The 56,830-nt window shown below is 38.5% G+C and overlaps 1 protein-coding gene across 1 annotated transcript; it reads left to right on the forward strand.

The window, feature by feature from the left end:
• The first annotated feature begins 4,814 nt into the window (after positions 1 to 4,814).
• On the forward strand, positions 4,815 to 29,893 carry tacr3a (tachykinin receptor 3a). The gene is made up of 5 exons (XM_031754058.2): positions 4,815 to 5,347; positions 8,394 to 8,591; positions 9,379 to 9,529; positions 24,671 to 24,867; positions 27,147 to 29,893. The coding sequence occupies exons 1-5, from the start codon at positions 4,980 to 4,982 to the stop codon at positions 27,478 to 27,480; spliced, it is 1,248 nt and encodes a 415-aa protein (XP_031609918.1). The 5' UTR covers positions 4,815 to 4,979; the 3' UTR covers positions 27,481 to 29,893.
• The last annotated feature ends 26,937 nt before the right edge of the window (positions 29,894 to 56,830 follow it).

Here is a 56,830-nt window from a genome sequence, read left to right on the forward strand (position 1 = left end):
GCCTCGGGGACAGCTCACGAGATCCAAAGAGAAAGACCAGCATGTCACAATTTTTTTTAAATGTTTGATGATGGTTACAGTGTTTCAGTTGACCAATTTCTGACCCCTTAGCTGTGTACAACTGTAACAATGTTACTGATGTAACACCTCTTTTCATCCTTTGTTTAAAAGCCTAATTTTAGCTTCTCTCACTCTGAGGCCCTCCTTCAAATAGCCCAGTCTCTGTGTCATCATTTTGTAATTTTATGTGCTGTATAGACTGTGTGGCTCAAGAGTCTGAGTCATTATTTAAACTGTCTTCAGTTCAACCAGCTGTTAATATTGTGCTGACATTTTTATCACATTTAGGGGGAAAAGACTTGGATCACTGGACTTCTACTTTTACATGAATAAAATTGACCTTTTTGAATTTGTTTCCTACCACAGTCTATCTATATTCTATCTTGGTAAAAAACAGTAAGTGGCCTGTATTTGTATAGCGCTTTTCTAGTCCCTAAGGACCCCAAAGCGCTTTACACAACCAGTCATCCACCCATTCACACACAGGTGATGGCAAGCTACATTGTAGCCACAGCCACCCTAGGGCACTGACAGAGGTGAGGCTGCCGGACACTGGTGCCACCGGCCCTCTGACCGCCACCAGTAGGCAACGGGTGAAGTGTCTTGCCCAAGGACACAACGACCAAGACTGTCCAAGCCGGGGCTCGAACCGGCAACCTTCCGATTACAAGGCAAACTCCCTACTCTTGAGCCACGATCGCTCAAGATATCGTATATCTAATAGTGTTCGTCTTTAAAACCTGAAAGAAATGGACAAATAGTCAAAAGCTGTCAATATCCCACCCAGGTCATTTCCACAGATCTCACAGAAAAGGCAACCTTTTTCTTATATCTGATGAATGCAAGTATGTATGAGCAAAGGGAAATGTTAATAGAAACCTTGAAGTGCTAGACAAGAAGAGAACCACATTTCTTTGTCGTCCTTTTGTCCTGTCTCCCGCTCCTAAACCCAACCAGTCACGGCAGATGGCTGTCTCGTCTCTAGTTTGGTTCTGCCAGATATTTCTTCCTGTTCAAAAGCCTTTTTTCCTTCCCACTGTTGCCAAGTTCTTTCTCATAGGGATTCTTTGGATTATTGGACTTTTCTCTATATTTTGTTAGAGTCTTACAATATAAAGCACTTTGAGGTGACTGCTGTTGTGATTTGGCGCTGTATAAATAAACTGAATTTAATTAAAATTGAAATCTAACATGAATGTACAAAATCTACTTTACTTTAGCATATCACCGCCATCCATGATGATTATTCCAAGCAATGGTGCTTTATTCTTATCAGTGCAGCAGACCTTGACAGCTACTGTAACTGCACTGAAGCTGGTTTTATTGAAGACAGTTAATCTTTGCTCTGGTAGGTGTATATCTATAGCAACAAACTAGAGTTTGACAGTCCTAAATCATTAATCTCATTTTAGTTGAGGCAACACTGAAAACACTCCCTTGCTTCTAAATTTGAGTCCAAATGTTTCAGCAGTGCAAGCATGGCTGCTGATAACATTTAATTGATTAGTGTGTGGCAGTCTGTTGTTGGTCAATAGTTGCACTTACTTTGACCGCAAAAACTGAACTGAACGAACAATACAATGAATTCCTCACATGACAGTCTTCTTAGGAATTCAATTTTCAGCTGTTAATGTCTGAGATATGGACTAATTAGGAAATAATTGAAGAGCGATGCACATTCATTAGCAAATAAATTGCTGTCCGTGCTTACATTTTGAACTGATCAAACCAAATAGCCCCGAGCTCTAACCCCAGTTTGAAACACCATAGCACCAGCAGTGAAAAGAGCTACACATCAGCTGTCCTGGCATGTTTGTAAAAGGTACTGTTATCTAAATAGCTAAACAAATGACACATTAAGTCAGAAAATGGAGCTTCCCAATGACAATCAAGCCTATCAAGCTTTACAACAAAAACACAGCAAAGAAGCAGTGGCCAAACAATGAGCCCATGGTGGCTCATTACACAGCTATTCTCAAAGTGATCCAAGGGGAAAACAGACAGGAGTCAATTTCAAGTAAGTTGGTATGCATCACATACAAATGAAGTTGGTTTTTTTTTTTCAGCATTCATCTTGCTGTTAAGAAACTGTGTTTGCTGACAGATATGAATGGAAATCTTATCCTGCTTTAATAACATGTATACACACAGTATACATTATACTGTTATATTATACATTAAGTATCTGATAATCATTTTAACCGACATTAATATGCAGGATTGCAAAGCAGAACAAAATACTTATTATGTAGATCCTTCCATATACATAACATTTCATGTCTTATCGACTACATCATCAATCATTTGAACATTTTGAACTTTTTTAAAATTACTGGTAATTTAGGTTTTGTTCCTGCACCACAAAACCATTTAATTACTTCTGCGCGGTTTCTTACTCTATAGCCATTACAATGTATTATGTTAACAGTGAGAGTAAAACCATTATGCTTCAGATTGCAGGGTAACAATAGTCGACAGGTGTAGCGCTTGTTTGTAACTATTTGCATCTTTTTATGCACCTGTATGTCTTGGTAAAAAGTATAATTAAGATGAATTACAGAAGCTGCAAACAATGTCTTTATGTCAGGAAACATTATCTTACTTCTATATGACACAGCCTAGGAGACTCAGGCTGCAGTCAATGCAGTGTAATTGTGCCTAGCAGAGTGAAAATGTCTAATAAATGTCCTCTCACATTTAAATGCAGCATTAAATGTTCTGCTGAGTCAGAATTCAAAACAAAGCTTCTTTTTTTCTTTTGTTTGAATGCACATATTGAACTGAGTTAAAAGTTTTAGTTTGAGGAAGACCTACTTGGCTGTGGAACCATACCTGATAACTGGGGATGTATTGTTTCAATGAGGAAAAATGACTCAGTACAGTACACAGTACAGTGGAATACACTCACCAGCTACTTTATTCATCAACTGCTCATTGATGCAAATATCTAGTCAGCAAATCACATGGCAGTAACTCAATGTACTTAGGCATGGTCAAGACATGGTCAATACAACCTGCCAATGTTCGAATCAGAATTAAGAAAAAAGGTGATTTAAGAGACTTTGAAAGTGGCGTGATCGTTGGTGCCAGTGCAGTGTGTCTGAGAATCTACTCTCAGAAACTACAAATCTGCTGGGATTTTCTCACACAGCTATCTCTAGGGTTTGCAGGGAATAGTCTGAAAAACAGAAAACATCCAGTGAGTGGCAGTTGCCTGGGAGAAAATACCGTGTTGATGGCTGATGTCAGAGGAGAGTAGCAAGACTGCTTTAAGCTGAGAGGAAGGCAACACTAACTCAAATAATCACTTTTACAGCCAAGGTATGGAGAAGAGCATCTCTCAATGTGTTAAACATTGAAAAAGCTGGATTGCAGCAGCAGAAGACCACACTGGGTGTCACTCCTGTCAGCTAAGAACAGGAAAATGAGGCTACAATTATAACAGGCTCGCCAAAATTGAACAATCAAACACTGGAAATATGACCTGCAGACAGTAGGGTCAAAATAAATAAACATCCTGAGTGCATGGATCCATCCTGCCCTGTATCACCGGTTCAAGCTGCTGGTGTAATAGTGTGGGGGATATTTTCTTGGCACACTTTCACAACCGAGTATTGTTTAACACCACAATTGTTGTTGACTATTGTTGCTGACCATAGCCTTTTCTTTATGGTCACAGTGTGCCCGTCTTCTGATGGCAGCTTCCAGCATGAAAATATGTCACAAAGCTCAAACCATGTGAAACTGGTTTCTTGAACATTGCAATAAATTGAGTTCACTGTACTAGAATATCCTCCACATTCACCAGATCTCAGTCCATCAGAGCACCTTTGAGATGTAATTGAACAAGAGAGTCACGTGTGATGCTATCATGACAATGTGGAGCAAAATCTCTGAGGAATATTTCCTCAGAGATTTGAAATGAGTTCTGAAGGGAAAAGGGGGCCCAACACAGTAGTAGTAAGTGGTAGCAAGTTGTACTGGTGAGTGCATGTTGTTGTCTGTCAGAAAGCTTTGCTGAACTCAATTGGAAAACATGTAAATGCAGCCTGGATAGAGGTTTGCATACCACTGTATGGAAAAAAAAAGCGATGTGAGCTGTTGGATGTCTGGAGGGAACTTCAGCCTGTTAGTTCTGAATGCTGCATGGGTCTGACAGGAAAAGGAGAAAAGAGAAAAATCACAGCTATACCAAAAGTAAAGGTGACACAACACACTGCATACTTTCACTTTCTCTCCAGTACAACATAATAATAATAATAATAATAATAATAATAATAATAATAATAATAAGCAGCACAAAATTTAATATATCTGGAGAACCCAACAGCAGGAAATGGCACCGATGAAGTCATTGACATAGTTGGAACAACACGTATTAGAGAGAAAGACTGAATGAATGAAATGTAATATCCTGTTTGTGGCTTCGTTGGAAATACTGCAAACAACATCATCTGACGGGTCAGTGTAGATAAAGGTGCACACTAAACACAGACTGATTCTACACCGCAGACACACACACACACACACACAGAGAGAGAGAGACAGAGACAGAGAGAGAGCATTATTCATGAAGTGTAAAACAGCCGCCACAAGAATAAATCAATCTTTTTTCACTTTGTGCCACTTGTGCGTCACTGAGCGCGCACGGCGTCCTGCTACTGGAGGAGAGGCTGCGCATTCATAGGCACAAGCAAACACTGGGAGATACTTGTTCCACACACAGTTCCACTGGGTTTTATTAGTTGTGTGCAGAGACGTGCATGTCGGATCAAACAAACAGGGATCTTTTTAGGGGTGTTTAAGTTGCGCGCTATGGCGCCTGTAAGCAAATCCTTCTTGCCAATCCAGCTGTGCGCCTAGAACATATTGGCGAAACAACCGAAACCTTTACAACATCAGGGGGAAAGGAGAAGAGGATGGCGGCTTCATATAACGGATCCAACATAACGACGAACCACACCAACCAGTTTGTCCAGCCGCCATGGCGCATCGCTCTCTGGTCTGTTGCCTACAGCTTCGTGCTGGCGGTGGCGGTGTTTGGAAACCTAATTGTGATATGGATCATTCTTGCGCACAAGCGCATGAGGACAGTGACAAACTACTTTCTGCTAAACCTGGCGTTTTCGGATGCGTCAATGGCTGCTTTCAATACTTCAATAAACTTTATCTACGCCGCTCACGGGGAGTGGTACTTCGGGAAAGCCTACTGCAAATTCCACAATTTCTTTCCAGTCACATCTGTGTTTGCAAGCATCTACTCAATGACGGCAATAGCTGTGGACAGGTAGGTTTTATAAAATGCTGTAAAAAAAAAAAAAAAAAAAAAAAAAAGTTCAACAGATAATGCTCTGTTGCTCCACATGCACCTCATACACCAATTCGTTTTTTAATGGTCACCAGGTAAATTGATTAAGGTCTTATTTTAGGTTTAACAACAGCCTTTAATCAGTTTCTTTCATATTTTTTTTTCAATATTGGAATAAATGATCACTCAGTGTGAGGATGTTATACAAACACTAGAGTTCAGACCCTTCATTCAGCAATGGGAATATATCCCACTTATGTGCACAGTCTTAAACGCAACTAATCATCAGAATAATAGAATATTAGAAGACACACAGAATGAAAGATAACCTTGACACTTCAATCTGGATCATTTTATTTCAACACTGGGTTCAAGCAGCACTTGTGGGAATGTGAATTAAAATCAGTGTAATATCTTGCTTCAAGTCAAACTGCGTTTGGCAAGGCAAATAAATGTATTAACTTGTTCCCTTATAGAAACTCATTTGGAGTCCTCACCAGTTTAATCTGATGCCTCTGTTATCATCTTCGTCTTTGTCCTTTTTTATTCCCACTCTCTGTCCCTGCTGTTACACGTTTTTTTGTTTTTTTCAATTCCCAATGGAGTAGTCAGGTCGTGATTTGCATAATTGTATTGGAAAGGCAGTTCCTCAGGAGGGTGACTGCCATCTCATACACCTTGGGCCTGTTTCATAGATTTAGTTTTACATTTCAATGCAAGTGAATCAGACCGAAACAGTTGTTTTGGACAGAGTCTGTGCTGCAGTGAATGATTCTGTGTATGCCAACACCCTAGAAAAGATCACCCTTTCCTCCTACACGCTCTGGCTCTCTTGATTTCTGTCACATGCACATCTTTTTTTTTTTTTTTTTGCTCATTCACACATCCTCTTTTCTCCGTTGGTTCATTTGCAGTCTTTCTCTTTGACAGCCCTTGCTTTCCAGTAATGTGAGGATGCAGTCAACACTATCACCAGGGCTTTGAAACTGATCAGTGGACCATCATACATCATAATGTTTGAATAAAGGGATTAAACTGATGAAAGAAGTAGCCACAGGCTGAACATAATGAAAAGACAAAATCATGTGGAAGCTGCAAGCAAGTGCAGTGTGTGTCTACAGCTAGTGTTCACGTGTCACAGTGCGTTGTGTTATTGTCTGAGGTGGTTTCTTCCTCCAGTGCTTCTCCTTGATGCCCAAATGGAACAATGTATTTCCTCAGGCCGTGCTCAGTTTGGCTTCTCTCTACAGCAACTTACATGCCTTTGTATTTTTGGTCCGCAATGTCCATTCAATTTGTCATCTGTGTACAGAGAAAGAGAACATAGGCATGACCTAGATGATGTAGATGTAACCTCCGGTCATGCTTTTTGTAACCCCAGTATGGTGCTGTCTCCGCTCTGATGTCTTGAAATGGCATGAGGCCACAGTTCGTGATCATCTGTGAATTTGTCCTTCCTGCTGAGTCTCTCAGCTGCCAAGTGTGTTTCCTTGGGCAGTGCAGAGAAAAGAAAACAGGTTTCTGTGTGAAAGGTAACACCACTGAAGATTTTACAATGTCCCCGTGGTCATATAATTATTTAATTATATTTTGGAGGTCAATATTGTAACAGAAATTAATTTCTTAAATGTGCATGTACAATACAATTTTCTTTGCTTAAATAGCTATAATTGGGAACACTTAGCATAGCTTTTATTAAAGAAAATGCAATGCTGTTCAAATGATAACAATATAAAGGAAAAAAAAATTGAATAGAAAACCATGGCTAGTAGGCATTAAGTATAAATAACAATTAATGATTTCTTTGTGATACTCTAAAGTGAGGTTTGCAGACTGATTAAACATTTTTCTTTCCTTTGAGGACTTGCACTTGAAGAGAGCACTTGAAATTTACCTCTGTACATTACTTTTGGTCTGGACGCCTCATCTGAGGTAATCTCTGCTAGTTAAACACATGCTGGTGATTGAACGAATGTTTACTTGGTAATGTCACACCGTTATGACATGGCTTCAAAACAATATGCTTTCCAAAAGCTGTCCTGTGTTGCTTCAGGCATGACAGGATTCCAAGTCACACCCAGTTCTGTTGTCTCCCTAAATGCTCTTTGATAGATATCAAAAAGGTGTACACTTGTGTTATTTTATTTAGGTTTTTCAAGTTTGCTCAGTGCCTAGAAGTCCATTCGATCAGCTGACATTGTGCTCTGGCACATACTTGATTCCACATTTAACAAGGTCCAGTGAGAAGCAATAAGTTCTAAGCAATTACTGGTGAATTTGCTGTTATCCCCCAGAGGGTTGTTGTCAGTGGGGTGAAAGGACAAGGCCTGTATTTTTACCATCCTATGAAGATTGAATTAGCAGCTCTAAGCCCCTCTGATCACCTATTGAAAATCATGTAGCATCCTGAGCTGAGTTCATGGTAATCTCCTGTCAGTTTTCAGTGTTTCACTGTGTCAGTCAAACAAAATCTCATCACAGCTTTTTAGGAATGAATCATCCATCAGCTTCCCCGAAATTCAAACGCCCCCATATAATTGGACTTATACAAGACTGCCTTGTAGAAAATGAGGTATATTTTTAATGTTAAAAATGTCGCCGAATCATAAGTTGATTCAGTCAATTCCACTTGTGCATTAGTGACATTTTCCACTTTAAAATGACACTTTATATTCTAGCTGCTTGTTAAAGTTAAATGCTTAGGTAAGAGAATTTTTTTCTTTATCGCATACAGCAAATAGACTTGATGCTATCTTTTAGATTTCACACTTTCTCAAATAATTACTTTTGAACTGTGAAATATTGTTTCATGTTCGCCTCTTGAGTCCTCTTAAAGTCCTTGACATGAAACAATTTCAGAGTGTATAACGACCACTGATTTGAAGACAGTTTTTGAGATGTTACTATCAGTAAAAAGTACTTGCAATAAAGAAAATATAATAACATTAAGGATGTGTTAACTCTGACATGTATGTCAGCAATTAAATATAAACACAGAATTCTCTTTCTAACCTCTTTGCTGTAGGTACATGGCCATCATCCATCCTCTTAAGCCTCGATTGTCAGCGAAGGTCACCACAGGGGTTATTGTTTGTATCTGGAGTCTAGCTATAGTTTTGGCTTTCCCCCTCTGCTACTTCTCAACCACACAAACCAAGCGAACCATCCCCCAAAGGACCATCTGCTATGTGGCCTGGCCCAACATGAAGGATGACTCCTTCATGTGAGAAAGATTTATCTGTTTTTTCTGCTATGTCTGATGTTTGAATGTGTTGGATGTACTTATACAAATAATACAAGCAAGATGAAATAAAGTAATAAATCCCATCCTTCATTTTAAACATCACTCAGAACATTTAAACAAAGTAGAGCAGAGCAGTATTTTTGGAAACACTACAGGGTAGTGTTCCCATTTGAGCATTACGTGTGCTAAGCTCAGCAAAAAATAGCGATTTTACAACGTACTGTTTTAATTTTTGTAACTATATAATTGTACAGTGGTAGTTTTGTTTAAAAGGTGAAGAGATTGCAAGTATTTAGAAAACATAGTCAACCCTTTGACTACATCTGGTGAAAACTTTTGCTATCTTCATCAGAAAAATTGCAAAATATGCAATATTGCAGTGTTTACTGTCGTATTCATTAGCAATATGAGAGTAAAAAAATAGCGTTCCAGAGAAACTATGTTTTTTCTCAGAGGTAAAGAAGAATAGAGAAGCATTCAAACAATATAAAATATAGTAAACACACCAAAACTATTTGTTAATTTATTGTCTTTTTTACACCCCTGCTCTATTTTTCTGGAAGGTAGCACCAAATGCAGTCATTTATGGGATTATAGAGCAAACAGAGGAGAGTGCAAGTGTTCCCAGAATGTTACATTTATCATTTGCAACAGGAACTAAGAGCACAGAGAAGGACGTGTTTACACAGCATGAAACATATACTATGTGTGAGTTATGTATGGTTATTTTTTAAATGTTCCCACAATTTTTACACTTTCTTCTTAGGTATCATATCATAGTAACAGTCCTGGTCTATGTGCTGCCCTTAGTGGTGATGGGCATTACTTACACCATAGTGGGGCTGACACTGTGGGGTGGTGAGATCCCTGGAGATTCGTCTGATAACTATCATGGACAGCTCCGGGCTAAAAGGAAGGTAAGTGGGCTTACAGGGGAAATAATACACCAGCATCAGAAAAAAATATCAAGATATGACCTATGGGAACCCAGTTTGTAACTGTGAATGTGATAATTGTTGAATGCTTAAAGGCAGAGAAATGGGAGTAATAAGTATTTTTCTGCCACTGAGAATCCTGAAGCTTCAGGGTATTTTCATCTTGCTTCTGTTTTATAACCTAAAGTATGCCAGGATAGGGACAGCAAACCATGCTGCATATATTTGTCTTTACTTAGCTCAAGCTAGAAAACAATTCAGCATGCACCAAGGCAGAGGAATTATGGAGCAGTACACATACATTTAGGATTTGCATTTAAACTTCTGTTTTTTTATGATATAGTCACTGTGGCTGAAATGTTTATTGCTGAATGAGGGGAAGACTCTCAGATTGCCACCAAACTGAATTCTTTTCTCTGGGCCTATTTTGTGTACTTCTTTGGACATGGTATGGTTAGTTTAGTGCTGCCTTGGAATAAACATTCAGTGGAAGTGGAGGACAAATAATTCTGACCTTATAGTCTCCATTAGAAAATGTAAAGTTGTGAGAATGCAGGTGTTGTTAAAACACACCATTTTTCACAGGTAGCCTCTTCTGCTGCCCGCTGCCAAAAATAATGGATTACTGCTGTAAGGCTATTGATGTAGCACTTTTCTTCTAATGACTGTAGCTCCAGTGACTGTCCAACCAACCAGTGGGTATTAATTTTGAAAACGTCTTTCATTTCAAATGCCTAAAATACTGAAAAAAAAAACATACAAAAAGAAAAGAGAGAGAGAGAGAAAATAACACAAAGCAGTTCTTCAAACTGCTGTAGAGGTGATTGTGATAAATTAGGTCTGTCATAATATTTTTAAAGAACAGATTACAGCCAGATTAGATAGACCCACAAATATTAATGTAAATTGTACCTTAATGAAATTTAAACTTGGACTGTGTATACGTTTCATAATTCTTTGGGTTTTTTTTTTTTAAATATCTGCTCGTTTGCTCTAGTCTAACTTTAATAAGTTATTATTGGCTGTAGTTTGGGTTTTGGGGGGGTTTTTTGGCCCCAGTTAGACAGAGACCAGCCACAGGGGCGGCACCGCAGACCACGCCCCGCTACAAACCCCCATCGCCCGACTGAGGCCAGAGTCTGAGCCATCCGGCCGAACCAAACCCCGAAGCGACAGGGAGGCGTCTGTTCAGGTCGCCGCCCAAGTATCCATAGGTGCCGATGACGAGGTGTCTCCGGCATACCTGGTCCAGGGGACACACATGTGGCAAGCGAGGGCGGTGCAGCAGTTGTGGCTGTGAGCCGAGGCTCCCCGGCGGCTCGGCAGGTGGCCGGCCGCAGGACCACACAGCAAGCCAGCCTCTGATGGAAGAGAGGCTGGACCGGACAGCACGCCAGCCCCGGGCCTGGCAGGACCCCAACGTGCTTCGACCTCCGTCTCCAGCTTGGTAGGTCCCGCAGGTGCGCCAGCCTCCAGTGAGGACACCGCTGTACCGGGCGGCATGGCCAGTCCCTCCGGAACCCCGACCTCCAGCTCCGGCTGCGCAGGTGGAGGACAAGGTGGTTGCCCTCCTCCGGGGAGCTGGAACGGGTACACGCACCTGCCGGGCACCAGCTGCTCCCACCCGAGGAGTGGGTACGGGCGCAGAGGCAGGCTGCGTCCTGGCTGGCCTCACCCTGGGAGCCAGCACGGGCACCGGAACAGTCTGGACCACCTCCACTCCCCACGCTGTAGGGGAACCCCGGTGGGGGTGGCGGCGATGTCAGCCAGGACCGGATCCGAGCTGCCAGATTCTCAATCACCAGCATCCGGTGCTCGATGCGGTCCTGGAGTTCTCCCTGCTGGCGACGTGACAATGCTGCCTGCTCCCTCGGGGGTGTCACCATTTGGGCCAGTTCCTTCCCTTGCTGGCCCAGTCCTGGGTGTGCCGTGCCCCCATCCTGGGTTTCGGCACCACTGTAAACGATCCACGACGAACCCGATGACATGTTCATGCTTTTCAGCATTGTTTATTTACAGCTATTGCAATTTACACGTGGCTGCGGCTTTAGAGGTGCCAGCCGAACACCAACAACAACATAGTTCCCATTTTATGCGGCGAGGCGTGATTGCGGATGTCCCTCAGGTGCCTCCGCCTCCTCTGCAGCGGCACCGCAGACCACGCCCCACCACAAAGACATTTTAAAAAATTTCGTCAAATTTCGTCAAAAATATTAAATTCCTCTTAATTTATAAAATCTCTGTTTGTTAACAGGCAGGATCTGTTATTAATGCCTTTCACAGTGCCTTCAGATTCACACCTTACATAATAAGTGCCAGCAAAATTATACCTATTAAGGAAAAAAAAAACATAGTTACCTTTCTCAGACAACACTAAGAAAGGTAAATATATTGGATATATTGGAAATCACTGGAGGAGATGTAAGGTCCACTCAACAGTAGAACTGCTTTGATCTCACCTTCATTACGTTTACTAAATCTAAATGGTGTGCTTTTAATTTTGTCATCCTACATCATGACTTCCTCGCTAAATGCTAAATGAAGGGTTCAGATTTCTGTCTTTGCCTTTGCATACTTTCACCATTCCTGTGACTCTGTATTGACCCTCACTGTGGTCATCATTTAGGGCTGTACACACACAGGGGGTTTTGTGCATAGACATATTCAGATTTGACCCCAGACATGTGTTTTGTTCACTTGTTTCAGAGCAGAACTGTTTAAATCTAAATTTTACCATTAAATTGTTTTTTTGTTTTTTGTAAATGGTGAAGCATGATCCTCACCTAGTACTGTTCTGTTCTCATTGCTGGTGGTATAGTGTGTTTTTCTGAGCAGATGAATATCATGCAGGTTGAAAGTACAGTGCTCTGAGTCTCTGGTCAGAATAGGTTACACAAAGGAGAGAACAGCCCCAGGCTCAAAAGCTAATGTTTTTATGGTACTGCAGGCAAAACATACTACATAAATAAATAAATAAATATATTCAGCTCAGTGAGGCGAATCAATTTGAAAACTCATAAAAAAATCAGCTTGGTGACTGGCACAGAAATTTAAATGAATGTGATGGAAATATTGTTGTGTCTACAGCTAAATAGACACTATAACTCCTCGTTTGTGTAAGTAAATGCAGAGGGTGTCAGGTTTCCTTTTCCTAAAATGACTTTATATATTTTTCATGTTTTAAAGGATTGTGTCTCCTTTATCAAAGGGTTATAGACATAGTGCAAAGAAGACCTCAAACTGTGCATCGTGAGCCCATTTTAAAGGAAACTGAACCCCAAGTTGACCTTAAATTGCTTTCAGCTCTTCATGGTATTAGTGAACAAGGCTATGGCTCATTAGCTGTGTCCCAGTTTAGTTTTATGTATTAATTCTGAGCAAATTAAATTTAATATGTTCACAGTGGAAAGGCTTGTCAGTACACATTCTCCATGAGTTTAACTTTTCTTTTAAAGCATGCTGACCATGAGCTGTGCAGTCAGTTCACTGCACGATAAACATGATTAGCTTCGTAAACATGCTAAAAAATTAAAGCAGATACTAACACATCAAGTAGAATCAGTTCAATATTTTCTTGAATCACTCACAGTTTTCTTTCTCTGATTGATGCCCTCTGCGTCGTCTGCCACATGGCCGCCGTGCTGGACCAAAACTAGTGTTAAAATAACAAACTTTAGCCATCGTGTGAGGAAGAAACTGGGAATATTTGTATTATGTGTAAGGAAACACCAAGCGCAACTTAGCTTGACTTAAGCTTTCCTAACTTTGTAACATAAAATGTAATAAATAGATACATCCAAGATGGCATTTAAAAATGAAATAATAAATGAAAACAGACCCAGGGTGAATAGAGTGTGAAAAAATGCACTTATTTTATTCATCTACGTTATTTGCACTGCTCTGATTTCAGATCAAAGTCATTAGTCTGCAAACTGCTGTCATTTACAGTCACAGGTGTGAAAGTGGAGATTGAGGTTAAATAATATGTAACTGGCTCGCAATAACAAGTTATGTTACGATAAGTAAAATGAAATAAATGTTACAACGAACAAATGTCCCTCTAACTTTTTAGAGGGCTTTTCAGTCATATCAGCTTACTTTGACCACAGTGACACATGCAAACTAAAGCTGTTGGTGTAGCAGCGACATACAGTATTGTGAGAAATTGTTGATTTCTCATCTTTTTGCATATTTGTCACATGTAAATGTCATCAAAAAAATTCTAACTTTAGTCAAAGATAACTAGAGTAAATATAAAATTGATTTTTTTTAATGATAATTTCATTTATTAAGGAGAAAAACCTTCCTGGCCCCGTATGAAAAAGTATTTGTCCCTTAAACCTTATGACTGTGCAAAGCTTGGCAGCTTGTTGCTTTTAGCCTATTTCACTTCGTTAGACAGCATCCAATCAAGTGATTTCTTAAATTAACAGGTCTGGCCTGAGCCTGGCTAGTGAAAGTGAACTCAGCTTTCCAAAAAAATGTTGTTAATCGCAGTTCATTCATGATTTAATAACAGAGGTCAGTTGCTTTTTCACATAAAGCCAGGCAGGTTTGGAAAGCTTTTTTTCCTTAATAAAAAAATCGTCATTTTAAAACTGGCTTTTGCATTTTCTTGGGTTATCTTTGTCTGTAATACCCAGTGTTGGGACTAACGCGTTATTAAGTAACGCGTTACAGTAACTACGTTATTATTGTGGTAACGAGCACGGTAACTAGTTATTATGCCAAAACCAGGAACGCGTTACTCGTTACTGGGATTTAGATAGGCTCGTTACTCGTTACTTCGTGTGGTGGATATCGCGGAGCTTCCACAGATTCAATAACATTAGCAAGTGGTGGAGGCCAGCAGGTGGATGAAGGAAAAGGGAGGCAAGAGGAGAGACCCGAAGCGGCCGCCGGTCCGCGTGTCAGGTGAACTGAACTTCAGGTAAGAAGTTATGACCTGCAGTCTATCGGAGTCAGATATAAACCAAGTTTAGGTGGAGTTTATTTTCGGTATGCTGACTTTTTTTCGTACTGCGTGCTAGCTAGCATGACGGAGTTTCTATACAGCTGGGTGGGTGCTATGTTACTGATGTTGAACTTTATTTTGTTCATACGGTTAATTATTAGAGTTTCCAACCGTCCCTAAAAACAGAATCGCCTGGTATTCAGAGAAAATATTACGCGTTTCGTACTGAGGTGAAAAGGAACACAGTTTGTCCCGGACTTCAGCTACAATGAAAAAGACACAAAGCTGAAGCTGCACAGCTGCCTCTTCTTCTCTCATTCTCTCCTCTCCTGTTTCTACTTCAATCACGAAACTGATCAATGATCAGCTGATCGGCTTTTCTCTCTTGTTTATTTATCGCCCACTTTGCGCCAGAAAGAGGAAACCAGCGGATGTCGCGTTAAACAACAGCAGCACGTTTAAGCTTGATCAGCTGTTGTTAGAATTTATTTAATATTAATATCTACTATCAGCTGATGTTTGCTGGAGCCACAGCTGTAAAGCTGCTGGTCATGATATCAGTTTGGTTATCTGGTGAGAGGAAACATGAAGATGAAACCAGGAGATGTCCTTACTGAATCATCAGAGCTGAACAGGTGATGGAGAAACAGGTTTACCTTTTAGGTGACATGAATGAGTTGAAGGAAGTTATGAGCTGTTTCTGAGAGACAAATAACACCAGGATCCTTTTCTACGTAGCTGACAGCTGGTAACTGTGCAGGGGCGGATCTAGCAAAGTGTTGCCAGGGGGCCAGGTAGGGCATTAACAGGGAAAGGGGGGCACAAGGAAATACTTTTCTTTATTATTCTCATTTAAAATGTCTCGCTTTAAAAAAAAAAAAAAAAATTATCTGAGTCTTACAACAAACAATTGATAGATTGATACATATATACCATCAGAACAGTGTACATCACTGTCACAACAGTGTTTATTTTCATTCAAAGGCTTTATGATTTTTCCTATAATGGTGGGCGGTCTCTAGTCAAAATGCCCGGGACGATTTTTTTTTGTCCCAGTCCAGCTCTGTATGCAGCTCATCTGCAGTCTGGTGTTACCTACATCTTCCTATTCAGAAGGCAGAATTTCCAAGTTCTGAGTACAATCAAAAGCACCACGACTGCAGTTTTGTGTTGGATGTAAAAAGCAGGCTAGAATCATGGCGGCGGTCAACGACGGTCCAGGCGTGGGATTTCTCTCGTGGAAATGTGCACATTATTTTTTCCTTTCTATTGGTAGGTGGCACAGTGCACTTGTGGCAAGTAAGCAAGCTAGAAGACTGGCAGTCTGGCTGGGTATCCGGTTACGGAAGCAACACATTAACAAGAGAATTCTGAGTAAAACCAAAGTTACTTTCCCTAGTAACTAGTTACTTTGAAAGTAACGAGTAACTTGAAGTAACTGAGTTACTTTTTTAGAGAAGTAACTAGTAATGTAACTAAGTTACTAATTTAAAGTAACTTACCCAACACTGGTAATACCAAATTTTATTTGGTGATCTGAAACATGTAAGTGTGACAAATATAAAAAAAAAAGAAAAGAAAAAAAAAAGAAAGAAATCATGAAGGGGGAAAATACCATTTTAAAACTTTATTTTCAGAGAGAACAGGGAAAAAAATTCAAGCCAATTTATGGCCCTTAATATTTGTTTTGTAAATCAGAGTGAAAAAAGTATGCGCAAGGGCTGGTCTACTGTGTGACTGGCAAGTTGCAAGCCTGTAACCACGTTTCTGTCATTTTGCTCATAAACCAACAAGTAACACAGAGTGAATTCATTTTGTTTGTTTGTTATACAGTCTGCAGATTTAATGTAATCTTACAATTAATCAGGCTTAATTTGAGAGAATGTTTCAGTGCAAAGAGAAATTATAGTGACATCTTACTACAGAGACCATAACGTATGCACGTATGTCTTTTCCCTGATTCGTCCTAAACGTTTTACTGAATCTGGATGAAAATGATTATGTAAACTAACACAGGAACTGTGTGTAGTAGCTTATCTCAAAAAAGAAAAAAAAAAACTTTATTTTACTTGTTGTTATTCTAACACTTCCCTCCTTACTCAGAAAAAAAATTCTTATTACTTACATATATTACTTATAAATGTATATTCATTGACAAAAAAAAATGGTAACGGTTCACCTCCATGAACATAGATTCATTTTTCATCACAATTTCACAAACAGCAGGGTGTTATAGCACCATAAAGACAGCAATGCCGCTGCTGCTTCTTGCTCACTGCTGTCGACTCGTCAACTTTTACAAGACTGCTCCTTTGCAAACATGATGAAAACTGGCCAAAGCTACTTTCAGCTGCTCCATTATTTACAGGGGGTCGCCACAGCAGGGTAGCTCCGCATGTTTGCTTTGGCAAAGTTTTTACACACCCACAAAGTGGAGTTGCATCTCTGGCTGGAACTCAACCAGTGACCTTTCACTTGAATGTGTAACCCGCTACGCAATAAAAATAATAAACTCAATATATCATCTTTAAAGCAGAGGTGAAAGGAGAATACCTACTACCTAATAAATTGCTCACTTACTTAAAATTATCTATCAAAACAATGTCTTCATCATCAGCCAAATTATACTTTCGCTTGAATGAATTTTAATACTTTGAACTGCCGAACCACGTCTTTCTTTTTCACCGCATTTCTGGAACATCTCGTGACATGATTTGCTCACATCTTCCTCATGCCAAACTGCCTTCAGTGGGTCTTCTGCCTGAGCGCTAATCAGCATGCTAATTAACATGATAAATGACAAAGCTAATATGAAAGTTGTTTGTAGGTATGATTTTTTTTCCATGTTCACAATCTAATTAAGTGTGTTAGGTCAGCAAGATCTGCTATTTAGTACTAAATACTACTAATATTAGCTCTGTAAAGCTTTGACATATTAAAAATGTAGCTACATGTTTAAACTATCATCTAGAAACATGTCAATTGTACTGTTCAAACTGAGTGAAAGAAATTTGTAACAAATATAAATTATGGGCCATGCAAAACTTGAGGGGGACCTCACATAAGTCAAATGCAAGTGTATATTTTAGTCTGGACCAGACAGACAAACTGCAATAAAAATACCTAATGAATACAGAAATCATTTGACAGTGTCTTGTTTGTTTGAACCAATCATAAAAAGACACATTTAAGCTCAGTTTTGTAATATTTCATCCTAATAATAGATTTCCTGTGCAACAGGTCTGTGAGATGAGACAAAGCAATAAAAAAAATCTTGATTGTGTGCATCATTTCTCATCGTTGTGATGAAAAGTGGATTCACACTGGTGCATTGTTTTGAGTTAATCCATTCTTCTGCAATCACAGCGCCACGGGTACTCTATTTTAAGCTCATGCCTGGGGCTGTGCATCGAAAATGTCAGTCTGACACATGAAACACTAGTGACCTGTCGCAAGACTGCTGTGCAGTCCTTTAAGGTAGCAAGTGTTCCGTTTTTCTTTCTTGGTGGAGTCTTGAGAATGATATGTCAGAAGGTAAAGATCGGCGTGGATTACATTACAAGATCAGTTATTTGTAGATATTCAGTACAGCAGTGTTAACCTGTATTGTATGCAAGTGTAACACTAACATCAATTTTGCATGCTGCAAAAGCTTTATTAAAGGTCATTAATAATACCATATAAGTTTGCTGCTTTGTTTTTATTTATTTATTTTTTGAGTGCATGCTGAGCTTAAGGTGTGTCACACTCTTCTCGTCAGTGACTGGTCAAAACAGCAATTAAATATCTGTCTCACACCTTGACAAGGACTCCAGCTGAAGTCCTCACTGCAGGCACAAATGATGGGTAGATTTCTACTTTACTCAGACCCTGTGGTACCTTGAATCTCCCTTTCTTTTATCTAGAGTTGGATTGCTTTCAAAATGCATTTGTCTTTAATATTTGTAAATTAGCATAATATTTCAAAGACTGTATGGAAGTTAACAGTTATATTGTTTATTATTAGTAGTAGTATTGTAATTAAATATATTATTATATTATTCTATGAATATTATTGCTTTAAAGCTTTACTGTTTATATACTAATAGTTCTCACAGATGCTAATATCTAAACTTCCCTCTAGGTCATTAGTAATCATTATTGTCTTGTTCATTTTTTCATTTTATTGAATGAGTTTCTTTGTTGCTTAATCAGTTAATCAATATTGTGTTTTATTCAAACACACTATTTGGCGATATCTGTTCCACACGAAGCATAACTCATTTTGGTTCCATGCTCAGTGATGTGTGGTTATTTACTAGCTTAATGAAGTCCAGTGTTAGGGCAAACCCCAAGACTGTTTTGGTGGTTTACGGTCTAACTTTAAATTATGCATATCTCACTAGCTTTATTAATATTTGTTTTTTTCAAAAGCAACTAAGCATTAAATCAAAATGTCCCATTTTTGTTTTCACATTTCCCACTTCTCGTTTTATTTAGATGTGAAATATTGTGGTAATGGAGATTTTTAAAGAAAGGTTCAGTTAGTATGTTCACTTTGGTTTAATTTAGGTTTTGCAGTTAAATTATGTATAAAACCTATATATGTGATATAAATATATATATGAATTTAATGTTGATGCTGAACTCTGTGCTACATTTGATTCCCACTCTGTGCTCCTCAGGCTGATTTCCACATTGCAAGCAACATATTTTTGTGCTTTTCTTCCTCTACAAGCTTTACACCAACAGGGGACCAAGTACACCCCTGCAATACAGCATGTAATTTAATATTCAGTGAGAAAGGACCACTTTCATTTAGTCCTCCCTTTTACATGTCTTGATATAAAATAGCTTAAAGGTTACACAGGCATGCTACTGTACACTAATTTAGGCTTGACTAACACAATGTTTTTAAGATGCAAAACTGAATACAAACACTTCAGATTCTACTCTTAGACAAACACATACTCATTTCACATGCTGATGTTTGGTCAGAAGGCTTTAGTGTCATATTTGAACACAATGGGTTCCTTTTACATCCATCCAGATATTCATTTTCTGCTGCTTATCTGCGTCTGGCTTACACCGACCTACTCTGGTCTTCCTGGGAAATCTGAGATATTCCTAAACCGACCAAGAGATATAACCACTCCATGTCCACTCATATCTACCCCAGTGCCTCCTTCAGTTAGAACAAAACACATTGCCTAGGATGCATCCTACTTAAATGTTGAAACCACCTCAATTGGTTCATTTCAGTATGGAGGAGTAGCAGCACTACTCTCCACTCTTACTGTGTTTGGAAGTAATCTAGAATAGCGTTTTACTGAGGTTATGTTAGGTTAAGTTGGGAAAAAATCACTGGACAAAAAGTTTTACCTATGATTAAAAAGAAAAGACTTTTTGTCCAGCGTAGGCTAGCTCCTGTTAGCATTAATTGGCTTTTTGTTTTGAGTTAGTGTTGGTTAGTTTAGAAGAAAACACTATTGAATCGCTTTAGTAAAAGATCAAGATATGGGTTAAAATGCAGTCTTCCCATTATCAAACATGTGTGCAACATGCAGCTTGATTTTCTTCATTAGCACAGTGAAGGGGCTTTTAAAGCCAGCATCAAATAACCAATCAAGGTCCTGACCATGAGGATTTGATGACTTGAGTGTTGGACTGGCCTCTTCAGACAAAAGGGCCCTACAGGATAGTAACTGCAGGTGTCAGCCAGTCTTTTGTAGCTGTCTGAAAAGTATTTAATATCTTCTCTCAAGATAAAACAGAGAAAATATGTTGAGTCCAAATTTAAGACACTGATTAAATCATATTATGATTTTCCAGAGATTTTCCTGTGTAGGCATTGTGTCGTCTGCCTGCCTGCTACCCTGCTGTTAAAGGAAAATTATCATACCCATAAAAACAATTTTCTCTAAATTGAATTGACTTATAATTCACTCACTCTTTCACACACATTTCTCAATTATCTTTTGCATGGGGTAGATTTACTGCAATAAGCTGTTAGTTGTTTAGAGGCTTATTGGCACTGGAAAGTACATTAGTCAAAAAATGAAATATAGTTTTACATCCAATCTAAAGCGCATATGTATGTAAGTATATATAAGTATTTAGGAGCCTTATTTACAAGTGGGGAAAGCGTTGAGCAGGAGATTGACAACAAGCACCTCAGTTCGTCGGTGAACAACTTGTTTGTCACGGTGACCGAAGAGCAGAGCATGAAGGCAAAGCTGTCAATTTACTGGTTGATGTACGGCCATAAGCTGTGGATAGTGATATAAAGAATGAAATCACAGATACAAGTGGCAGAAATGAGCTTCCTCTCAAGAGTGTCTGGTCTCACCCTGAGAGATAAGGTGAGGCTCAGTCACTAAGGAGCAGATAAGAGCAGCTGCTCTTCCGCATCAAAAGTAGTCATTTGAGGTGGTTTAGGCATCTATATAGAATGACCCATTCAGGCATTTCCAAGACATGGTGGAGAGATCATGTCTCTCAGATGGCTTGGGCACGCCTCAGTGTTGAGCCAGGACAGCAAAAAGCAGAGGCTGGGAGGAAATTTGACAAAAATTTAAGGTTACTTAAACTACTATTTAATGACCTCAGAGCAAGTAAAGAATAAATACAAAAACAGAATTCAAAGGCTTAGTCTACCTGTGATACACAGTCCACAAGTACAAAAAGATAAATGTCACTGCTTATACAGTAGAATAACAAAACTGTACTTTATATTCTTTTTTTCTTTTTTTTTGTAGCCAAAGGGTTAAAAAAAAAGCTTTAATCTGGAACTCAACCTGTTCCAAGCATAAGTTACCATATCCATGTATATGGAGAAGTGAGCCCCCTTCGTGATACAGAAGCCCCAGGGTTAATCCCAAAGTCACCTGGATAAGATGAAATCCTGCTTCATAGTATAGGCCTCGGAAGCAGATGGATTTGTGCCCCCTCCTGGGATCAAACTTTCACTTGTTAGTTACTAACACAATACTATGGAACCACTGCTTCTAATTTCTCATAATCCTAAGTGTTTTTGTTTGGTTTTTTGTTGTTGTTTATTTGTGTGTGTGTTTTAGATGACTTTTAAAAAAAAATACATAAATAAATACTGGTATTAGACTGAAATCCTTTTTTCTTTAGGACAATGTGTCATGTCTTCCTCCCCTCACCCCAACTGCTCCTCCCTGAGCCTGGTTCTGCCAGGAGTTTCTTCCTGTTAAAAGGGAGTTTTTCCCTTCCCACTCTCGCCAAAGCGCTTGCTTGAATTGAACTGAATATTAGACTGAATACTTTCTCTTTACTCTTGCAGTTACTGCCCTTATAAGTAGTCTGGTGCTAAATTACTGCCAATACTGGGAGCTGAGTTTTAAATAATTGTTGTTACATCTTACTTATTGTTTTCACTGGGTTTCACTTAAATTTAACATGACTGTTACAAAGCATATGATTTTAGATATGATCCCCTCTTTGTCCTCAATTTTTCATTCTAATATTGTCTGATGTCATTTTGAATTCAAAGCTCATTTGAGTACACTGCTAGACAGAATAAGCCCTTTGTCCCAATATATTCTCTTTACTTTCAATAACCTCCAAAACACCCAAGGTAGTGTATGTAGAAATAAACCTTTTGCACTCTAGCCATTATTTGTTTCAGTCTCTTGTGCGTCACAGAATATCCTTTTTAATATTATTTGTGGACCATAGTTGCATAAGGAAGAGACGGTGGGTTGTTTTTATTGCACACAAAATGTTGACACTGTGGACTACATTTTAATGTAAAAGCTTGGAAAACAAGCTCTGTCCTGTGTAAAAAGGTGCTTTTTTATATTGTTTGATGCACAATGGTCCAGATACCTAATCTTCAAAGAAGTGCTTTATATTCTGGTCCCCCTTTAATATTATGTTTGTTAACATAAAATTTAATTATTATATGTAAAGCATACTTCTTAAAGTAAAATGACTCAATACCAAGAAACGCATGCATGCTTTAAATATTTAAGTTTGTGTGACTGAGTTTTCTGGCAGTCCAAATATGGACCATTTAAACAGAACACTAAGGGAATTTAGCAAATGTGTCTGTCGTTCTGTTAAGTTTATTAACATGTTTAGCCTGAAGAGGAAGCACCTGTTTGGCTTCGCCTTCTAAGGTATATTTGCATGAAACCAAAAAGTGCAACAAGATTTGCAACAGCTGGTCTTGTAGTGTTCACTGAAAGCATTTCAGTTCAGTTCAATCGAGTTCAAGTCAATTACAATTAATGTAACTCCAATTCACAAATGCAAAAGATCCTACAATGATGAGCAAGCAGTTGGACACAGTGAAAAGGAAAAACTCCCTTTTAACAGGAAGAAATCTCTGACAAAACCAGGCTCAGGAAGGGGCAGCCATCTGCCAACTCAAACCAGTTTGAGATGAGGGGCGGATTAATGAATGAATGAATAATAAATAAATAACAGCATAGACCATAAGATATAAATGGTAGTAGTTACCATCAGTTAGCACCTTCGAAATCAAAATGGATACAAGCAATGGTTGCCACTATGTCTTGCTGTTTTATCTTCTGTCATCCTTTCAAGGCTCTGTGACACACAAATACAAATGTCCAGCCTTTTAGAAATGTAGGGAGGTCCTACAAATAATCTAGTTTAAAATAAACTTTGGAGTCAAAACCTTACCCTCAGCTTTTCCCCATAAGTTACACCGCTGGAGGATTCTTTTGGTACAGATCATTTTACATGCAATGGAAACATTTATACTTACACACATAAGGCGTTCTTGGTCTTTTGACTTGTTTAAGTTGTATTATATCTTTTGGGGATCATCCCTCATTTAATGTTGACACTGTCATTGTCACTAGCAGCCACCTAGTGAAGTTTACCGCATAGCTTGTATTATGCCATAAACTTCTTTTTAAAACATATACTCAAAACAAAGGGTGCCAAGACTTTGTTTAGATTTCAGGGAGGACTCAGGCATGTCTGTTTTGTATCTGCAGAGCTTTCTGTCCATGGTGCCTCTCCAGCCTCTCTCTGAAGAAACAAAGTATTGGAGATTTTGTTCCTGGTAACCACCCAGATACAGTCCACTGCAGTTCAGAATTGCCTGAACTGTCATCAGTCAGGCAAAAGAGTAGGTTTTCCTCTGACTTGATTTTTATTTACCTTTATTTTTCAATAAATGTAGCATATTTAAAATTGGTTTGATTCAATTCTTAAATGGTTCCAAATGCAGAATGTCACAAACGTGGAAAGGCATGCAGTAAACAACGGGAATTTAATTAATTTACAAAAGATAACAAAAGTGCATTCATACCCAAGCTGTAGGCAAAATGACAAAACAAAACAAAAACAAAAGCTCAATGATCTGAAGTTATCTGGAAAAAAGATAGGACAAACACACACAAAGAAGAGTGATTACCAAAATAAAACAGGAAGTAGAAACAAGGAAGGCAAGGGAAGCAACACATCAACAAAACAGAGATAGATACAGGACAAAAAAACTGGAACGCCGAAAATATGAACATGCTAAAACACTTGACTGATGCAGAATCCTAGATGCTCAGTGGTCCTGGGTCTTCTTTCTCATTTGTTTAAATTTTGTGATGCTCCAAAAGTTTTCAGCTTGTAAAAGAACTGGACTGCAGGCAAGGCAGTTGAGCACCCGGACTGTTCTACTATGAAGTTGTGCCGTTATAGATGCACTACGTGGATTTGAAAGGTCTTTTTGCCCATTGCTTCCCTGGAAAAGAGCACATGTTATTCTGAAACCTATAAATACCTTTCAGCATTGATGGTGCCTATTAAGCCACCAATTCCATTAGGACTTTTGAACTGAATGGTCATAACAGGAATTGTTATTGTCTCAGTCTGATCCAGGGACATGTTCCATTTAACATTAATTTTAGGGTCTCTTTTCCCATAACAGAGTTGGCAGAAGAGCTCTTTTTGCTGCTAATTATTTGGTGTTTCACATATTTGTGTGATAGTCATGCTGTAGGTTAAGATCAGATGTGGAATTGATATCAACTCAGTGAAACTGGAACATGCTATCCTGCTTTCCTAGTGCAGCATTACAGTAATAAATGTATTGTTTGCCTGCTTTTAGACTGAAGTTATGTGCACCGTATTCTTCTTTCAAATGTTTGTCATTTATCTGTGTTTTTCATCATTTTGCACTCTCTCTGTTTCAGGTGGTTAAGATGATGATTGTTGTAGTGGTGACGTTTGCCCTCTGTTGGCTGCCATACCATGTTTACTTCATTGCAACAGGTCTCAACAAGCTTCTAAGCAAATGGAAGTACATCCAGCAGGTTTACCTGTCGATCATGTGGCTTGCAATGAGTTCCACCATGTACAACCCTATCATCTACTGCTGCCTCAACAGCAGGTGGGTAACAACAGTGTTGCTAATTTAGCATTGCTACTTAACGAGACAACAAATGTGCAACTAATTCTGTAAAGGCACCTGATGCATGAGGGAATTCATTGAAGGGTTTTTACACCTGTGTTACATAATGATTTTATTTTATTTTTTAATATATTTTTTGGCCTTTTAACTGGCTTTATTGGATAGACACAGTGAAGATCGACAGGAAAGCGGAGGGAAAGAGAGAGGAAGGCATGCAGGAAGGATGGATCGGACTCAAACTAGGGCTGGCTGCTTTCAGCCATGCGGCATATGGTCGCCTGCTCATCCCACTGAGCTAAACCGGCACCCAAAATGATTGTTTATATTGAGATGAAAGCAGTTAAGGGGTTGTCATTCTCTCAAAAATGTAAGAGAAACTCTTTTTCCTTCAGTGTATTTGCATGATGATTAGGAAGGCCTACAGTGTTACCTAATGTTAGCTATGCAATGTAAGCTTCTCTGTCCAAGAAGTATCATAAGCTACTACATAAAGAAGTTAGCTAATGCTTAACTGTTAGCTAACTCAAGTAGCTGTATTTCAGTAGTAATATGTCAGTTGCAATACTAATAACAGAATGCCAGTAGTTGCCTGGGGGAATGCTACCTCCAAAATAACATTTGCTAGCCTAGCCACACCAATGCAGGACACCCAGCTACATTGCAGCTTCACATCTAGCATCCCTACTAATAATGACGGACACCACTTCGCTTCCCGCTAAAGGCAAAGGTGAAAATGAAGACATGACCCTCTGTCTGTGTCAATAAGATACAGAGCGTATTCATGATATGTGTCTTGAAACTCATCAGAATTGCCCTTGAATCTTAAGTCAACTGCAGACAGTGTCCTAAGGTGCTTCAACACTGACTGGCCTGTCAGACAACCTTGTCCTGCATTTACCCAGTGAGAGCCTTGGCATTCTAGACACATAACTTGGGGCAAGCAACTCAACACTGTAGATTGGTGGGTGATGATGTGTTTGTCGAATCTTCTCATCACTGATGACCATGATCCACCTGTGGCCATATTGAGTTGTGGCCACAGGCCTCAAGAGCAGCTTTGGTAAGTGATAGGTCGTTGGCTACCTGAGGGCTGCACTAGAGGATGTTTGTGTTACCACCACTCAGTCGAGGCTTGGGGCAATTATGGTTCTCAGGTACTAATTCAGTAGCTTCGTTACTCTCTTCACCAAGGAGAAATATGACCCTCTTGACAGTTTTCTCAGAGGCTCTTTGGAGCAGCTGTCTCCACAACCCCTACCACTCAAATGACAGGGTATTTAAATCTGCACAGCACATATAATCATGCTGATACTAGTTTCTGCCAGTAGAAAGTGGAAATACTTTCCACTGGCAGAAACAGAAACAGTTGTCTCAACTGTGCCACAACTGTGCCAAAGATGAATTCAAAAATAAAAAATAGACCAAAAAGGCATTTCGATAAAAGGTTTTAGTGACTTAGTCTTCAGAGAGTGACAGCATTCTCCAGATGGATGGATGAACGGATGATACAGAGCCAGCTGTTCTGCACCTCGCTATGCAGAAAAGCAATTTCCTTCATGCATTGCCGACCAACCTGTCGCCACGGTCACTGAAAATAGAAAAATTAAAACATAGAAACTCAAATTGGCTTATGAGAACAGCAATAACCAAGTGATACAGACAACAGTTTGCTGTATGTCTTCCTCACCTCAGAGGGTGGTTCATTCACAAGCCCAGGAGGGGAAACCATTTGCTTCTTATGAGAGGAAATTTCCTCTGTTAGAGAAAAGAGCAATTAGCTTAGTCCCTCATAAACAGGAGCTTGCTACACAGTATCTAGTTCTCAAGATACGTCCTAATGCCAAAGAAAGGCGAGTGATGGATTTTTGCATTTCTAGACCTCAGAAAATGCACATTCAGAAATCTGACATACAGCTCCTGCTGTGTTCACAAATGTAGAAGTGGATGCCATCCTATAAAAACAGCGAAGTCAGTCAAGCAACTGAAGTTTGGTTAATTGTAGATTTCAGAAAACTATGCACTACCAAAATCTCAAACACAGTCTTTTTTTTGCTTACCTCCTTCTAAATAATATTGCATTTCCACACACACTGACCCACTAACTGCACATTTAGATCAAAGTTGCTGGTTGTCTTTATAAAGGTTTCAGGTTCACTTTTTCAATTAGAAGAAATTATGCAAGATTTAACAGAAATAAAGGCCAATTAAATGACAAATGGACTCATTTTTTAACATTTGTTTTTCTCTCACTACAACAGGTTTCGAGCAGGCTTCAAGCAAGCATTTCGTTGGTGCCCTTTCATTAAGGTGTCCAGCTACGACGAGCTGGAGCTACGCTCTACACGGCTAACCCAAACACGCCAGAGCAGTATGTACACACTGACACGGATGGATAACACCATGGTGGTAGTTTATGACCCTGCTGAAGGTGATGGCAGCGCTATAGGTGGCACCGGAAGGAAGCATTCCCTGCCTGGTAGGAAGAGAAGCTACGTCACTTCTCGGCACACAGAGATTGCTGCTTGCAGCGACACCGCTATGAAAACGCAGAATGGAAGCGCTCCCAGCGCTCAGCCTGAAGAATTCCCTTGAACATGAGCATTTACAGACATGTGTGTGTACCACAAAACATTTCCATGTGTAAAGCTTTATACACTGCAGATGTAAAAAAAAGTGCGCACGGTGTTTGTTTAGCTTAGAAATAGAAATACTGAGAGCAAAAAGTTTAACTCTTGTTCATTCAAGTTCACCCTTTGATACAAAAACACTGTAAGAAGCATTTAAACACAGCCATCTGTCCTACAGCTCATTCAGTTGATGATAAAATGATTCAGTTCTGATGGAGATCAGATCAAAAGCCTGTTTTTTATTTCAGCCCATAACAGCTGTGAACTTCATGTGACACAAAGGATGGGCTTTGGATCTCTTTTCTCCTGAAGCCATGAACGAGTGGCTGCAGAGAGTCACCAGTGGAATAGCTGCTGATTGAATTCTTTCTAGCAACACATGGCTCTGTGTGTAACTCTTGGTTATGCAACTGTTGTAACGAGCATTTCCTGGTGACCTACAACAAGCCAGAGGAGAAATCCAGTAAACATTTCCAGCATGTCAATAAACAGGCAGGTCAATGAGCTTACTGAACGCAAACTAGCCATCGAGGAGCTACGGTGTCATTGTTTTATTTATATTTTTCAGTCAAGTGAAAGGAAAACAATACAGGAAGTTGCATGGTGAAGTGCAATATATAAGGATAGCGTTGTTCCGCCACTGCTGCTGGTGTTTCAACGCTGTTTCCCTGTGTTGCATGGAAATTGTTGCCTGAACATCAAGTGTTGAGTTGGCACCAGGCGGTATGATAACCTGTGTTTTGTTGCATTTACAGTTTACAGTGGAACCATACTGTGGCAGATCCTCGCTGACTCAGTATTCATCAAGTCTCAGACATGACTACTCAAAAAACTTTCATATTTTTGGTCTATTCATAGATTTTGCTGTTAAGAGATTAGATTTGTCACTTGTTTTGGTAAACAAACATAATCATAGATTTAGTTTCCTATTGAACATACCTAGCTTTGGAATAAAAAAAATAGATTAGCTGTATAATTGTAATCAAAGCTAAATATAGTTTTGGTATTTTGTCATTTATATCCCGTGTTGATTAACACATAGCAAACAGACATTCAGCTGTCACATAGTATAGAAAAAACTAAAAAAATACTTCTTTTTTTTTAAATCAACCATAAGGTACAGCCATACAAACACAACACAAATGTCCTTAATTATCCTTAAGAAATTTGAATGTTAATAGACTCATGAAAGTATTTTCAAAGAATGTGAAAACATATATGCTGTGCATTTTAGTGTTTTGCATTTTTAAGTTGTCCAGTCATTTTTATTGAGGTTGGTTAAATATTTGGACGTATTAATCAAGGCATTTTGCTGTTTCTATGTGTAAATAATGTGTTTGTTTGAATGTACAGCACGGGGTGTGCCTCTCTCTGTTCAGCGGTGACTAAATTGTTTGTTGTGTCTTTAAAGTTTCTTTCAGGGTGGGTCTCTTTCTTTCTTTTTGGTGTAAAAGCAGTATACTATACTTTAAACACTTAACTATTATTCCTGGTAAATGTCAAGTACTTTGTTAATATGAGAATGAATAACTTTGTAATTCAATATCACATTTCTTATATAAAGGCCTCCAAAAGATTTCTCATTGCTCTGCAGTGGTGAGTACTAATATACTTGCTTATTGTAGCTTTATTGTATATTGGTCTTTGTAGCATTATGAGTGTTTACCAGTGACAGAATATGCTTATGATGAAATGTAGCTGTGACTTATTGCAAATTTTTAAAAAGAAGTGTGTTAAATGTAGAAAAAAAAACACTACAATAGATAGCCAGAAAACTTTTCAGTATTACTGTTCGTTTATACAAAAGACTATTACTATACTGTGCTGCATCCAAGAATAATGTTTTGTGCAGTTTGCTTTGCCACATACAGTACATTGCAACATTTGATTTTGCAGTTACAAGATTGTTTGCTCTTTATTACTCATCTTGCGTCATCTTTTCATTATTGTGATGAATTTCTGTGTCGACGTATAGGCCCGGGTGTTTCAATAATTTATACCTGTCCTTTTGTAAAAATGAGCTTACTCAATTTTGAGAAGTGAGTTACCACCTTAGCACAAAAAATGAACGAGAAACAATGTAATTGCTGGCAATCAGAGATTAAAAAACACGTCAAACTATATTTGATGTATGCATGTATAATGCTAAACATTACTCTCTGCAGACATAATCGCTGCACAGCACAGACCTTAATTCTGCTCTCTGTCATTATGTCAGTTTTGGTGCCTGCAGCTACTGAACTATAATTCACATCTATTTTGTGGTTTAGCAGCTTCTGTCTGATGGTGAAAGCCAGTGCAAAGATCAGTCACTATGGAAGGAAAAATCGACAGCACAATGTTACAGATTTTAACATTAAATTCAACTTTAATAAACAGCCAGTGCGTGTTGTGTCCTCTGTCTTGTTATATAGAAGTATTTAACAAACCAGACAAATTTATTACAGTGAGGGGAAAGGGGGTTCAGTGCCAGGTACTCATCTGCCTCCTATCTCTCAAGGGGACCATTCAAAGCTGTTGATGCAATTTTTCAAAATGATATAAACCTATAAATGGGTCTACAAACTGCCTTCATGGCAGATATCACAGGGGAGTAAATGTGATAGGCCTTGTGGGCGTAGTAAAGTCGGTATGAGTGTGGCTAAAGGGGGAAAAAATTAACAGTATTAAGGCAACTTCAAGGTGACAAAAAAAACAGCTTTGAGGTAGCTTATTGAGTTTTCACAGGGAGCTGGCTAATCGTGTTTAGCTGTTTTGAGAATGAGTAAATGAAATTCTATCTGCTGCCGTCTCAATCCCCTAACATTTTCAGTTACAAGCTGTGCCGCTTGGATATGTTTCATCTCTCTGCCGCCTCAAAGCATCATTACCGCATGGCTTGTCTAATCTAAAAATGTTTTGAAATTTATGTGCTTAGCAGGAGCTTTTAGCTTCCGGTTGTTTTGTCATCAAAGCAGAACATTTGAGATAACTTTCCTTGATTACTTCTTTCTTGTTACTTAGTCATCAGTATTTCAGCTGCAGCATTTGATGCGACGATCAGCAGTCAAGTAAAAAGAAAAACCTGTCTACATTAAAAGTGAGTTAAACTCATCAGACAGCTGATACTTTTTTTGGCTGCGGTGGTATCTCTCTGTTGATCGGATCATAATCTCACAGTTTAAAAACAGGAGGGTGGGGGTTTTGTTACATCGTAGACAGGGAGTGCAAACAAACGATCATCTGGAGCTGAAGCAGATTACAAAGGCTGAAAGAGACAGTGGGTACAACAAGACATTAATGACTGATAGTAGTACAACATGTAAATATCTGGGGGTGTAGTTTGTCCTTTTCAGAAGATAGCATGATAATTAGGACCAGCAGGGAAACATCCTCACAGAGTTCATGCAAATCAGCAGTAAATCTAATGCTCCTTAAAAATACACTCTATCACATTTAACTCCATCAAGGAATGATTTTTAGACCCAAATCTTTCAATTTACAACCTAAAAATTAGCGTCGGTGTCAGAACACAGAGCTGAAACATGAAATACTGCAAAGCACTGAATCTTGAGTCAATACATATTAGAGTGATACAGCAGGTACAAGCATGGATCTGCACCACTAAATAAGGAAATTGCTGTGCAGTAGTCCATGTCTAGTGCATTCGGCTTAGGAGTGCTGGTCTGCTGGTCTGTGTCAGATCATTTGGCAGGTCATTTCTTTTTTTACAGTGTGGCGTCTTACCCACCACAGTGGTATAAAGCTTCCTATCAAAGTGGACCTGCTAACTTATTTGCCTTCCTGTCTTGAAGAAAATATTTTTTTTTAATTGCTCTGGAAACTGATTTTAATGTTGCAGAAACACTGAATGGTTCTGTTTCAGGGACTGCAATTAATGTTGCTTTTATGGCAGCAGAGAACACTCAAAGTCTTTTTGCCCCACCTTCCCGCAGCAAGCACGCTAGCAAATGATGTGTGAAAAATGCAGTCCTATTTCTCCACACTGTTGTGCTTATCAGCGTGAATATCTTGCTGCCCACAAAGAATCCAATGCCTCTGAAGATGAAAGAAAGTCATGAAAAATTTTTTGCACATATCCGTTGGGCAGTTCAAAACATTTTGCTTATACTCCCAATCCGAAAGAATAAACCTACATTGTTGGGCCCACAATGTAACTCAGACGAAATGTGCTAAAAAACAATGCACACGTCTTACAGTTGATTTTTAAATACTTGCAAAAAAGTTTGCTTAAATATTCTGACTTGTGACTGCAGAACAAAATTATTGACACTCAATATCTTTTTCATGGCATGCTGCAGCCATTTTCTTTATTTGACAAATGTGTGGAAAAAGTTTTTCAGCACTTTCTTAATTAGCCTGATTGAAAACAGCCGGGGGTGACAGGCTAATTTCCGCGCTGTCTGAAGATTGCCGCATTGGCCTTTTGTTACATTTTGACACTCCGCAGTAGGCAAACAGAGGCGTAAACAGTGTGACGTTTAAACTCTGCAGGCATCTACCTACCTACCTTAGTTTCCTAGTTCTGTTTCACTTACACTTTAAAGGCGCTTTAATAATACAATTTTAAATGCTATTACAACACCCCAAAAGTGCATTAAAATTGGACGCTTTCATCCCACATTAATGGATTAACAGATAACCAAGTGGTGGAGGATTTTTGGAAAAATAGTCATTTCCAGAACATTTGACTCATTTGATTCACTCTCTCCTTAAATAGCCCAAAAACACAGACGGGATGTAATGCAAATATAGATAAAACAAAATGGACAAAAATAGTTTTGACTTTAAACAGATCAAGCTTTTCATAACGGTACAATAAATAATTTTTCCCACAACTGGCAAGGCTCAAAACTCGGCCCTGTGCCTTTTCATTTGTCTAGGGTTTAGAAAAAAATGAGAAAAAAAAAAGGTTTTGATCCTGATCCTGTCAGACATAATTAATAGCTGAATGAATAGACTGGGTTCTATGAAGCTTAAGGGATAAACTTAGCAAAGACTCCAACACACAGCAACCAGCAACAAACACAAACATTAGCTTGTTTTCATTTTGTAAAACCTGCATTATACTTCTTAATGGTGCCCTGTGTGGGTTTCTGGCAACTTAATCATGTAAGCTTTACCTGTCCACCTTTTTTTTCTAACATAAGTTTAAATAACCTGTGTTTTAAATGATGACAAATGGCATTTGGTAGGTGGCCATTAGGGTTATGGTTCTGTTTTCCAAATCTCTGTCAAATAGTTTACAGGTTGCTCTCATGGAAAATATATCTCACCCCAGGATTGCCATTCTGTCCTATGTAAGTGGCAGGCTTGACATACAGGTCACAGTAATATTAGCTGGCAAGAGTTAAATGCTCAGACTGATTCTAAAAAAAGCAATACAGTCCTCAAACATGGGTCCGAACCAAGAAGGGATCATTAAATTTTAAGGATATTATTACTTCAGATTTGTCAGCTGCGCATTCATGATGCAAATCTGTTCCATCACATCTCAAAGGGGCTAAACTGGATTGAAATCTGGTGGGTGTGGAGACCATTACAGTAAAACAAACTCATTGTCATGTTTGTGAAAACCTGCTGTAGATGATCTGAGCTTTGTGACGTGGAATAGATGGAAAATGGGTACACTGTGGTCATAAAGGGATGGATATGGTCAGCAATGATTCTCTTCTAGGCTCAGTTGGTTCTAACGGAGCTGAGGAAATAGTTCTGACATCATTACGTCACTGCCGCCATCAACCTGAACCACCGATAGTTGGTGAGATGAATCCTTTCATTTACACCAAATTCTGGCCGTACCATCTGAATGTCACAGCACAAGTCAAGACGCATCAGACCAGGCAATGGTTTTACAATCTTCTAATGTCCAATTTTGCGGAGGCCATGCAAATTGTAGCCTAGATTTCCTGCTCTCACTTGACAGTAGCAGGACCTGCTGTCATTTTCAGACACACTGAGAAGTATCACTCGCTGGATATTTTCTCTTTTATGGATCATTGTCTGCAGCAGTTTCTAAAAAACTCAGTCAAGCCCATCTGACACCAAGAACAATGCTACGTTTAAAGTTACTTGAATCACCTTTCCTCCCAGTTCTGAAGCTCAGTTTGAAATTCAGCAGGTTGCCATCACCATATCTACATGTTTAAGCGCGAATTAGTAAGTGGAGTGGATAGTGAAGCAAGAGGAATGTATGATAAGACTGTTGTGCTTACTTGTCACACTATTACACAGAGACAGGGACAGGCAACTGAGGGAGGAGAACACAGTGGAGAACCAGCAGGCAGGCAGAGAAATAGGCAGGTTAATTCAAGGAGCCGGGATTTCAGACTGAGACACAATCCGAGGTGAGTCGGTGGAAACAGACGCTGGAAAAAGGTTAAATGAATGCAAGGAATGCAGACAGTAAATATCGCACAGAGGCGACCATGTGTTACCACATAGGTAGTAGAATAATCTGTTGAAGAACTGCTGCACCGACTGCCTCTTATGACAATCCAACTTGAGGAGGATGATTCAACGCAGCTAGGTGAGAATCTCACCCAGCTCCACCCCAGACACACCTGCTTGCAAAAAAAAAAAATGAAACGAGATACAACACAAAACTAGAGCCAGTCTGCCCATACCCTAACAGGCTGTGAATTAATATTTGTGTTAATAAGCAGGTGTAAGTAATCAAGTGGTTATTGAGTGTCTCATAGGTCACTCACTCTGAGCTAGAAAAGATTCCAGTGATCTGCCTCATTCTCAAGAATCAGTTCAAAATGTAGTCTTTGCACCATAGTTTAGTTGTTAAAGTTGAAATATCAGTGAAAATGAGTACTTAAAGTTTACATTTTCTGACACACTGACTTTCAAATACCCCCAGAGACTAAGCTCATCCAGAAAAGCTTGCAAAGCTGCACGAGAGAAATGTTTGAGGCAAGGTTTGAGATAGGCACCAGGTTGTGAACTTGCCAGGCCTGAATTAGGAGTTATGTGACAAATTATGAGCCTGGAGGCCTAGCGTCGCCTGACTGGAACTCCGGCCAGTGAAAAGGTTAACTTGATAAATCTGTGAGTGTTCTCCTGTGGTTTGATCTAAGATGTTTACAATATCAGAATGTTCCGTGCAAAATCATATTGTGTGGATAAGGCAGCGCAAGGAGTATTGTGAGATATTTTGAGTTGTCAAACAAAGCTATGACTAATAGGTTAAATAATGGCTTCATTCCATTTCAGTATTCCAGTTCCAGGGATAATAACCACCTAATGCTTCCAATGATGACCCAAGCTTTCACAACTGCACAGGTGTGCCCCTGCAGTCACAACAACTAATGGATAAAACACTATTAATGGGAAATTGTAAGTTTGTTTAAACTGTATGCACACAGCCAAACTTCAAGTGATTCTCTAGATACTGTTGGAAAAAGTGCTTGGCTCTACTGATGAACTCTTAAGCAATGTTTAGGTTGAGTTGCATTCTCTTGAGGAGCCTCTTAAACACTTAATTAGAGCCTAGGAATGTGAAATAAATACTTCTTTGTGAGTTAAGTCTTGCGTGAAATGAGGCACCTCAACAGTGTAATAAAGTTCAATCGGTAATGTAGTCACGGTTGCACTGAGTACATGTTAAGATTTGCAGTTATGTAAAGAGGTATACACAGATTAGAAATGTTAGCTGTTTTATTGTAAACCAAGAAATATAACCGAAAAAATAAAAGAAAGGACTAATTTGTGGTTGTTATTTGTTATAAACACAGTTAAATTCAATCTTTTTCCTAATTCTCTGTCGATTATCTGCCATGCAAGACCGATATATGTATTTATATATTTGTTATTCATGACCCAATTTTAACTTTATTTCAACAGAAAAGAGACAATAGACAGAATCCTGAATAAAATTATCTTGTGATTTTTTTCTGGCAGAAACAAAAGACCAAAGTCAGAGCGCAGCTCTTTTACACATACAGATTAGGTAGTGTTTATTTATGTTCCTCTTTATTTTGAAAAGTAGATACAAGCTGCAAGGTTTCAATATGATGGCTTATCATGCCACTTAATGGAACGCTACCATCATTCCTTCCTACTGTGATTTTGTTTTTAAAGGTTTATCTGCTAGACATACACACTGATTGGGGACTTTTCAGCTCTGTATGCGATACAATGAGGACAGTAAATGTTTGGACTGTGAGATAATTTTCATAATTTTTCATGCAATTAAAGTTCAGGCTCTCCTATGAAGTCATTACTTAATTCAATAGCAACTGCATCCACGTTTTTTTAAGTTCTCTTTTAGAGAGCTCAAATATAATTGGACAAATAAAAATCAAATAACATATTAAATTTCAGTAATTTTCTAAAAATCCTATAGGCAATAGTGATTGAGATAAAAATGTATCAAATTTTAATCTCAATCACAATTTTGGCTTCCCACTAATCAGCATGATCAAGCAAGATTTTATTTTACGTACAATTCCATTATGTAAAATGCTAAGAAAAAGCAAATCAAGCACCTGACGTACCTGCACGAACCGAACAGAGCTGTGAGCTACACCATGCAGCTCGAAGTTTCCTGGACTAGTCTGGATGAATAACGCTACGTTAAAACACAGATATACAATGAAAATCAAATGTCTGGCACGACGGATAGTGAAGAGCAAGCTCCTAGAAGTGGATCGTCATTTGTTGTTTGTAAATTCTTTGGGTTTACCGCAACTGATGTTAACCAAGAACAAATCAAATGTGAAGAGTGTTGTAGAGTTGTGTCTGCATTGCAAGGCAACACAAATAATTTATTCAACCGCTTGAAAAGACATGACAAACTCCAGTATAATTAATGAATGAAGGCCAGGAAAAACAATGCAGTGGTAGCTAGCATGAACTGTCCTAACATCACCTCAGATGCCCATAAAAGGCGAGCCTGTACAGCGCATCATCATATTCCATTTGGCCAATGGTATGTGGCCATTAAACACAGCAAGTAACAAATGTTTTGGAAAATAGTCAAAATATATATAAATATTAAAAAAAAAAATCCCATTCGCGGGCGGTCTTTACCCTTTAAGCCTCTACCAAAGGCCTGCGAGCTTGAGGGTTCTGCGTAGTATCTTTGTTGTTCCATGAACTTCTGAACAGCTTCCCAGATGCTGTAGCCGCTCACCCACTTTGAGGGTCACTGCCCCAAGTGCTACGATTGACACAGAAACCATCGTTGCCTTAACCCCGCTCTTTTTCTCTAGCTCCTCTTTCAACCCTTGGTTTTCTCAAGCTTCTCTTGTTTCTTCTTCCTCATGTGGCTGTACAGCTCCTTCTATCACGGTAGCCTTATATATACAGAAGTTAGCAGTTGGATATTGTGCAAAATAAATGCCATTTAAGTACAGTATGGAGTGCATAATGTCGAAGTTCCAGTAAGTGAAGGTGAGATGTCTATGAAGTGTTCAACAGTTTGATGGCCTGATGAAAAAAGCTGGCTCTCAGTCTGCTGGTTCAGGACCGGATACTGCAGTACCTCCTGCCTCATGGAAGTAGTTTGAACAGTTTATAGTAGTATAGTGATTTGAACAGTTTATGGCTGGGGTGACTGGAGTCTTTGATGATCCTTATTTTATAATTTTATTGATTCTAATCTTGACCATAATCATGCAGCCATATCTGGAACTCATGTACATGCTGTTTGTTTGTTGATTTCATGGAGTGTAAAGGTTGAGGACCCAAAATGCAGATACAGGGTGCCAGTAGGATTTCGGCTGGCCTCCCTTTTGTGTCCAGAAAGCAAAACATGAAGTCCACAGGGTGAATTGAAACTAAATCCATGGGACACATGGGACAAGTTTACGGGAACTGAGTAAAACACTTAGGGAAGACAGCACTATTTATATACAAGAGTAATCGGGGAAAGTGGAGGGTAAAGAGCAACAGCTGAGGATGTTCAAGGAAATGAGGCACAAGTGAGGGGAAGACTAAAAGCAAGACATAGGATACAAATGACTACCAAAATAAAACAGGACGTAAGAACTACCATGGGAAATGTAGACACATAAATAAACTGACCATAAGGAAATTGACACAGAAGAATGAGACAGCAAACACTGAGGAAATTCGACTCTATAACTATGTTAAATTATACAAAGTGCTTGAAAAATACTCAAGAATAAATACCGATCAAAATTCAAGCAATAACAGAATCAAGAACAACTAAAATGAAATAGAAACTAGAATAAGAATAAATACACACTAACACAAAAAAACCTAGGATCATGACAATATTTAAATTTTTCTTTTTTTTTATTCCTGTCATGCTGTTACAGGTTAGTTTTAAGACAAAGCCTAATATAGCCTGCCTTTTTTGAAGAAGGCGAATGATTTGCACAGTGAGTTGTGGTGGGCCCTCTCTATTTACTCTTGTGAATTCCTCACTTTATGGTAGGATAATAATATGCCTACTTCATGGAAAGTGTTCTGTAAGGATCCTGCAATCATCCACCAATTTTGTCTTCTCATTATTGCCGTGCAGGCCTTTTTACATTTCAGCATTTTCTGTGTGTGTGTGTGTGTGTGTGTGTGTGTGTGTGTGTGTGTGTGTGTGTGTGTGTGTGTGTGTGTGTGTGTGTGTGTGTGTGTGTGTTGCAGAAAGTACCAAACTGTTGATTTGGCCACAACTAATGTTCTTGCTCTCTCTCTATTGAATATGTTTTCTTTTGGCAGTCTAATGATGGCCAGTTTGCCTGAAGGGCTTTCTTCTCTGCATGTTGTGGATTCTTACAGGGCACTTTTGAATGCAATTTTACACTGGAAGTAACTTCAGACCTTTGACTTGCTTCATCCACTGGAAAAAGATAAATTAGTTAAGAATTATTAGTGCTAAAAAAAGCCCCTGCAAAGGCTGCATAAAAGCAATGACAACAATTCAATTCAATTTTATTTATACAGCGCCAAATCACAACAACAGCCTCCTCAAGGCGCTTTATATTGTAAGGTAGACCCTACAATACATACAGAGAAAAACCTAACAATCATATGACCCCCAAGCACTTTGGCGACAGTGGGAAGGAAAAACTCCCTTTAACAGGAAGAAACCTCTGGCAGAACCAGGCTAAGGGAGGGGCGGCCATCTGCCATGATCAGTTGGGGTGAGAGAAGTAAGACGGGACAAAAGACAGCCATGGGAACACAAACAAGTTCAAGTTTCATGATTCAAGAAAGTGGTCAATTCGGTGGGCATTAAGTCATAACAATTCACAACTCAGGAAGCTGTAATTTAGCTATAATTAATAAACAGAAAGCCTTCCAAACCTGGTCAACTGGTCCAGTTCTGTAACTCTGATTAGGTGAGGTGAATTCTAGCAGAAAGCAGCTTGTGATGCACCTCCAACTGTCTCACAGAAAATCATGGCTGGCAGCTGAGATTATATTTTCCGCATCTGCAAGTCTTCTAGGGTCTGAAATGAATAATATGGAGTGTGGAGAGAGTATGACCATGCAGCGTTTAAAGCTTGGAAGTACTGACATTACTTTGAGTTTGATTCCGCAAAAGTGACAAAAACATTAGCGTCCGCTGTACACTCTGCGTGGGAAGAAAACTTCTTTCTGAAGCGAAACATTAAACTTCAAATCTGAGCAAACACCTAGCACACTGCCACGGGAATGTGAAATTCACAGAGAAACCCCCACATCCCATGACATGACCGCTGCGGCACTGGGCAAACCTCCACTGGCCCCACTCCTGCTAAACAGGTGAAAATAGATTTAAAAGCAACATGACTTAGTGCCGCTGATTCTTTGATTTTATTTATTTTTTGTTTTACTTGCATCTATTTGAAAGAGTGTAAACACAAAAATAAATGATTTTATTTTATATGCCTGAATATGCAGAAATTAGGTTTAAATGTTAAACAAATTTATTCAAGTCAAAGACTGTTGCATATAATTTAATTTTTGCTTGATGCAATGTGCATAAAATGAAAGATTTAAACTAGTAAAACAAGTTTTAAAAAGAGCCTTTTTCATTTGATACAATTTTATATGATGAATTATGCAGAAAAAATAGAATTGGGTTGAAAGGTCTATTGCTTTATAACATATTCAGGTAGTTTATCATGTTTTTTAAAAGTAACTGCCGCTTTTCCTGAAAGTAATCCAGTACGTTACCTAATTACTCTACGGCGAAATCAACGCATTACAATGCTCGTTGCATTACTTCCACATTGCCACAGGTGGCAGCAGCTGCTGGATGGCCTCCACTTTCTCTAGGTCTTTCCTTTGCTCTCCTCCTCACAACTGAATGGTTGCTCACATGACCTCGGAGGCGTAGCTCACTCTGCCTGAAGAAGCGTTTCTCCTGGTTTAGCTTCAGGCCATCTAACACAGTGTGATGCACCACCTCCTCAAGTCAAGCATCATCTTGTTCTATTGTGGCTCCACGGATAGTCATCCATGAAGGCCTTTATGAACCTTTAGAGTCTCTGGAATCTTCCATGCAAGATCTCTGAAGCATTTGTTATGCTTCAAGAAGCTCATGGTGTCAAGACTGCTGTCAGTTTACAGCTGTCGGGATGCATAGGCATCCACCGGTAGCCACTGGCAGCATCAAGGGAGGAGTACCGTATTTTTCAAACCATAAGGCGCACCGAATTATAAGGCACACTGTCGATGAATGGGTCTGTTTTCATACATATGGCGCACCAGATTATAAGGTCCATTAAGCAAAACAAAACAGTCAGATAAGTCAAACTTTACTCAACTCATTCTTCTTGCTTCTTCCACTTCTGTATCATTGATTCATTAATGTTGAATTCTCTCGCAGCTGCTCTATTCCTGTGTTATTGCAGTATATTAATGACTAACCTTGTATTGTGGATGGATTATCTCAGTTGTTCTCCTGACTGAAGTTTGGTCCATTTACTTCTTACCAAAGTCGTACTACAACATTTTTTGACAGATTTTGAGCACCGTGTACCACATAAAATCCATTCAAGGTCAGTAAGCACAACCAGAATTCATACATAAGGCGCACTGTCGAGTTTTGAGAAAATTAAAAGATTTTAAGTGCGCCTTATATATGCACCTTAAAATACGGTACATTGTTGTGCTACTTAGGTTCTTTAATCAGGGGTAGGCAGGATGTAGCGCAGTTTTTTTTAACTGACTTTAACTAGCTACCATTCAGTAGGTTATGTCACCAGCTCAATGACATGATTAATCTCCATCCTTTGTAGTTCCTCTTCTACTTTCAGCAGCATGGAATAAGGCACCAGGTGGGCAGTGCCGTGCTCCCCATAAGACTGCTAATATACACTTGTCTTGATATACACCTCATACGCCTCATCAGATTCATCTTCACTGACAGGAAATGGCTGAATAGGTTGTTGACTTTGTGTTCATGGACTACAAAGACTGTAAAAGGATAGTCTTTGCCCCTGTATCGTATTGTGACAATAAAAGAGCTGAGACACAACAGCTCCCCTCCTGATGGAGGTCAGATGGTTTTAATTGTCCTTCAGGAGTGCGAGTGTGGAATGTGTCTTCGTGTGTCACACTGAGATTGTTGCACCCTCAAAGAGACATGACTCCATTCTCCTGTTGGCAACTTTATTACCCTCATTTGAGTTTTGGAGTTTCATGAAGCATAGCATCCCATAGCTAATATGATCTCTCTTCTCACACTGCTCATATTCGTTTCTACTCCTCACATTTTCACTCATGCTCACTCGTGACATCACAAGCCAGTCTGAACTCTAACCTTTTGGGGATAGTAAAACTAGAATAACTCACAGAAAATGTCCAAAATAAAAATACAATTAGAATATTCCTTTGTGAAACCTTAAATCTTTTCCATGGATGAATGAAATGTAAATCATTTCAAGCACTTCTAGATCACAACACCATCAGCTCCTGTGTTGATCTTAAATTCTACTGGGATGGAAACTACATTTAGTTGCACAGTCCATGCTTCATTTCTCTCATTCACATCAAACACCAAACCTAGAAAATATGAGGTCTGCCCACCCTTCTCAGTCTCAGTGACCTCATTCACTGACCTGCTTTTACGACACACTGTGGTTCAGGGTCCCATTTTGAAACAATTGTCATATGAAGCTTTCACTTCAGGGCACTTTTCATCTCTGGTTTTCTTTGTCTTGCCACATTTCTTTTCACTTTCCTCCCATTTTCTGTCTGCTGGTGACTTCCCTGGTTGTTGTCATGGCTTCCAGTTTGTGTTTTTCCATTTACCTCTAGAACTTGCAAGTACACCTTTACTGGGAACTCCTCTGATTGTCTAATGGTCTGTATTCTATGTGCCAAGTTGAGGTTCTCCATCAGCTGTATTGATGCATCTTTTCACCTTTATATACACCAAAGTCACATTGCTCTGATAGTTTGTACAGGATTGTAAACAGTAGTTTGCGGTGCACACATTGGATCTGATAATTAAAAAACCTAAGCATTACATTTTGAAGAGAAAGTAATTTTTAAAAAAAGGTACAATGGGTACAATTTACAGCTTAATAAAGCCACTATTGTGTTACAAAAATAAAACACACAGCTGAGCAGAAGGCTGTATATAACATTCAGAAAATCCAAAATGTAATTTCCCCCAATGAAGACACAGGGTCTCAGGAAGATGGAGAAGAGAGTGACCTTTTTTTTACTGGACTCTTTTTATTATGAAGGTAAGTTTTGTATTTTTAACATGGGAGTCTCTGAGGATTGGCTTGCATTTGGAACCAGCCTCAAGCTGTCATTTACCGTTTTTGATACATCATCTCCCAAAGGTTCCCAAACGGTCAGCACTGCTGCTTTGTACACCAGGCAGCTACGTGAATCCTCTCCAACAACATTCATAATTATATTACTGTATAGTACTATTTTCTCTTTTCAATTATATTACTGTATGGTACTATTTTCAGAGCAGGTCCATTTTTCTGGAGGATTCTCAGAAAGTGGAGACGCTGTTGGGCCTCTTTAAAGACCCTAGAGGTTGAAAAAGTGTCTATGCTGCACACAGAAACTTATGATGCTGACAGGCTCCGGAGAGCTTCTTTTGTCTTGGTGGTACAAGGTGGTTTGATGGATTTTTTTATTTCAGCTGCATGACAGTTTGTTGTTGTGCTGACTGCACAGCTCCGTTAATCTCATTTTCTTCTTTCACTGTTGGTGAAACTGCATTTTCTTTTCCTTTAACCCTCCATAGCTGCCTCAAATCAAAAATGACAAACTGGCAGGACAGCATATGCTGCTTTTCAACATGCGTTTTCTCATGAGTAGCAGTTCAAATTACTCATTAAAAAGAACTGATGGTGCAAAAGAGCCCCTGGAGCTCTAAGAAAAGACTCCATATTTCTTCGTTTTACTGCAATTCCAGTGTAATTCTTTGTGTCTAACTCTTCTTTTAAGCTAGAAATGTTAAAAGTACAATAGAGCTGTCAAGCTTTGGAGCTGTGGAGCTTGATCTTAATCCAGATGACCCTGCTGGTTTGACGGGTCTGTTGTGGGGAGGTCTACAAATTCATACTGGCATTTGATTTTGACTGACGTCCACAGACAATCTTACATGTGTATGAATTGCACAAAGACACTGTATGAAAGAAACAGAATAGAGCCATATGATGCACATGTCTACCCCACATAGAATGATTCCAATTTTTTTTTCCACTTAACCCTGCTCACCTCTTCAGAAATCGTTTTTGAGATTTAACTTGCATTTCACTCTGATGTGCATCGAATTTTTAATTTTTACCCTTGTAACATGCATGTACTGTAGCATAAATATAATGTTTATACATTCATTTTCTTTCGTTTATCCTTATCAGGGTAATCCTTATCAGGGTTGGGGTTTGGGAGGTGGGGGGTGGGGGGGCAGAAGCATATCCTAGCTACCAGAGGGAGGGTACACCCTGGACAGATCGCCTGTCTGTCACAGGGCTCAGAACAGTATATGTCACTGTCAAAGTAATCAATTTCTTATTTAAACGTGCATATTTTTGTCCATTTAGTACTTAGATTTCAAAAACATTTTAAATGAAACAAATTGTGGGAAAAAGTGTTATATTAGGGATTAAATCTGTGACAATTATACAAAATTCCCACTTCATTTTCACACTTAGATGCTGCCATCTTGTCCAGAATGGAGAGCAGAGCTCAATGTGACCACTGAGGTTGTTTGTGACAATTGATTGGTACAAGGTCAACACTGAGCGGCTGCAATTCTATTGAGGAGTCTACTCATCCAAACATTACAGCATTAAAAGAATCAATGCTGTTAGGACCACAAGCTAAATTCTAATGACCGATCAAATGAAAAACAGAACCTCCATGGCTCAAATACCACCAGGTAAGAAAAAACAGCATATTTCAATCACTCAAACTGTAATAAAGTTGAAGCGATTACACAATGTGGGCATTTATTTAATTACATATATAGTAATCTGGTAAATGGATGGATGAATAGAAAAAGCACAGTTTTTTTAAATCATTTAAATCAATTCTGTTTTAAATGTATGGAATAAAGGGTTTGTGAAGTACAAGAGTCACACTATATTTTAAGTGACCATAAACATTTCTTAAAATGATTAATGTAAGTCACAGAAAAACAAGTCAGATGTTGAACTGTATTACTTGAAAGATGTAACTATGTCATGGTTCTGGGTATTTGACCAAGCATTTTGAGTTTTCTTATGAATTTACGATTCTTTGCATTATTAAGATCATTTAGGTTCAAGTTTATACAGGGAGAGGCTTTCATGTCCGTCTGTTCCCTGTTCTGTTGTCTAGCTTACGTGTCCTTGCCTGGGTCTCAGTCTGCGTGTCACGTTCTCTGTTATTTTGACAGTCTCTCGTCCAGTGTTCAGTGTGTTTAGTTTTACCACCCGTCTCATTCTGTCTAATTCGTTCCTGTTGTGTTCTCATGTGTTTCTACTCCCGTTGCTTTCTGTTTGCTTTTGTGCCGCCTAAAATAAATGGCTCCATTTTGTTAAGTCCACTCCTGCCTCCAATGTCTGCTTTTGGGTCCTCATCCTCACTCCACACAATCTGTCGCTGCAGGCAGTGGCAAACTACATGTGCATGTAAAAATTAGTGTTATTTTGCCAGTTCACAAAAAAATACCCAAATTAATTAAATAAACTCTGATACTGAGACCACAAAAAATTAATAAATGTATGTTGAAACCATGCCAGGTAGGGTAAGACAGCAGAAATACAGACTTTGATTACATTATTTAATGCATTTATTTTCAAGCTAAACATCCATCCATCCACTTCCGGTTATCCAATTCAGGATCATGGGGGTGCTGGAGCTCATCCCAGTGCATGTACAATATCCAATATGTTATGTTTCTTCTCTTTCTCTTATTATTTTCATGCACAGGCTACAACACGATTTATCTGTTTGATACTTTTAATTTATGTCAGTGAGTCATCCAGTTGCATGCCATTTGCATTATTAAAATGAAGCTTATCCGTAAATTCAGTAAGAAAGATCAGAAATCACTAATTTGCCTGCTTTCCCAGGTTTTAGCTCCTTGTCTGTTCTTTACTTCATTACCACTTTCCCACACTCTCAATCTCAATATTGAGATCATTACTCCTGTTCAGTCAAATTCTTTGAGCCAGTCAGCCTCCGCTCTATAAAACTGCGCTCTCAGGCATTCTCCCTTCCAGACTCTCATTCATCTCCTTCCCATCTCCACCTCACCCAAGTCACTCAGAGCTGCATCCAAGCTTCAGTCTTTATCTTCACCACCACCAGCATCTAATTTCTGGGGTGTACTTATCCTAAATACTATCACCACTGGGATTTTGTTCTGCCATGATAGGTCATCAGTGTCTAATCTAATACATTAATCAATTTCTCTATTGTTATACATCATGCTAAATTCTTCCAAATGGTCTCTCCTTATTGAAATATATCATACATATTAGTATTGATCTCAGAAATGACTGGTCATCTTTATTTAACAGTAACTGTACGTAGACAGAGCAATGGCATCACAACTAGATTCATATGTGGCATTCTTCTGAATGAATTAGAATGACTTGAGCTCACAGGTAGTATTTAAGTTACTTGTTTGCATAGTATACTTGTTTATAATATAGCCTAGCTGAATAAATTTACTCTTAAGTTGTGATTTTTTTTTACGCAGCATTAAAACCACTGAACTCAGAAACATTGATTATTTAATGCAAGGCAGTGTTCAGCTGGGAAGCCTCAAGTCTTGAAATTCATGCAGATGTTTTGCAGACCCTTACCATCCACCTAAACACTGTTGCACCCACTCCTCATGGCAAAACTAATCCTGGATAGCAGCAGTCCACCAGGAGGACAATTTGTCAATCCAGTCTGGAAACACTTAGGAAGAACAGCATATGAATAATGCCGCAACCCACAGAGGCCCAACTTGGAAACCAGTCCTAAACACCCCCAGAGGTCCAATCTATGCCCTGATAGGTCAGAGTTGTTTTAATGTCTCAAGGTATGAAATACTTAATTCAGCTGGGTGTTATAAGTTCAGTGCATCTATGATTCACACCTATGACTCTTTCCCATAGTAGAAGATTTAATAAATTTTTGTTTGTTTGTTTTGCTTTGTTTACACTCAAAGCCTTTTCAATGTTATTACCTTGAGCCACAGGGTTGCTGGTTTAAAGAGTTCTGTGAAGAAGAGCCAAGTATGTAAATTCCACTGAAGCCCCAGTGGACAATTGTTTATCTAACAGAGCACACACTGATGTGATAATAATGTGGAAAATGTAACCAAAGAACAACTCCTCTAGGGACATGCTTATTCTTCTTTTTTAAAGTGCTGATAGTAACTAAGAAGAATAATGGCAGCTGGCAGAACTGAAATACAGTTGTGTGTTGCTACACATAAAAATAAATCTGTGAAGTTGGCTTAATTTCACTTTAGAGAAGAAATCAAATTGAAAATAATAAATAGTGATGTGTACAGATATGTTATCTTTTACATGACTGGTTCCAGATCAGAATAAGATAAGAAAAGTAATTAATGCTTTCCTGTCCTGCAGAAGTTTATTAATGAATTTTAAAACTTCTAATTTATCACATTATTTTTAAATTATTCATTTAATTATTTTAATTTATTTAATTTATTCTCTGTCTTCAGGAGAAAAGGTTATCACTGAAAACTATGAACAGCTCATGATTAATTGTCTTCAAGTAAAAGTCTGGAGGTTTTTTTTCAGTTATCTATTTCATTTTTATTGCGGTGTACAGTTGCAGTACTGGGGGCATTGTGAATACTTCACTGTGATTCTGAAATTCTAGTATTTTAAAATGGTTATAATTCCTACACAATTAATGCAAGCTAATGCAAGTTGAAGAAAGTTGCACCTCTATAACACCTTATGTTTGGTAGGTTCCCTGTAAAATCAATTGTAGTTGTGTACAAAAAAAAGTGTCATTGTCCAAATAGTTGAACCTCACTTTACATGTATATACTGGGAAATGTATTGATTTTTTCACTAAAGCCTGTTGCCACATGAAATTATTTATTAATGTTTAAAAATGTCACAAACAAGAAACTTTTTAAATAAGCGTGTATGAATAATTTAAAAGTGTCAAAGTAAAGTATTAACATCACTATTTTAATTATTCTTATCATCCTACTGTTAATGTATTGTCCCTGTTATTTATAAATAGTAGATTTTAAATAATATATTTTAAAATATATAATGACTGACTATTTGGGGCAGATTTTTACCACCATCGAATTCAGACAATAGCATTAATTACTTGATTTGAAAACTGATTATTTATGGACACTGACCGCAGCCAAAAAGTAAGATTAAGAAAATCAGTGGTGTGGTGCCTTTTACAGAAAGCCAAACAGAAAATTAAGAAACATAGTCATGTGTTATATGAATAAGTATTTGCATAAAATTTAAAAGAAACACACAGCTGAATTAAAATGCTTGATTGATATATGACATGGTTAAAAAAAAAAAGTGGTGTATTATCAAAACAGTTGATTAAACTTAGCATATTCAGCCAATTTCTTATACATAATATTCTGAAAATGTTGGCTGAGCACCTGTTCAACTTGCTGGTTTTATTAAATTAGAGGAACTAATATCTGGGCTCCATCAAGGTTTTCTTTGCTAACATGCTAAAGGATTAAAAATTCTTCACACTACACTCCTAACTCCTCTGCATCACACGGTTCCCAAGGTGGTTAGTTAGAAAATAAATCACAGAAGCTCGTTTATCTGCTAATGCTAGCTCTGCTAATCAGAACTGATCTCGGAGCAGTCAAAGTGGAGCCAATGGCAGCTTGTTTACCATGCCTGACTCTCATCAGTATCCCAATCAGTATCAAGCACCAGCGGTTTATCCACAATGCACATGTGCAAAACAATCAGTAAAAGCTGCTGGATTGGTCACTTGAGCTTGTCAACCAACTGACAAGCTCAAGCCATTGCTAATAGAATGTGGACTAGAAATGCTGGCTCCCTATGGAGTTCAGCACAATCATAGCTGAGTTAATCCTGCTTCCAGAGACAATAGCCAACTGTGAAGGGCAGTAATTTGAAGGCGCTTTATGAAGCTGAGATGATAGAGATCACGTTCACTATGGTACAGTTTGATCTCTACTTTTGGATTTCATTAGCCTTTTTGTTTTGCTTGCTTTGATGGAACGGCACTGCAGTAAATATTGACTTGTGTCGTAAGTGTTTTATATTTGAATTGTATGAGGATATTTCTGTAATATAATCCAGAGTCAGCACATATTTTCATGGTCTGTAGCTCCAATGAATGGGATTTTAATAAAACATGAAGAGCTGTTTATTGTTCTCATTTCTTATTTATTTTTTATGTAATTTTATAAACAACACTATGAAAGTAAGCTGGGCCTGCCTGAGCTGCTTCTGGTTTGCTCTGATAAAATCTCCTTCTGAAAGCAACTTTATCTGCACTTACATCTACAGTGTTGCCAGGCACAGAGAATTGACCTTGTTGACCCAAGAAGTCTTGTCTTCCCAGGCAAAGTGAGCTATTCTCTCCTTCTATCATCTTCATTATTAGCAGGGCCCATGGTGTAAATTGTGCTTTGCATAGCTGATCAAGGTCAGGCAGAATGTGAATGATGTTAATCAGCCCAGGGGTGAGCTGCAGCAAAACACAGAGGAAAAGGGAGCTGGCGATTACTTGGATGAGGTTTCTGGCACAAAGACTCTAAAATGAATTGTCAAATAAATTGGGCCTGTGGTTAATCTTATACTTTTTTAATCTAAAAAGTTGTAAAGGAAGGAAATCAGTGTAAGAAATAAAATCCACGATGTGGTTATCAATGAGCTAAGGAAGGGAATCTATATTAAAAACATGAGTAGCATATAAGGACCCTTAAAGTACTTAATTCAACCCGTACTGGCACCAGCCTCAGTTTGACTTCTCTTTTGATAGAAATGTTCCTCTGTTATTTTCAAAACTGTCTTTATGTTTGGTAATCATAAAATCTAAAAGTCTCCTTTTAGATTTCACTAGAAATGAGTTAGGTGCTCTTATGTCTTTAGTGCTCCAATTCTCCTAGGACATTGGAGCAGTGACTAGTAGAAAAGGATACACTTAGTACTTAGGGCTACAATATAATCAAAAACAGAAATTATCAAAAGCTGTAAATGACTTTATTTTGTATACATTTTCTCTTTTGTAGGAGCAACCGTGTATAAAGAAATGTGGTATATACATGTTGTTTGTATAAAACAATTACATTTTTTTTAAAACGAAAAAAAATAATTTCATTCCTAGTGACACGCATGGCTCTGGAGTCAGCAGGTTCACAATTACTTTCTTCCACAAGATTCTCTCTTTCAGGAAATACACTCAGAAGGGAGCCAACTTCACTAATAGAGTTAGATCAACTGAACGTCTTCCACCGTCTTAAGCAGCAGCAGGAAGATGAGATGATGGCAAGCAGGTGTGCTCATTACCTCCAGGCCTGCAAAGTCAAAGGGCAGGAACCCAGGAGAAGACCCTGCCACTGAAACACAGAAGTGCTGTTAACTTTCATGGTTCATTCATTCATTCTTCTTTACAATTTTAGAATGACCCCTATTGATCTGAATTTATTTCAAAATGTAAAATCTAAAAAAAATATCAAAATATAACCTTTACAGTGAGTTTTGTGAAACTGGTCTTCTAATAAGAAGAAAGGTGTCTGCTATTTCACAGAAGTTTAAAACACTGTAAAGCTGTTTTCAAGTATGAAATGCATGAAAAAGGTCAAGATGGATTACCATGGCAATTTAAGATTTTAATCCCAGAGACTAGTTTATTTCATAAGGAAAGCAGGTGCAATTATAGCACTGTCCATTCACAAAATGAATTTATCTTCCAGACTTGCGAAGCCACCATCCAGTAAAGTCCTAAAATTGAACCGCTTGAATTCTGAAAAGATTCTGAGGAGCTGTATGAGTGCAGCTTGTCAGAATATAAATTACTTTAATCATTAAAGATTAGAAACGATGCTTAAGATGCCTGAGAGGTTGGTTTTTTTTTACTTTCACATTCCTCAAAACCCTCCTAGACATAACAGTGGGTTCTGACGGTCATTGTTTCTTACATAGTGTAGATATCACAGGTACTTCTGGGATGAGATGTACTTCACATTACAGATACTATTGTGTGTTCTTGGGTCACGTCTTCCATGATATTACTTCATCGTCCTTTACATTATCATCTCTGAAAAGGGCATCATGTTCTTAGGCTTTGCTTGTTTTGAAATTGGTATAATTATCCAAAATTTGTAAACCTGAATGGTGATTCTGTTTGAAAATACCTCAAGATTTTTTAATTTAAGTGACTTGGCTTTGTTAATAAGAAAGAAAGACAGACATTGAGCTGCCCATGCACGTCTTTTCAAAGTATTCAACCGTGTCATCCTCCCTCTATATTATTCTGTAGAGGAATACATGATGTTCCCGGTCTCCTGCACACACATTTCTTTCCATTTCTCTCTTTTTTCTTTCTTTTGAAGAGAACTGTGCGACTTAGTGGTGTGGTCAGTTGCACTGAAAAGGAAATAACTAGAATGTTACCACATTTGGGAACAACATATCTTCTGTACAAAGTAATCACTCTGCTTCACTGGCTTATCAGTTATTGTCTTTCCTTGCAGTACACTCATTGTAATAATTTCTTACTGATCTTCAAAAAAAAATTACTGTAATAGTCAGATTCAAGTCATGGAACCAAATGAGGCAACAATATAAATAATGTTGTCAAAATCCAGAATACTTAAGAACGTAGCCAGCATTTTTCTAACTGCTATGCCAAGAAAAAAACCTATTTGAACTAGAAGCACACATGCATGGTGTGACTATAGTTATTCCTCATCACACAGTTCAAAATGGGAACAGTTAGCGTGAAATAAGAAATAATGAAAACTCCTGGGTCCATTATGTACATCAGTCTCTTGAGTACCCATGTCCAAGCAACACTACATCTATTTCAAGTTCATGATTATTTTAGAAATACCACATCTATAACAGAAATTTAACTGTGTGTCTAAGCATTGAGTATGTGGGTTGAGTGATATAGTACTGCTCATTATGCAGTTCTCATATGTTCCAGCCCCTGTCCATATTGTGCTACTGTGAGAAATAGGTGCAATGATTTATTAAAAATTTTTCAAACCTACATGGCAAAAAAGGCAAAAGTAGAGTTTGTCAACCCAATATCACAGCAAGGCATGTAATAAAATTGCTGGTCCACTGTGTGGATGTCTTGCTTTGCCACCCCTAAGTGTAAAATGAACAAATTGCAGTAAGGTGGAGCAACCTGCAGTACTAGCAAAGGTGATATTTTATTTCAAGCCAAGATTAAAACACATGTAAACACATATCAGCCACCTAGCTTAATCTTACCTGAAGGACCCTGGAATATATTTCATACCTTCCTTGGTCAGTAGCAACTTGTCGGCTTTAAATATATTATTTCTACACGGTGGACCAGCGTGTCTATTACATGCTTTGCCATGATACTGGGTTGAGTTTGTTCAGTTCTAATGAGCTTGAAAGTCAATATTTGTTATGACGACCTTATAGCCTGAAACTTTTATCAAGCTTTCTTGTAATTTCTTTAAGTAGTTTTTTGGAATTGTTTTCTAAGCCTGAAGAACATTCAAAAGGATGTTTTTTTATTATTATTTTATTTTATTTGACCAAAGCAGCAGCAAGATGCATAGAAACAAACATCAGATTCATTTAACAGCATTAAAAGTTAACCATACATCATTGCTCAGTGTAACTCATTCACTGCCTTTTGTTCTGTTCTCTGTCAAAATAATCCCACACTGCCTCAATAATGCTGAGGTCCGTGCTCTGAGGAGGCTAATCCATGAACGATAGTGTGTCACTGTGCTTTTTTCTAGTTAGGAATGCTTTTACTGCATTTGCAGTGTGTTTGGGATCATTGTCATGCTGGAAAATGAAGCTGCAGCCAAGGAGACACTTTCCAAGTAGATTAAAATCTGATGGTACTTTTCTGTGACTATAAATCATTTAATTTTGACAATCATCACTTAACAACTGGCTGAAATGTAGACTAAAGAAATGGAAACAAATTCTGTGTTTCTTGTGATAGGCTGCTAGCAACAAAGGCTAAAGATACAACTTAAAATTTCTTGGTTAAGTTCTTTCTTAAAGGTCAGTAGTAGTAGTCAGTGTCAAATGGAATAACAAGCAAAAACATTCTTCTGAAAATGTTCAGCTACAAGGTCTGGATTAAAAATGAGTGAAAAAGCAGCCAGTGTACAAAGAAAAGAACGTCTGGCTCCTTGGAAGTAAAATATCAACTGACGAGAGGTAACTCAAGACTATTGCACAGTACATTATACCTAGACATTTATGACTTCATGACAGACATCTTCCACACTTTGCAACAAACCTGTTTCTTAAGGCAGTTGAATTGGGCTTGAGGTGAAGACTTACTGCAGCTAATTCAGTGAGAGGTAACAGGAGGGGTCCCTTCCCTGATACTCAACTAGTTCGTGCATTATTCTGAAACACTTTTTCTGAGTACCTACAAGAACACTGTTGAAGACTGTTGAGCAGTCACATATTCAGTGAAGCTATTCTTTGCTGTTGGTTTTGCCAGTGTGCCAGCTATCTGACAAGATATTCTGTTTCAGCTCTTTCATCTTAGACATTTCATACTGACAGAATAAAAAACACAAACTGTCTGCCTGTTATCATACAGAAAGGCGCCAAATATGGACTACACTTCCTCCCTGGATGTTGTTTTGAAAGTGTGAATGTCATGAATTTTTACTAACTAGTTGGATTAGTTGGATTAATGTTGTCATTATAAAATGGGGAGTGTTTTGTTCCACTGAGGAGAAGAAGATCTTTAGGCAGTGACTTGAATACATGTAAATCACACCACAGGATAATATTCGCAAGCTGTGCATATTTCACAAAAAGGACAAACCTCAGCACTAAATGGGATTAATTAGTAATGTTCTTGATTGTGGGATCAGGAATCAGAATTTGGGTAAAATAGGTGATATTTCTGCTGCTGAAAGTCACAGAAATGAAAATTGCTTTAGCTTCATTGCCATAACTGCCTATACATAGAGGCTGCTTCACAAAATGTATGTGTAGTACTGCATTTCAACACATTACCAAAATTTAAATATATACAATATACAATAGGTTGATTTGATTTAATTTAACTTGAACAGTCCAGCATTACAAAATGACCACGTATAACCATTTTGCTGCCCTTCTGGCATGAAATATAGTTTAGTGTTTGGTCTCTCAGTTTAAGAGACCGTTACATATTTATAGGATTTGGCTTGACAGCAGGGTGTGCGGGCATCTGCAGAATGCAGCAGAGACTAAAGAGAACTTTGCAAGATAAAACTAAGACATTGCAGCACAAGTAAGACACATCTCAGGATATACTGTGAACCCCTGCTGCACATGACTCCTCACAGCGCAGAAGTACAAACCTTTTACTTGAACCTCACACTATAAGTTCCTACTTTGTGCTTCCTACACCATAGTGCAGAAAGGTAGCAAACAGTTTATTTTATTACATATTTTATTCTCAATCAAAATGCGCACTGATATCAATCTAATCTTTACATGTCTAAATAGATTTCCTCTACATGCCTGTTAGTCAGGTTTAATCATTTCATTCAGTTACAGGAAAAAAGACACCCTGCCTTCCTCCATCACGCTCTGCTTGCCTGTGAAAGGATCAAAGGTCTTCTCAGGTTTTCATCCTGTCAGCCATTTGTCCCCAAGCTTTACAGAAAATGACAAGACGAGTCCATTCAGTGACAATAAAAACATTTTTTTTCCCTCAAGGTGCCATGAAATTGGCCCCATGTCAAAAAAAGTGCTGTTTGAATATTAAAACATGCTAACATTGTTGCAAAATATTGAATCACTTGCATGGTGTGCGTCACAATGAAATGACAAATATTCATAATTTTCTTTTTTATTTCTAAATAAAAAAATTTGATGAAATTTTAAGTGTCCCAATGTACCTACAGCCGGCTGAGTTGTCGGCAGCCAATAGAAGTTAACAGGATGTGTGGAGAGAAGCTATGAATTGCTTATTGGTGGATAAAGCTGGATAAAGACACAGTTAAAAAGAGATGCTTGAAGGTAATCCTATATTGAAAGTCCAAAACATTCACAGGCTGTAAATTGAGCCAACGAGGCTGCAACATGAGTAAAAAAGTCAGCAAAATGTTTTAATCACTGCAAAATCATCAAAATAAAGGGGAACACTGACATTTTAGCACATTTTTTGTGCATTACTTATTCTAAAAATTCATAGTTGTATTGTTATAGCTCTGATACAAGATGATTTATTGTTCTTTGGGTGGAACAGTCCATTATGCTTTTGTTCCTTTTATTTTATGATGCTACCTTTGGATTACCTGCTGAGTTCCTTTTATGATGCAGCATAAATCTTCTCTTCGGAAAATTAAACTTTTTGCACTTTTTCACAGTTGCTAGAACACTTTTCTTTAAACCTTCCACCCACTGAAAACTCTAAACACAAGACTCAATTTTAAAACTACATTCAAAAAACCCCTGACTTTTGTTACAAAACCTTTATCTGTGCTCAAAAGCACACAGTGTTGTCTGACTAAGCACATAACCTGCTGTCCTACTTCCCTCTTTCATACAAGAAAAAGACACAAGGGTAGCTGGAGATTAGACAGCCAAGAAGTCATTTCCTGTTAAAAGGGAATTTAGACTTTTGTGTTTAATTCACGCTGTAGGTACATCATAATAGCAAACCTGTGAAACCCTGCGCTGTAATCTAGCTGTAACCTGACATGTGAAAAGGAAATGTACAAAGAAATGGAGGGACAAATAGGTTTGCCTCAGAAAAAACAAACAGAAAAAACAAACAAACAACCCCTCCCCCAAAAACAAAGAAAAAATGGCCAAACATACTTTTTGTATCTGTCATGGCTGACAGTGAAATCTTTTCCTTCCTTATCTTTTCTGACTGTTTTCTCAATAGTTATGCATTTGACTAGGGTCAGTGTCACTACTGGTGAGGGAGTGCAACCTCCTCCATAGTCTGAAAAGCATGGAGAAGATTCCAGGAGACAGGTAGTTACTCTAGGAGAGTTAGACAGGGCCGTATAAGGTCCTTAACCCATCAGCAGAGCTGGTATCTGCTCCTTTGTGCAAGGATGGAACAGGATGAGCACTGCCAGAGTGTTACAAAACGACCTCCAGCTGGAGCTGGTGCAACTGTCTCCAACTAAACAAACAGAAACAGACTTCATGAGGGCCCAGCTTCCTCTAGCAGGCCTTGTGCTCACTGCCTAGCCCCATGGAGCCTGATTGGCATTTGATATAGAATACAAGAACTGGCAGTGTTTTTCACAGATGACAGCAGGTTCACCCTAAGCACGTGTGACAGAGGTACAAGGGTCTAGAGAAGCCATGTAGAACTTGATGCTCCCTGTAACATCATTCATCATGGTCAATTTCGTGGCGGGTCAGTGAAGGTCTGGGGAAGCATATCCGTGGAGGGGCGCACAGACCTCTACAGACTAGGCAACAGCACCCTGACTACCATTAGGTATCAGCATTAAATCCTTCGACCTGTTTTGAGACCCTGCGCTAGTGCAGTGGGTCCTGTGTTCCTGTTGCATGACAGTGCCTGGCCTCGTGTTGTGAGAGTTTGCAAGCAGTTTCTGCATGATCTGGTAAATGATACCATTAACTGGCCCCCATGCTCATCTGACCTAAATTCAGTACAACACATTATCTTTTCATCCATTCGACACTGCCAGGTTGCACCTCAGACTGTCCAGGAGCTCAGTGATGCCCTGGTCCACATTCGGGAGGAGATCATCAAGAGCATGCCTCGATATTGTCAGTTTGATGATCTGTAAGACATGATCATAAATGTAAATATACAATAAAATTGCTGTTTGTTTTGTTACTTCGAAGGGATCGGTTTTGAGAAGGCAGAGCACATGGATATCTGTTTAAACATTTGAGAAAAACTGTAGTTACAATTTTAAAAAACACAAATCTGTACTTCATCTCTTCATCTAACTGGCTCTGGCCTCAAGACTCTGTCAGTGCCTCAAGCTTGATTCTCATCTACAACACAACATGAGAAGAATGGAAAGATGTCAGAATCCATCCTTGTATAGATGCTGCATCAGTTTGATCACAGGCCTTCTCTGTGCCTTTAATGAGGGGTATCTGGGTCACAAATAAAATCAAGTAAAAAGTAGAAGTAATAGAAATAAATTAAAGTGATGTTGTCTTCACTGAGATGAAAAGTGTGCTTTTCAAGATTGACCTGGGAAAGAAGGCAGCAGATGTTATAACAAATGAACATAAATGGACAAATTCAGATGGAGTTTATGATGTCCTTTGTGAAAACAACGTCCAGAACTCAAATTCTATGAAGGTAAAAGTCCCTCATATCAGGAAGCTGTATATGTCTTTAAATTCCAAGTTAGAAATGTAAAAATAGAAAATACACTTGGATAATTTAACTGTTACCTGAACTCTTTATACAAAACCTTATTAGACTCTCATTTTGTATCTGATTAGAAATAAAAAGGAACCTTGAGCTTCTGGTTCTATATTCAAGGTCAATGTGGCCTTACGGCATTATTTCTACCAAACCATAACAAATTTTTTTTATTCTGTTTTCTTCTGTTCAAGATAATCAAGAAGAGGTATCAGAGGGAAACATAAAATACAATGGTCCAGTCTTCTGTGTAATATCTAAATTTCCTGTTGGTCATTTATTCCCTTAGCTTCCATGGCAAAGAGTGTTCAACATTCTCATAGGGCACTAATTTGGTGTTGCAC

The sequence above is a fragment of the Oreochromis aureus genome, linkage group 6, assembly GCF_013358895.1.
Source record: "Oreochromis aureus strain Israel breed Guangdong linkage group 6, ZZ_aureus, whole genome shotgun sequence".
Taxonomy (NCBI): Eukaryota; Metazoa; Chordata; class Actinopteri; order Cichliformes; family Cichlidae; genus Oreochromis; species Oreochromis aureus.

What these genes read in the sequence shown, in the direction of transcription:
- tacr3a (XM_031754058.2), top strand. Translation starts at nt 4,980, where the DNA reads ATGGCGGCTTCATATAACGGATCCAACATAACGACGAACCACACCAAC. An exon ending in ACGGCAATAGCTGTGGACAG is followed by an intron (nt 5,348 to 8,393) that starts GTAGGTTTTATA and finishes TCTTTGCTGTAG; the next exon opens with GTACATGGCCATCATCCATC. An exon ending in TACTGCTGCCTCAACAGCAG is followed by an intron (nt 24,868 to 27,146) that starts GTGGGTAACAAC and finishes TCACTACAACAG; the next exon opens with GTTTCGAGCAGGCTTCAAGC.